Source organism: Ascochyta rabiei, chromosome 8 (assembly GCF_004011695.2).
Source record: "Ascochyta rabiei chromosome 8, complete sequence".
In the NCBI taxonomy this organism is placed as follows: Eukaryota; Fungi; Ascomycota; class Dothideomycetes; order Pleosporales; family Didymellaceae; genus Ascochyta; species Ascochyta rabiei.
In genome coordinates this window covers 670766-735969 of record NC_082412.1, presented here as the reverse complement: position 1 = coordinate 735969, position 65204 = coordinate 670766, and the positions used below count along the sequence as shown (strand labels likewise).

Below are 65204 nucleotides of genomic sequence, written 5' to 3'. Positions count from 1 at the left end.
CCTCTATATTCTCTACTAACTCTGCTATTCTCCTTCTCTCTAACACCTCTTTCTTAGTTAGGCTAATATAGTACTAGCGTAGCATTATATTAGTAGTAGAGACTTCTTTAAGCTAGGTAGTTACTACCTATACTATACTTACTAGATACTTTACTAACTCTATAATAACATGCTAGGTATTCTACCTTAACTCTACTACCTCTACTACTAAGTTTATATTCTCCTCTTCTTCTCTTACCTTCTACCTCTATATAGTAAGGTTACCTAAAAAAGTTACGTATTTTAGACTAGCGTAAACTAGAACCTAGAAACTTTAGTATTAGGTAAGAACTAAAAAAGATTATACTTACTAGGTAATACTTCTTATTTTTAAGTGTGTATTAAGCACACTTAGATAACAACACCTTAAGAAAGCTGTAATTAACCTCTCTTTCTCTTATAAAGGCGTAAACTAAATAAATATAGATAACCCTATAGGCCTCTAAAAGATCCTCTAGTAGGACTAGTATTAGTATTATAACTAAGTAATAAAGCTATAATTATTAGTAAGAATATAAGGTAGTATAGTAGGTATGCTTATAGTAAGAAATAGTGTATATTAGAGTAAGAAAAGGTATATAAATTATCTGTTTATATACACACATAACGCATCTAGATAATAATAATAATAATAAACAGATAGCGTACTAAATAATAAAGGATTTAGCTTATTTTTACCTTACAAATAGGTAATAATTCTATAGGCAAGAAAGAGTAATCTTTACCTTGGATAAAATAATAATATAAAATTAAAATAACATAATAGTAAGTTACTAATACCTAGAAATAACACTAAATAGGTATAATTCTACTAGAGGATAATTATATAGATTTTTATACGTATTAGAATAATCTACCTATATAAGAAGAGAGGTAGTATACTATACTAGTTACCTATAGCCTTATCTAATTCCTCTCTAACTTATTACTAACTTAGTACTGTTATATCTATGTCTACCCTATACCTTAGGCTAGCACTCTAATTCTTTCTAACTCATATAAGGTATAAAAGGTATAAGGTTAATAGGTATAGAGAGCTAGTTTTTAAGTATTCCTTTATATAAGACCTATAGGAATAGAATAATTCTCTATATAAACTATTCTAGTGTTTCTATACACCTTATAGTAGATACTTACCCCTTTTAGAGACTTCTATTATTCTATATTATTACACTATTATTAAGTAAAGAACGTAGGCTAAAGCGTGTAGCCTTATACTATAGTTCTATAGTAGAGGTAGAATTTATATAAAGAAAGAGTAGTTTATAAAGTGTGTGTCTAAGTAGTCTAAAAGTAGTTATTAAGTAGGGGTAAGCTATAGTTCTTATACTAAGATAAGGTCTATAGCTAGTTCTACTATAAGTTATAAGGTATAGTCTATAGCTTATTAGGTCTTATTTAGATTTACTTATAGAATTCTTAGGTTATCTATTATTCGAGATGTGTTTATATATTTATTATAGCCTTATAGGCTATATATTAAATACTATTAACTATATATACTTCTTTATAGTTTATACACTTAGGTATAGTATATATATAGGCTTTACCTATATTACTATATATATTATACTTATATAGTATTATAGAGTGTTTATCTACGTATATTTTATATATAGTACTATTAAGGCACCTGTTCTCTATATATCTAAATTACTAATATTTTTAGTATTATATAGTAGAAGGTATAGTAATAAACTTCTCTACTCTTATACTAGCTTCTAGTAGGTATAGTCTATTATATATAGCTTATTATACTTCTTTCTCTATTATAAATACTATATAGATAGATTCCAGTTATAATATTTATCTTCTTTTATAGCTTATTAGCTAGTATAGGTTTTCTACTATTATTAGGCCTTTATTAAAGGTAGTTATTTATAACTTAAGCACCTCTAGGTTCTAATTTATTTCTAAAGATGTAGAGATGTTGTATAGAATTACATTATACTATAGTTCTATTAGAAGGGCTTCCTTATAGGTATTAACTAATTACTAGATTACTTAGTTTTTAAGTAGGTATTTTACTATAAAGGGGGGTGTTATAGTAAGAATAATATTATTTCTTCTACTTAGGCTAGTAGAAGTAATTATAGAGAGGCTTACTCCTTTATCTAAAAAAGGCCTTATTAAAAGTATTATATATTTTATAGAGAGTAAAAGAGGATAGTTCTTACTCTAGTATAAGAACTAGTTAGTGTATACTTAGAGAGTTCTTTATAATAGTAGGTTACTTTTTCTTTATAACTATTTACTATTCTATATTCTTAGAGTAATTAGCTAAAGCTGTAGATGCGTATAAAGGAGGCTTGGTAGAAGGTTAAATAGTAGAAGTCTTAGTAGCTAGAGTTAGTTTTTAAAGAAGTTTAGCTCTTTTTTTTTAATTTAGACAATGTTTTAAGGTTTAATACTTAGAACGCTAGAATAGAGAGGCCTTATTTATTTATCCTATTGTTTTCTATATAGTCTTAGAAGATTTATAGAAGGTTTAGAAGGTTTAATTATTCCTTATTTAAGGTAGCTAGGGAAGAAGCCTAAATAACTATTATCCTAGTAATAGATAGAGCTTCTTTTACTATCTTAGTAATAGAAGCTTAGGTTATAGGCCTAGTAGCTATGTTAAATTAGAAAGAGAAGAGCCTAGGTGCTGTTAGACTAGTAGGTCTGCTAGCTAGTTATTTAGAAAGAGCAGAGAGTAGAGGTATAGTTATAGTTTTATTAAATATACTAGGTTAGTATATTTCTAAAGTAGATTACTAATATAGAGTTAATAATAAGAGTATAGATAGAGGTCTAGAGGTAGGTATAGTCTAGTATATCTCTTTTAGAGAGGTTAGAGAGCTTAGGGGGCTTATTTCTATTATCTCTGTGTTTAGAGAGTACTCTCTATTAGGTAGTAGTTCTAGTTCTATAGTTCTAGGTCCTAGTTCTAGGTAGGGGTTTCCTTCTCTTTTAAAAATAAAATAACTAAGAAGTAACTAGAAGAAAGCTTGTTTTTGCACAGATAGAGGTACCTAGTCTCTATTTACTTTTTAGAGCTAAAAAACAAAGAAAAGGCAGTCTTAGCTTTACTAATCTTACCTTTATTCTATTCTTACTAGCCTAACTAGTAGACCTCTTAAAGTAGAAAGAAGAGGTTAAAAGCAGAAAGCTAAGGAAAGGCCTGTTGCTATCTAGTAGAGATAGAATATTTTATTAGTTTTTGTGTTCTTTTAGATAAGATCTAAGAAGATAAGATAAGATAATATTATTATTATAGAAGTAGTCTATACTCTGCAAATCCGAATTTTTTTATAATAGAATAGGTTAGATAACTAGGTAGTATGCAGTAACTAGACGCCTAAAGGCTCTAGAAAGCTTAGAATAATATATCCTTACTAGGTTAAGATAGATTCTAATGTTCTTTTAGTATATAGAGCTTTATATTAAAATTTTACTTTATTATATAGAAAGAATAGTAATATATAGAATACTAAGTAGATCTCTTTTATTTCTAGTAGGTCTACTCTATATATACTAGAGCTAATCTAGGCTATAATAGTTCTAGGTTCTAGGTATTTCTAGTCTAGCTTCTTTCTTAGGCGTACTATCCTAATGTTTTTACTAGAGACTAGTACTTTATTACCTACTTTAAAGAGTGCTAGTAGTTATTTCTTATCTAAGTGTTTCTTTTAATACTTACTTAACTTTTCTATATTTACTTTATAGGTAGCCTATAAGAAAAAAACTCTAGCACCTAATTTCTTTATAAGAGAAGATTCTCTACCTTTTAATACTAAACTAGGCTAATCTATATCTCTTATATCTATACTATAATAGGCTTAAAAGAGTATTATATTTATAGATATATAAATACTACTATTATACGTAAATTCTATTATTAAAATCTATAGGGCCTAATTATCTTATTCTAGAGTATAGTAGTAACGTAAGTGTTATTTAAGAGTCTAATTTTACCTTTCTATTTAACTATCTGTCTAAGAATAACAGGCTAACGTTAAGACTCTTCTTAAATTTAAATAGTAGTTCAAGGTTTTCTACGTCTTTAAATCTATTAATAGCCTCTAATCTAAGATAATATATACTAGAGTACTATATAGTTATATAATCTTTCTAATCTAGGTATATACTAGATCATTTCTATTCTAATTAGCTCTAGCTAGTATATAGTATAATATTTTTATTAATCTATATACTACTACTAGTATAGATTTATATACTAACCTAGCTACCTTACTAGAAGGTAATTCTATAATATAATCTATTATTTTATTCTCTTATAGTTAGCTTAGTACTTATAAGGGTTATTATAACCTATATAGTTTATATTAGGTAGAATTTAATCTTCTATATACTAAGTAGTTATAGTAGTAGTTAGTTAGATTCTTAGTAATGCTCTTCTAGGTATATCTGCACTAAATCTTCTCTAAGTTCCTTTATACTCTAAAGTGTTCTAATATTAGGTTATTATAATATTCTTTAATTACTTATACCTTATCTTCTAATCTTATAAGTAAGATACGCTTCTCCTTAGCTATATTATCTTTTTTTAGGTTATTGTATTCTATTTTAATATTACTTAACTCTTTTTTAGTACTAGAGAGTATGTCTGTATTATCTAAGTCTATTATTAGCTCTATATAACTATTCTCTTTTAATTCTTCTCTACTAAGATCTCTTATATTCTTTCTTTCTTTTATAGACAAACAGAGGGTTATAGCTACTACTAGAGGAGTATTAGAGTTTCTTCTAATTAGGATCTTCTAAAGTAGTTATATTAAAGCCTTATTATACTTTTATAAGAGGTCTTATACTACTCTTAAATTATTAGAATACTATAAGAGTCTATCTATAGGGTTTATAGACCTTATATAGTAAGTAAATATAAACTTAAACTTAGATAGCACTAAGTATACCCTTACTTACTAATAGCTAAGAACCTTTATCTCTATAAACTATTTTAGGTTTTAGTAATTAGTTAAGATCTTAAAGAAGGTACTATATAAGTATCTTTGTTAATATTATAAGCTTTAGATAATTATAATAAGTTTCTAGTTATAAGTATTATAGTTATACTTAGCTTAGATTAACTTCTTTAAATAGAAGTCTATAGGCCTCTATAAGGCTAGCTTCTCTTCCCTAAGAACTAGTTAACTAAGACCTCCTAAGATAGCGCCTCTAGAGGTATCTACTTCTATTCTAGTCTGTCTCTTAGGTATAAATTAAACTAATATTAGTACGTTTATAAATAAATCCTTTATATTCTACAAAGCTTATAGATATTCTTTGCTTAGCTTAAAAGGCTAACTCTCTTTCTTTTTTATTGCTTAATAGGATTTAGCTACATTTAGCCTATTCTAGGTAAATTAGGTTAATAGTAAAGCTAATTTAGAAAACTCTATAATAAACCTCTAATAGTAGTTTATAAAGCCTATAAATACTTAGATATTATAAACTATACGCAGAATTAGCTATTCTTAGATTGTTTTTACCCTATCTAGGTTAATACTTACCTCTTTAGGTAAGACTATATACCTAAGGTACTCTATATATTAGTAGTACCTTTAAAACTTATCTAAGTATATATAGAGGTTTACTTTATAAAGCCTCTCTAAAACCTTCTTAACGTGTCTAATATAGTCTTCCTCTATCTTAGAGTATACTAATATATTATCTAGATATATAATATAAGTTATATTAACTAATCCTATTAGTGCCTTATTTTTATAGGCCTAATATTAGGTAGAAGTATTTATAAGTCTAAATAATATTAATATATACTTAAAATATCTATACCTAGTTTAAAAAGTAGTCTTCTACTTATCTATTTCTTAATTTAGATATAGTAATATGCCTTAGATATATTACTAGTTTAGTATAGAGCTTAGCTTATGCTAGTTATTCTAGTTACTCTATAATTAGTAGTAATAGATAGTAATTTTTAATTATAATTTTAGTTTAGACCTCTATAGTCTATACACAGTCTTAGGTTACTATCTTTGTCTTTAAAAACAGAATAGGTACCTCTACTAGAAACCTTAAGTGTTATATCTAGCTAACTTGTAAATATTCTACTAGATACTTTCTAAGTATCTCTAATTCTATTGTAGATAGTCTGTATAATAGTTAGTAGAGAGAAGTTACTTCTTCTATAATATTAATTACTAGGTTATACTCTCTATACTCTAGTAAGACCTAAATATTATCTTCTAATTCCTTAGTACGCATAATTGTAATACACTTATAAAATTAGACCTCTTTTAGTAGATATTAGGTTATATATATCTACTAAGTTTACTATATATATATAAATATTAACTAAGAGACTTCTTATAGTGCGTTTAAACTCTTTAGTATCTTCTAACGCTATTTTCTCTAGTTTAGAAAAGTCTCTATAATTCTTTCCTAGAAGAGTATACACTAGCTTAAATAGCTTAGCTTAGGGTTTATCTAGTTAATCTAGAGTAATCTAAGGTATATCTTATACCTTTAAAGGTTTATAAATATAAAAGGTATCTATTAGACCTCCTATCTTCTATAGAAGTTAATAATAGATACTTCTACTCTAGTTACTCTATAGATAGGTAATTCTACTCTGCCTACACCTTAAGCTACTATTTTATTTAATAGTGTAACCTCTAGATCCTACTCCTTTACTAGAAGAACTAAAACTAAGTTTAGTTATAACCCTCTATCTATTAAGGCTTTTATATTCTCTATATTACCTATAGATACTTTAACTATAACTAGGTATATATATTTTAGGTATACTACCTTATAAAAAGAGATATTTTTCTTCTTCTTCTTAGAAAATTTAATATAGGCTATAAGAAAGGAGATTAGGTCTTAGGCCTCTTGTCTTTTCCTAACTTATCTAGAGTAGGGTCTTTTAAATTTAACTTTAGCTTTAGGTAGTTAAGGTAGTAGTAACTAGTTTTCCTATACTTAAGGCACGTATTTTAGCCCTTATATAGCCTATCTTGGCTCTTTTTACCCTTTACTAGCTTCTTATAGAACTTCTTAGACTTAAATAACTTTTTTAGTATTTTAATATTCCTCTCTAACCTAAAGTTACTAAATTAGTGCTTCTGTAGTCCTTTATTAGTTGTCTAGCCTTTAGCTAGAGTCTTTTTAGGTAGCTATTAGCTATAATAACCTAGTCTCTAGTTAATAATATTAGCTTATTCCTCTACTCTTAGGATTGTATTCCTTTATTTATAAAAGATTAGAAATAAGTTTTTTAATATGCTAGAAAGCAGTATAGTAGTGTATTCTAGAACTTAGAGCTTTAGTATATATAAGTTACTTAGTTCTTTCTATAGTAGATGTATAAAGTCTACTAGATCTATAAGAGACTAAGATTTCTACTACTTATATTACTTTAAGGATTTATATACTACTTACTTATATTTAGCTAGTATTCTTAAAGTATCTAGTATAATTTTTTTTAGCTCTTACTATATTAGTTTCTAGGTTAGCTAATTGTAGTAGTTAGTTGTGCAGTAAGCCTACTATAACATCTTTAGGTTCTCTAAGAGGTACCTTATACTAAAGTTAATCTTTTATTCCTCCATAAGGAAATTAACTAGAGATTAGAGGAAGTATCTCTTATAATCTCTCTTCTAATAGTTATATTTAGCGTAGTTATGCTTTATATACTTCTATAGGAGTTTAGGTTATAAAAGATTTATATATATAAAAGATTTTAGTTTCTCTACCTCTTCTAGTAATTTTTAGAAGGATAGGATTGTTACTAGATCTTCTTTATTATATTTACGTCTAATTTTATAAAGAAAGAAAAGTTTCTCTTAGTCTTTTATCTCTTATAACTATTTATATAAGTTTTCTAACTCCTATTATTAATTACCTACTTCTAGGCTATTCTTACTCTTTATAGCTAAAGCTACCCTATAGATATAAATTCTAGAATAAAGTATACTACCTAGAGAACCTATAGATCCTCTTAAGGTACTATAGATACTTAGTGTCTATTAAGGTATCTTCTTATCTATAGAGGAAGGTGTTACCTTACACTCTACTAGCTTTCCTATAGGTAGGTTGTCTTAGTTCCTTTCTAAGAACAGTAAGCCTAGATATTTTAGTTTAAGAGTTATAGTAGCTTAGGTCTATCTTTAATTAAAATATAGGATTTATTAGAATATAAAGAGTATATAAGGTAATTATAAGAGAGAATAGAGTTAAAGAGAATAGTAGGTGTATTAAGGTACGTAGTATCTAGTAATAAGACTAATTACTAGAGTATTAGTAATAGCCTCTAACAACTTTATATAGTCTAGGCTAACTAGCTATATAGTAGCTTACTAAGACTAGCAGAGGTACCTCTAGGCCTAGCACCTAATAGGTGTTAGAGGTTATTATACTAGTATACAGAGTAACTACCTTAGTAATACTAGTAAATACAGGGAATAACCTTAGTAATCTCTTAAATGCTAGGTATAAGAGGGGTATCTATCTATCTAATAGACAGACACCTTACTACCTACCTTACTATTAATCTATCTCTATTTACTCTTCTTCTCTTTTATCTCTCTCTCTCTGCCTACTAACAGGTGCTTCCTACTCCTGTTTATTATTACTAATACTTTAGTAATTAGTCTTATTACTATATACTACCTACCTTAATACACCTACTATTCTCTTTAACTCTATTCTTTCTTATAATTATCTTATACACTCTTTATACTAGGCTTAGCCTAGAGCCTAGCTAAGGTATCTTCTAGTATAGGGAGAATACTTATAACAATAGATAGACTCTAAAATACTATTAAAAAGTAGAAGAAGTATAAAAACATATATAAAGCCTTTGACTTACAATAATAAAAGAAGCACTATAGTAGTGCAACGTATTAGTCTCTTTTAGAGACTAGAAAAGCATACTTCTATAAAAGTATTAGAAAACAAGTTTAGAAGGAGATAAATAAGTTACTTAGAAAAGTAACTAATAAGAAGGTTGTAGCTGCTAAGAAGTATATTAGGAAGAAGAAGAAGAAGAAGAGGTGTATAGTAAGAGAGGTAGCTAAGAAGGTATATAGGAAGAAGAAGGCTAATATAGTAATTAAGAAGGCTAAAAAGTAGGCTAAGAAGTAATACTAAAAAGAGGAGTGTAAAGCTGTAAAAGCTATATAATAACCCTAATTAGGTAAAAGAAAAGCTTTAGAAGTAGGGCCTCTTAAAAAGCGTTAAAAAGGCAGAAAAAATAGAAAGGTTATTAGTAGTTATCCTCTTCTACTATAGCTAGCTACTCTAGCTATAATTACTTATTAAGGCTGTAACGTAAAGTTACTAGTAAAATATAGATAGTATATCTTTTTTATAAGTAATTAATTACTACTACACTATAAGAGCTTATAATAATAGCTATTATAGGTAGTTATAACGTACCCTATAAGTAAGTTAGATAATAGGTAAGTTAGACACTTTTACTAAGCCTCTACTAAACACCTCCTTCGACACTAATATCTTCTTAACAACACTATTTAAATGTGTTAAAGGAAGTATAGATATAGCCTATGCTCTAGGCTCTTAAAGAAGATATAAATTTATCTTAGTAACGCACAGCTACTATCTATAAGGTCCCTTAAAGCACACTAAGTAACTAGCGTAATAGATAACTTTTATACGCTAATTCTATAGCTAACTTATAGAAGCTAGATAATAATAAAAAGAAGGTAATTATTAAATATGTTTTTAAGCTAGATACGTAAGGTTTTTTCTTTTTACTCTAAGATATAGCTACTATAGCTATATTTTTACACACTAAGTATAATCTAGGCCCTATTAGCGTAAACTAGCCTGGTACATTTATTAAGTAATACCTAGAATTTAAAATTAAGTTTAATTATAAGTATAACTATAAAGGATCTATTTATAAGAATTCTAAGGTTCTATAGAGCTATTTTAGCCTAGTAGCTAACACTAAAGCTTAGTATAGTATCTAGAATAAGATTATATATAACTTTAATAAGACATGATTTATAATAGGCTAGATCTCTCTAGAGGTAGTTATTATAGCTTTAGAATAATAAGTTTAGCTAAAAGCTATCTAGTTTAGTTACTAGAAGTAGGCTATAGCTATAGTAAGCATTAATACTAAAAGATAGGCTATTCTAGCCTTCCTTTTCTTTAAATTCTATTACTACCTCTCTACCTAGTAGAAGGAGGAAGAACTGCCTTAAGACTAGGTTATTAGAGTCTCTAATAATAGCTAGACTACTAGTAAGCTTTATATAGACTAGATAAACTATTTTAATAGGTATATAAAGAAACCTACTATTACTACCTACTATTTACTTATTATTAATAGTTATAAGAGCTATATATCTCTTATACTCTAGTAATACTATAAGAATAATAAAATTATTACTCTCTATTTTCCTCTTTACTTATTATACCTTATACAGCCCCTTAATATATATTATTTTACTACTTTAAAGAAGGTATCTAGGCACTAAGCTAAGCTACTTATATAGAACTAGATTAACTATATTATAAAGATAGAGTTTCTACTATACTTTATACACGCCTATAATACTATTTTCTAAGAATATCTAAAGAGGGTTCTTAGGTGCTAGATTAGTCTTATTTAACCTAGACTAGGTTATAATAGCCCTTAATATAAGATTATATACTCTATTACTACTACTACCTATTAATAGTAAGCTTTAGCAGTTGCAACCTCTAAGCTATACCCTTAAAATTAGGCTATAATTAATACTTATAAAGATAAGAATTTAGAGGTATATAGATAGTTTGCCTACCTCTATAATTAAGGCGTTTAAGAAGGTAATAAAGAAGGTAGTAATAATTATATATAGGCTAGTATTAGTATAACAGAAAATTATATAGCTTTAAGCTACCAATAAGGTAGCTATATAATAAAGATTATATAAAAGAAAGTAGGTTTCGGTATAAGAGACTCTAATAGTTATAGAGAGCTAGTAAGTAACAGATCTTAAGGAGGTTAGAGTGTGTGGTAATAGGAAAAAGGTAAAGAAGTAGGTATATATTAAAGTTGTACTTTAGTTAAAGACTATAAGTTCTAGTTCTATTAGTTCTTAGAGATAAGTACTAGTAGATTAGTTAGGTTTATTTAATAAGTAAAGCTTATAAAGATAGAGTACACTTAATAGTATAGAGTAGACTATCTAGTTTAAATATAGGTTAAGATTCTAAAGACAAACTTAATTAATAAGGTTAAACACAAACTATAAGGGTTATATTCCTAATAACTATATACTTAAGGTATTCTATAGTCTTATAGAATAAAGTTCTATAGTCTTATAAGTCTTATAGAATTCTATAGAATCTCTATAGAATACTAGTTATTTATCCTATAAATCCTATAGCTTACTTAGCCTTTATTTTATAGAGAGCTTTACTTATTATACCTCTAGCAGCTTATATATAAGTTATCTTATTATTACCTATAGGGTAATAGCCTTCTTACTAGCTATTATACTACCTTATAATATCTATTAATAAAACCTGGTAATTTCTTTCTCAGGATTTATGTTTATAACACTATTATCCTCCTCTCTAGCTTATATTCTTATAAGCTAACTAAATAATATCTTATAGTACTGTCTATTATTATAAGTATAGTATTTACCTATATAATAAAGGTTAGATTATTATAGTTACCTATAAACGCTATACTAAAGAAAAGTTACCTTATTAGCTATTATTATTAAGTAAGTACTATAGATACTATATCTATATAGAGTCTACGCTATATATACTAGTAGATATTCTAGCTCTAAACTTCTCTTATATTAACGTAGAGATAGAAAAACTAAAGAGATAAGAGAAAGAAGCTAATTTAGTGCTAGAAGTGTAAGAAGCTATTATAGAGGCTATACTAGTAGAGATATAAGTATTACGTATAAAGGGTTACTATCTATATAAGTAGAAGGTTTTATTAAAATAAAAGAACTAATAGATTTTTAATATAGGTACAGCAGATACTAAAGACTTAGAGTAGTTAAATTAGTAGAAAGTGCTAAACCTAGTAATTGCGTCTGTTAACCTAGAGGCGCCTATTTAGGCTAAAATAATTAATTAGTCTATTATCTAGGGTTTTAACAATCCTAAAACTTCTTTAGTAGCTACTAGTAATTTACAAGATTTATAGGTAGCTCCTATATATTTTTTAATTTAGAGTATTCTAACTATTTAACTAGGTAATAAATACCCTATACAGTACGTTTTTCTATAACTATTTTTTTTAACTTTCTATTTATCTTTACTATTAGCTTAATAATAGAAGTCCTCTTAGATAGGCGTTTTAGAGTTAGCTAGTTCTAATAGTAATATGTAGAACACTAGATAGATCTTTATATTCTTTAGCAGATTAAGTCTATAGTATACTAGGCTTATCTACTTAGAAATAAAAAAGTATCCTTCTTTAATATAGTCTAGTTTTTTTATTAGTCTTTATATATAAAGGTTATTTATAAGAAGATAGATTTTATTACCCTTTTTTAGCTAAGGTGCTGTTTTTCCTTTCTAGTTAACATATAAAATTGCTTATTTTTAAGGCTTACTAATGTTTTTTAGTGCTTTTTTATATACTTCCTTTAGTTTTACTACTAAGAGTATTGCTAATTTAGTTGAAATTAACGTGTCTAGACTTCTATTAAAGGGATTTAGGTCTATCCTATAATTTAAGAAGAATAATAATTTTCCTATTACTTCTAATAATTTATTATTATATGTAATTTATACTATATATAATAGTAAACCTAGTTATCTTACTACTAGTTACTATATATCTATAGGTATGTTTCTATAGTCTAATTTATTCTTTTAGTCTATCTATCTATCTATAGATAATAGGCTTTTAAAAGCTTCTTCTTAGTACTATTAGCTGCTAAGAGCGTAGTTTAATAGTGTAACGTAAAGAGCTTATTTTAATTACTAATAATTAATTCTAGTATACTAAATTACCTTATATAATAATCTAGAAACACTTATATAAGCTACTCTATAGTATAGCTATATAAATAAGGTATTATCTTAGTATATTTAGTAAATCTTTTTAACTATAATAAAGATTAAGTTATAGTTATTTCTAGTTACTAGGTCTCTTAAGATAGGTAGCTATGTAATTAAGTCTATTGTAATATTTATCTATAGTGCTATTAGTAGCTCTATTACCTATATTTCTCTATATTTTGTATATATACTATATTTATATTACTAATAGTTAATATAGGTCTTAATATATTTAGTAACCTTATTCTTTATATTACTAATCTTATAGTATTACTTTATAAGTTCTATTATATATATAAGTCTAGAGTATCTATATAGTAGGTTATTATAGTAATTAGCTATAATATTATTCTAAAGTTCCTATAGTACGTCTAATAAAATACACTGTTTATTTTTAATTTATATTATATTGTTTAGTTACTATAATAGTCTAAGTAACCTATTATTATTAATTTCTTATATTATAGACTAGTTTATTTTTTTTCTCTAGTAAGGTTATGTTGTCTACTAAGTACGTTAGCTCTACTATAGTCTTTGCCTAGTGTATATAATATCTTAAATTTATATTACCTAAGTATCTTAGACTAACGTACTTATTATTAATTAAAAACCTTAGTAGTAGTAAAGTATACTAGGTGCTTATAGTTAGTATAGATAGTAAGTTCTAAGTAGCTTTCTATATATAGTTACCAATGTTCTAAAGCTAATATAATTATAAGTAATTCTTTATTATTTATATTATAGCGTTCTTCTAGTCCTAAGAACTTACGTAAGTAGTAAGGAATAGAGTACTATAGTCTATTCTTTTCTTTTATAATATATACGCCTAATATAAGATCTAAAGTATTAGTCTCTATATATATTAGTTTACTACTATAAAATATAATTAACATAGAAGGTATAATATAAGCTTACTCAAGTGCCTTAAATATATTATTCTATTCTTATCTCTACTTAAATAGTGTATCCTTCTACGTAAGCTTTGTTAGTAGGACTGTAATCTTAGAGTAGTCCTTAATAAAGCGTTAGTTAAAGTTAATAAATCCTAAGAATTCTTAGATCTGTTTAACTATTTTTAGCGTCTGCTAAGCTTAAAATACTTCTACCTTTATTAGACTAATTTTAACTCTATATTGTCCTATAATATACTCTAGGAATTTAACTTCCTTCTTATACTATTTATACTTATTAGGTTTAAGTTATAGGTCTACCTACCTTAGGCACTCTAGTACTTCTATAATATATTATTTATACTCTTTTAGTAATTTTAAGTATACTAGGATATTATATAGGTACACTACAATAGTTCTATTAAGGTATACTCTTAGAATATTATTAATTAACTTTTAGTATATTACTAGTACGTTTTTTACACTAAATAGTATAACTAGGTACTTATAGAGTCTATATTACGTTCTAAATACTCTATTCTATTCTTCTTTCTTCTTTATATATATAATGTTATACACACCTTATAGGTCTAATACTATAAAGTACTAAGCTTCTACTAGCTAGTCCTGTAACTCTGTAATATTTAGAAGTAGGTAGTAGTTTTTAATAGTAATTTTATTAAGCTTTCTAAAGTTAATATAAGGTTATAGCTTGCTATTCTTCTTAGAACTAACTATAATTAAGTACTCTTTAGGTTAATTCTAATCTTCTTATAAATCTCTTCTTAAGGTTCTCCTTTACATACTTATAAAGTACTTTAAGTTCTTTTTCTAACAACTAATATAATAGCCTAAAAGTTAATATTTTTCCTTTCTAGAGCTTAATCTTATAATCCTAGGGTTTATACTTAGGTAGGGCTTTTACTATAAGCTTTTCTCTAAATATTTCTATATACTATCTATATATATTAGAGATAGTAGAAGGTATACCTCTCTTCTTCTTAACTCTTACTTTATAATCTATAGGTTGTTTAGCATCTATAGAGTTAACTACTCTATCTTAGCATATCTTATATATTAAAGAGATATTATTAATCTTCTTCTTATCTACTAGCTGCTGTGTATGCTGCGTAGCTATAGATATATTAGTACTATATTTATATTCCTCTAATAAAAGTATTTCTTATACCTAGTCTATCTTTAAGTTATACTTTTATAACTAAAGAAGTTCTAATATAATATTATATATAGTCTTTATAAAGATATCTAGGTTTATCTTCTTAAAGTACCTCTATATCTATAGAGGTGCTGCTATTACTTTAAATATAATTAGTATTTTATCTAGTATAAATTCTATATTAGCTACTTAGAGTAGGTAAGAGTTCTTCTTATAATATAATCTAAGTCTAGCTTACTATATTACTATTCTAGATATATAACTTACATATACTTCTAAGTCTAAGACTACTATTAAGGCTATTCTATTTAGTTTAATAGGTTGCGCAATAAGGTAATTATTCCTAATACTATTAATAGATTATTTACTAGAGCTTATAGGCGCTAGCCTAAAAAGGTCCCCTCTTTACTAAACCTCTTTAACTTCTTAGTACTATAATACTTCTTATAATCTATATTAAGGTAGTTCTACTAGTATATATTATAGTAACTTCTATTAACTACTAGCTATATTTATATTATAGCCTATAGGTTATCTATTCTAGAAAAGTATACTTTCTAGTGTTTATTAATAAAATATAGGTTTATATAGGTTATTATAAGACTAGAACTATTACCTATAATAGATTCTTTATTATACTAGAAACTATCCTATACTAAGCTTCTTATTATAGTAGATTATATATTTATTCTTAGTATATACTATCTATATAAGGTTTCTATATTTTAGGTACCAGTAGTCTAGAATATACTATAGTTATAGGCTAATTATTAGTAGTACTTCTTTCTACTTTTATATACTTTCTAGGCTAAGCTATATTTCTTACTTATACTAAAGCTAATCTTTAGCTTCTTCTAGGTTATTAGTAAACAAGCTATTAGAGTTCTAGTATTATTTCTATAATTTTAGGTACTTCTATAGGGCTAATAAGTTCTTAATATATCTAGTAATAGGGTTCTTTATTATTATACTTCTAGCGCTATTAAGCTATACGTTCTTATTTATATATTAGTAAGGTACTAATTTAGTTAAACTCTTATTCTAAGGTGTCTAGCAGGTTATCTTTCTTTTACTAGTTGTTATTAGAGTAGTACTCTATTTCTTTACCTGTCTAGGTGTCTAAGTAGAGTGTTACTATATAAATTAAAGGTATAATATAGTTATTATTATCTACTAGAGTAGACTCTAGGTCTTCTAGTAGTTATCCTATATTATTAGTAAGAAATTCCTATTTAATAGTATCTATATTTTTATAATTAAATATAAGTATATTTAACTAGTAGTAAACCTTATTTACCTAGTAGTCTCTAGTAAAGTAGCCTAGCTTACTATAGTTATAGCAGTCCTTACTACCTCTATATTAGTTACCCCCCTTAGGCTTTTTATTCTATTACTTTAGTAGTTCTTTATTAAGGTTTAAGAGGTCTATTACTTTAAGTCTGTAGTATCTACTCTAAGTGTTACTATAGATGCAACAACTAGTATTTAGCTAATTAAAGCCTTCTTACTATCCTTAGTTTACGTAGTTACGCTACTAGTTCCTTAGTAGTAGCCTATTAGTAGCAATAAAAGTAGTATATACTCTAGAATTATCTTAAAATTTCTACTAAAGTTTATAGAGTTATATATTAATGTTAATAGTAGTATTAATAAGCTTATTAAGAGTTTCTGGTCTTATACTAGTACGTATAAGTTCTTCCTTAACCTTAGGCTTTAATCCTAATTAAAATATAGTAATTAGGATAGTATTATCCTAGGTAGTGTTAGTAGTAAGCTGCTTAAACTCTGCAGCGTAGTTAGCAGCTAACTTATTCTATTTAATCTTTTAAATATTATATTGTTTAATATATAGTTTATTAAAGACTCTAAAGATTAGCTTAATCTTTTCTTTAAATTGGTTAAAGTCTTATATCTATTTATCTACGTTATTTAAAGCCTTACTAGCTTAGTACTGCTATATAAAGAGCTTAATTTAGATAAACACTTTACTACGCTTATAGCTAGCTGTAAGGACTACTTATTTAGCCTTAGGTACCTTCTTACCTTAGAAGGTAAAGAAGAGGTCCTACTGTATAAGCTAGTTATTAAGCTTACTATAATCTCTATAGTAAATATTAGGCTTATTAATATTTATAGTACTAGTAGTAATATATATATCTATAATAATGTTACTAAACGTAGAGTTACTAGAGGTAATATAGAATCTAATAGTACGTATCTTAGGGGTGTTTAAAATATATAGGTTATACTTTAGTTAAAGACTATAAGCACTAATTCTCTTAGTTCTTAGGGATAAGTACTAGTAGATTAGTTAGGGTTATTAACTAAGTAAAGCTTATAAAGATAGGGTGCACTAAATAGTACAGAGTAGACTATCTAGTTTAAGTACAGGTTAAGATTCTAAAGATAAACTTAATTAATAAGGTTAAACATAAACTATAAGAGTTATGTTCCTACTAACTATATACTTAAGGTATTCTCTTATCTTATAGAATAAAGTTCTATAGTCTTATAAGTCTTATAAAATTCCGTAGAATCTCTATAGAATACTAGTTATTTATCCTATAAATTCTATTACTTACTTAGCCTTTATCTTATAGGACGCTTTACCTATTATAGCTCTAGCAGCTTATATATAAGTTATCTTATTATTACCTATAGAGTAATAGCCTTCTTACTAGCTATTATACTACCTTATAATATCTATTAATAAAACCTAGTAATTCCTTTCTTAGGATTTATATTTGTAATAGTATATACTAAAGGAGGTAAGCCCTCCTAAAGGTGCTATAGATAGTAATTAAATAATTTATTAATTAATTAAATAATAGGTTTAACGTTCTATATAAGTCTAAGACTATATAAGACAAGAGAATCAAGCTACTCTAGTAATATAAGAAGTATGTTTATTTAAAGGGATAGTAAATATATACTTATAGTCTAATAGTAAGGGCCTATACCCTAGGTTGTTAAGAAGAGCTATTACTCTATTAAATAAGAGTTGTGTAGAACTATTCTATAAGTAGGTAGTTTTAGCATTTATTATTTATTATCTATTACTAGCTATTACTATTGCAGTAGATAGTCTTTATATTATTATTATTATTCTTATTATAAAGAGTTTGTTTATCTATTACTATTACTAGTAATAGACTACTAGGGTGTTTAAGCTATTACTTAGTTAATTTTGTCTAGGTATAGGAGGTTAGTATAGCTAGTTATAATAGAGGTATTTATATAGGTAGTAGCTAAATATATAGACCTACTACTTTACTAAGGTAGTAGGTATCTATAGGCCTAAGAAGAGAGCTGTTACTTTATTAATATAGTGTTTATATTAGAGGTAGATTTAAGCTATTACTTAGTTAATTTTATCTAGGTATATAGGGTTAGTATAGCTAGTTATAATAGAGGGTATTTATAATAAAGTAATAGCTATATAGCAATTACTAGGTAGGTAATAGCTATAGCTAGAAGTTCTCTATTACCTTTAACTAGTCTATATCTTTAGACACACAGGCTATTATAGAGATTTTATCTTAACTAAGACTAGATAACTACTCTATTTAGCTTATAATAGCTAGTATGCCTATTCTAACGCCTATACTATAAAATAGACGCTAGAACAGATATTAGAAAGGTATATTTATAATATTAGGATGAAAATTTAATAAAAATTAACCTTTCTCTAACCATAAAAAGTTAGTGTTTAGTGTGCTATAGATAGTGTAATTAGATAGAATATAATATATAAATATATAAGAAAGAGGTAGAAGTAGTTTCTTAATAGTATTATAGACTATACTATATCTTAGAGCACTAAACTAGGTTATTTAAGGCTATAATAGAGTAGTGTTTAGTAGAGGCTTAGTAAAAGTATCTAACTTACCTATTATCTAACTTACCTATAGAAAACTGTGTCTGTATATACAACACCTAGATTTATATAATATCTACTTTCTACTAGTAAAAATACTAAAATCTCTTATTTTAAAAGCTAATTAAATCTACTAACGTACTCTATAGGTAAGCAGATTAAACAGGTAAGTAGATTACTCTACTAAGACTACACTAAACCTCTACCTTACTACGTAATACCTTAATAACAACATTAATCTAGGCTCTTAAGAGAAGCTGTAATACAGCTTACACTCTAGATAATTAAATAAGATATATTACTTACTTTATAATATCCTATAGCTATATATAATATATCTTATAGCACACTATATACTTAATATATAGAACAACCTATATAAGCTAATTATACGCTAGTTTTACAGATTATAGACTAGACTAAGAAGAACGTAACTACTAAGTATATTCTTAAGCTAGATATATAAGGATTTACCTTCTAGCTAGCTACTATAGCTAATATAGCTAATTATTTACATACTAAGTATAATATAGGCTATATTAGCATAAACTAGCCTAATACATTTATTAAGCGCTGCCTTAACCTTAAAGTAAGGTTGAATTATAAGTACGACTATAAGAAAGCCTTCTATAAGAATCTAGAGATTATTAGAGGCTAGTTTAGGCTTATAGTAAATGTTAAAGCTAAGTATAGTATCTAGAATAATAATATATATAACTTTAATAAGATAGGCTTTATAATAGGCTAGATATTAATAGAAGTAATTATTATAGGCTTAGAGTGTTAAGAATAGCTAAAGGTAGTATAGTAGGGTAACTATAGGTAGATAATAGTTATATAGGGTATTAATAGTATAGAGTAGGCTATTCTACCCTTTATAATCTTTAAAGGCTGTAACTACCTCTCTACCTAGTATAAAGAGGACAATCTGCCCTATAATTAGGTTATTAGAGTCTCTAAGAACAGATAGACTACTAATAAGCTTAGTCTAGACCAGTTAAAGCACTTTAATACCTATATAAAGACGCGCACCTAAGAAGTATACTAGCTACTTCTTATTAATAGCTATAAGAGCTATAACTTCCTTAACTTCTAATAATACTATAAGGAAGTAAAGATTATTACACTATGTATACCTCTATACTTATTACACCTCTTATAGCTACTAGATATAGGCTGTTTTACCTCTTTAAAGAAGGCGTATAGGCACTAAGCTAAGAATCTTATACGTAACTATATTACTTATATTACTACAACTAAGTTTCTACTATACTTTATAGGCGCCTATAAGGAGATATTTACTTCTAGTAATATCTAAGAAGGCTTTTAAGGCGCTAGAATAGTCCCCTTTAACCTAGAATAGGTTATAATAGGTCTTAATATCTACCTATATACTCTACTACTACCTTCTATAAAAGATACTCTCTAGTAGTCCTAAACCCTAAGTAATACCCTATAATTAGAATTTTAATTAACGCTAGTTTAAGAGAGGATTTAAAGGTATACAAGCAGCTTACTAAATTTAATAGTTAAGGCCTTTAAAAAGCTTACTAAAGGCGTAGCTATTATTGCGTATAAGCTAGTGTTAGCTATAAAGAAGATTACTAGGCTTTAAATAGTAAATAAGGCTGCTATACAATGTAAATTAAATAAAAGAAAGCAGTTATAGGAGAAGGGGGTCCTAATAGCTAAGGAAGGCCTTTAATTAACTACTCTAACTAAGTTTAGAGTGTGTAGTAATAGTAAGAAGGTAAAGAAGTAAGTGCGTGCTAAAGGAGAGGAAGTAACCTAAAGACGCTGTATAAAGTGCTATAATGTTAGATATAACTTATATACATATAAGAAGGCTATAGAAGATATTTCTAAATAATATTATATTCTACACTACTGTATATAAGGCTAAAGTAGGCTAATATAAGCTATAATAGAGTAGAGGTTTAGTATAGTCTTAGCAGAGTAATCTACTTACCTATTTAATCTACTTACCTATAGAGTACGTTATTAGTAGAGTTAAAGACTAATATTATATTAGGAAAATACTCTATTTATGTAGCTCTATAAGCTAGTAGTAACTTTATTCTATAATATATAGTATTAGCTATAATAATACTTTTTACTAGTAGAGTAAAATTTTAAGAACTTTAATAAAACTCTTAGTTATTAGAATTTAGAGTATAAACTCTAGTTTGTAAAATATCTTTAGTATAACACGTTTTTTAGTATCTAGTATAGTTCCTTATATATACTACTTTTTCTAAAAATATAAAGTAAAAAGTAGCTAAAAGTAGTATATATATATAACTATATAAGAGCTTAGCTTAAACCTACCTAAGCTATACAGACTAAAAGGTATAGTAATCTATTAGATAGATTAACTAGGGTTTAAATAGTATAAATACCTGTAACAGTATACCTCTCTCTCTTAAGGCTTAACCTAAGACTCCTTAGACAAGCCTATTACCTCTAGGTACTACTCTTAACGTGTAGTACTAAAGCCTATAACGCCCCTAGGCACTCCCCTTAACGCCTTAGCGCCTCTAGGGCTCCCCCTTAATAAGCTAGCTAACTAGTTAGGGTAGGTACTCTAGCCTAGTTTGCTGTAAACGCTGCCTAGGACTAGGCTAGGCCTAATCTAGGACTGCTACGTAGCTATATACTAGACCTTCTAGTAGTAATAGTATAGTAGCTAAAGGGCCCTACCTTATACTTTAGCTAAATTAGCTAGCCTAGCTACGTAGGAGTAGTAGTAGGTAAGGATTAAACCTGTAACCTATATATACTTCTAGAATCTAATAGAATACTCTATAAGAGCTTAGCTTAAACCTACCTAAGCTATATAGACTAAAAAGGTACAGTAATCTATTAGATAGATTAACTAGGGTTTAAATAGTATAAATACCCGTAACAGACTAGGCTAGATGCTAAAAAAAATCCTATACTAATAATACTCTACAGACTAGAGTTTATAATCTAAATTTTAATAGCTAAGAGTTTTATTAAAGTTTTAAAATTTTTACTCTACTAGTAAAAAGTATTATTATAGCTAATACTATATATTATAGAATAAAAATACTACTAGCTTATAGAGCTATATAGATAGAGTCATTTTCTAATAGAAAGTTAGTCTTTATCTCTACTAATAGTAGACTTAATTAGCTTTTAAAATAAGAGATTTTGGTGTTTTTACTAGTAAAAAGCGGGCGTTGCGCGAATCTGGGCGTTGCGCGCACAGACACGGTACGTTACAACCTTATCTATTTTAGAGCGTTGAGGTGGTTTTCGGTCGTTGCGCGACTCCGGTCGTTGCGCGCACGGACATGGTACGGCAGTGCGAGCATACCGGCTGATCACATTGGCATGACAAAGTTTGAAGCGGCGAACGACCCGGGCTACGTAATAGTACGCGGTTGCCTCAGAAGTTGGGTGAAAGAACTTACCGCCGCATTAATGCAGACCGGAACACAAGCCTGTTCAGTTGGGCAGGAAGGTACGACAAGCACCGACGAAGCAGTATCGCTACCTTCGGGACTCATCGACTTCCATGGCGGTGCGACTGCATATGGTGGCTCAGTCTACCAGGGTTCCTACACTGCTGCCAATGACATGTATTTCAGTCACGGGGGGCTGTAGACTGTAGTAAGATATGTATCCTAATAGACTTCATTTGATAAAGTTCATTCAAGTGGGCGAGAGAAATCAGCCATCCAAGTCTTCAAACGAAGTGAAAGGTCTTTGGAACTCATCAGTATAAGCAGAAGCGAGGATGCACCAAACCAGACCTCCCCTACATTCTGCTCCTGGGCATAAGCAAAGTCATTAAGAGAAGCAAAAGCATCCCTCCCTCATAATGCTTGCTGAGAGCTAGCTTTCACTGTATACACGTTGTCGGACTCAACAATAGGTCGCTAACACTGGCACGACTACAAAGAAATCTGAGTCGCCTGTTCAGACAGCTGCATGACTGGCACCCTCGTCCAAAAAACTGGGCGTGGACGGCGTGTGGAAGGCAAGCCTTGACTTCGCTCAGCATAGGAGATGGAACCTTGCTTCATTACAGTAAGGTAGTGTGAGGCCATTTGAATTCTTGTGTGCGATTTTGTACATGGAAAGGACAAAGTAGAGTCGTCCCAACCGAACAACGTCGTGGTATCTTAACGCCCAAGCACCATGCAATCTATGCCAAACAGTAAAATGTACAGAAACAGCCCAACCAAGTCCTTCTCACAACGATGCGTCGGATAACTTCAGAACAGACTCCACCCGCCGCCTTGTTTCCTCCTCTCTCTGTTCTCGTCTCTCCTCGACATCAGTCTCTTCTCCCTCGCCTCCAGCTGCCGCAGCCCCTCCATCTCCTTGAGCACGTGCTCGAGCAGGTCCTTCCTCCTCACGACATCGAGGTGACGTTTGATCTTGGGGTCCTCGCGTGCAAAGCGGTCGATTTCGTCCTGTGACAAGCCACGCCCCAGACGAGCGTCGAGTTCACGGGGAAGCTGGTAGTAAAACTTGGAGAGCAGCTCGGCGTCAAGAAAAAGATCAGCGGTGGTGGTAAGTTTATCGGCGACGGCGTCGAGGAAGACCTCAGGGCAGTGGTACTTATTTTTCTTGGTTGCGCATTGCTTTGACTTGACGGCGAGGATGCGCAGCTTGAGGACGTCAACGCGGTCGCGCAGGAAGACTGCTTCACGGCCTGGAAACAATTAGCGCCGAATCCACCCAACATCAAATACCAAACGCAGGGAATCGTGGAACAAGGAGACAAGGAGGAACATACCCCTCGACAACAACGCCTGGCTAAACCCACCGGCGCCGCCAACGCCGTCACCTTCGAGGACGACTTGGCCGCTGCGCACACGGTCGATGAAAGACATTACGTCCTTGACTTTCTTACGGCCGCCCACCATCTCTTCAAGTCGCTTGCTTGCAGCCTCAGCAACCTTGAGCTCCTCTTTCAAGACAGCGGTGACATTCTCGCGACCCTTGGCCCATTCGCTATCTTCGAGGTCGATGCGGTACTTGTACGGCTTGATGCAGATCTCCAACTCATCCGAGATGTCGTAGGACAGGTCCTTGAGAATGGACGTCGATGCCTCGGTGATGGCTTGTCGTGCAAAGGGATGCCCGGCGAAGCGGGAGTTGACAATTAGGTGCTCGACGTGTGCTTGGAGTGCGTTTGCGATAACACTGGTTGCGAGACGTCCGACACCGAGTTTGGTCAACGCGGCGCTGGAGCTGTCTAGCTTGATCTTCCAGATTGAATCTTCCCCTTCGGGATCGGCCGTTGCAAGACTGCTGAGGGGGTCAGTTTCGGGGAAGGGTGGGCTGAGGTCGTCAAATGGGCGGTTCCAATAGCGTTGAGCCAGCAGGTTGAGGACTTGCTGGTCTAGCTCGTGCTTGAGAAGTTCGCGGACCTCGCGTCGCCCGAACGACTCGGTGAAGCCGCGGAAAGAGTGTTTGAATCCGTCTAGCGACTCGGCGAGGTATGATTCGGCACTCAAGGGGCGCTCGTTGTATTGAACCTTGAATTCGTATGTAGCTTCAGCCAGCTCTCGCTGAATGGCTTCACTCGTTGTTTTCAGACTGGCTGCCATTGTCTGCTCGAGCACGTGCATGAGCTTCTTCTTGAGGCTTCTAGTGCCGACATCTAGCTGTGACTCGGGCGCAAACTCGGCGTGTGCATTGAAGTAAGCGTTCTCGTTCTTTGCAATCGCGTTTTGGATGTTGCCATTGCCGCGGTGGAACAGCTTACCACCGCCTGCGCCAGCTGGCACGCGGCATACCACGCCGACATAGCCGAGTCGTAGCGCGTACTTCTTGTCACTGAGCAAGCTGACAGCGCGTTGGGGGTCGACAAGGTCCATCTTTGTAATGACACCAATGGTCCTCTCGCCGCGCGGATCGACCTTTCTGGAGGCTCGCAACGCTGTGCTGTTTGCCAAGTCTACATCGGCTGCCGAAATGGCAAGGATGACGTTGGGCGACCTGATGTACTTTTCACACAGCTGCGAAATGCGCTCCTTGAGCTGTGGAGGCTGGTCTCGGCCTACGACCTGAATGTATCCCGGCAGATCGATCAACGAGAGGTCTGGCACGTTGGGCGAGTAGATGCGCAGCTGGATAGGGTCGTCTGACACGCAGTCAGACGCAGGCACAGCTAAGTTGAGATCGGTGAGTGTTCTCTGGATCTGGTTGAAGTCTGTGACCTTCCCCAGCCCAAGCGCAGGGAACTCTCCGTACTCGGCTTGCGCATCGGGGGTGTTGACGAGCGTGAGCTCAATGGGGCGTCGGGTGACCATGTTGTGTCCCTTGGGTAGAAACTCGTGTCCGACAATGGCCTCGAGGACAGAGCTCTTGCCCGAAGACTGCGACCCAATGACGACAATGGACGGCAGTGTTAGCGATTCCGACTGGCCCACGGTCTGCAGCAGGCCTCGGATCTCAATCATCTTTTTGGTGAGCATCATCATCTGCTCGTCGCGTGCAATCTTCTCGGCCTCGTGCTTGTCGGCCTGGTCGTCGTCGTCCTGGGCGTAGCCGAAAGCTGCTGCGGTCGAAGCGCCTGCCGCTGCAGTGCCAGCGCCACTCTTCTTTGGGCCCTCGGGCCCTTGTCCACCGACATGGCTGCCTCCAGCTCCGGCCGAATCGCCGTTGGCCAGGAGGCTCTGCAGCCATTCGGGGTATTCTGCCTTTTCCAGGTCATCCTTGGTCTTGCGCCAGCCCTGGTCGATCTGGTCGAAGAAGCCGTTGACGGATCCAAGCGCGCCGCCTGCGACGTAGCTTACGCCTTCCTTGGCGCGGCCAAAGAGGTCGATGGCAAAGCTGCCTGCCTCTGCGGGGTGTTAGCTTGGTGTTCTCTCCAGCATCCAGCGGGGAAGGGGACTGGGTTGTGCGTACGGCCTGCCTGGTATTGGATGTACGAGACCCCGGCAATGACGGCGCCGCCCGCAGCTGCACCAGCGGTCGCGAGCTTGGTGACGAGCTTAGGCACGACGCGTGCAAAGGAGATGGAGCGCGTGGCCGGCAGATTGTGCAGCGCATAGCTTCCAAGGGGCCATGGGCGGCGTTTTATGAGGCGGAGGCCCGCTTCGGTGCGTAGCAGGCCGCCGGCGGGCAGCGAGTGGGTGGTGTAGCGGCGTGGTGCGTGCAGTGCTGTCCGGCGCGCAAGCGTGGCGAGACGTGCAGTGGCGAGCCTGCCGCTCATGTTGACGAAGCGTGTGATGCGTGGGGATGCGTGAAGGTCATAGGATTCACGGCGGGCTGGTCGTGCAATGCTGGTGCTGGTGCTGGTGCTGGTGCTGGTGCCGCCGACGTCTTTGCCCGTGATCCAACGCTCGTCACTCCCGCTCGGGCCAGGCCGTCTCCACGTGGGATGCACAGGGCTGACTGACATCACAGCCATGCATCATGCATTCATGCTCGCGAGTGGTGAGTGCTAAGCCTTGCCGTTCATTGTGCAACACCAGAACAATATCGAGCCAGACAATGACCATGCGCGCATCTCTCATCAATCACCTCAGACACAGCAGCGCTCGCTCTCCAAATGCACCCAACACCGACCCCTCTTCCTTGATTATGTCTCGCAGCCAATTCCGTGAGCCCTCCACCTCTGTACTCGCAAACTTGACCAGCACAAAGTCGCGCACATTCGCAGCGCTCCAAACAACGCCATCGTTGGTCTCTCTCCCCTGTCTGTCCGCACGCCGCTGCTCCTTGCCAGACAGCTCATGTGGCGCTACGTCTCCCCAGTTCCTGCCGCCAATCCTCGGCAGTGCCTCGAACTCATCCAGGCAGTATTTCGCCAGAGAAGCAAAGACCGGTCCTCTCACGATGAGCGTGCCAAAGACCGAGTACCCGTCCATTCGAGACGAGAGGCGCATGTCCGTTCGTCCGTTCTTGTCCAAGATGAGGTTATCTCTGAGTAACAACCTCGTCTTGCACGAACCCTCGTGCGTCCACACTTCGTTCCGGCTCTTGTACTCGTAAACGTCCCAGTTCTCGCCTCTGGCAGAGCGTCCGCTCGTCACCCAGTCGCAAACACACAAGCTTCCTTGTCCCTGGTCTAGATGATAGATTTGCGACTGCGAGAATGCTGTATGGGCAAAGGGCTGAACAGGATCGGGAAGGTACAGCAAGGCGGCGCCGGATTTGATATAAACATTCATATGCTGGTGAGAGACCGTGTGGGGGTGGATCGTCTTGAAGATCTTGGTTGACCCTTGGGTCAGAAGGAGCAGCCGAGTTCTATGGTCCAGGCGTACATCCAAGTGTATGCTGTCTCCAGCAACAATGCCGCCTCCGTAGGTTAACAGGAAGACAGTGTGCACAAGGCGGGCCGCATCTGGTGTCGAAGAGTGATTCGGTGGTGGTAGAGGATCCGGGGCGATCAACTTCAATGGGTATTGATAGGACACCGTTCTCAACACTGGCGTTTCGGGCGGGAGAATGTCAACAACAATGGAACCATGGCCAGGCTTCGACTTGGATTTGGCGAAAGGTGAGGTGAAGAACATGGCGGAGTTTTATCTTTGCTTGTAGCGGAACATATTTGGACTACAACTAGAGCAGGCCTGCGATCAACGAGTGAGATTTGCCAGCGCGTCTTGTGCGAAATGGCGTACTATCAATTGCGTGAATGCGGAAGAATGTACAAGAGGTGCAAGCGAAGGAAAGACACAGGGGAGAGGCGTCGCGCTTGCCTTATCGATGGGGGGTGGTTGCGATACGCGGTCTGCCAACTGCCAAGCCCGCCGTTTGTCTTTCGCTTCCCTATCCACAGTTGCGCATGCAGCGCGCGTCAAAATCCTCGTGCTTTGCCTCCCGGACTTTCCGGACTTTCCAGAGAGACGCGCCCCGGATTCGAACTCACGACCTGACTCCATGTCTCTCCAACTGCGATAACGCCAACAGCCTACACACCATGACGAGAGGTGTTGATGAGCTCGTCGAGTTTCTGCTGTCTGAGGTTGCCCTGACGGGCGTACAAGGTAAACCTGACTCGCGCATCCATCCGCTATTGCCCCTTTGACTTTCTCCATCTACCTCGTGTTTCCTATTCCCTTTTCCGGACGCGCAACGGTTCTCTACGTCCCTCAAGCCATAAGTTGCATGCAATCGACGCTCGCTCACTTGTCCATGCTGCTAAACAAATTGGCGTGTTCGCGCCCTTTTTCAGTGCACTTCTTTTCAAGATTAGTCCAGCACTAACACATTGAACCCGCAGGAGCTGGCAGTGCCGACTTCAAACGTTCTGTGCAGGTCTTCTACGAACAGTCGCAGGATGAAGATGCGTCTAGGCCAAATCCTCGACCCCACCAGCTGGGCCGTACGTTCTACGAGCGAATCTGGCATTGGGTGAGCAGCCATGCAGATATCCGTATCACGCACAACGGTGTCCTCCAGCATTACAGTCTTGCCGAGTTTGAAGCTGCGGAAAACATTGGATCGGTTGTTGCCGGCGGTGCATCTTTATCCCAGTCTGTCGAATCTCTGCAATGGACGACGCAGAAGCCAGGCCCTGCGAAATTCGTCTCAGCTTTGCGCGAGTCCATGCGACAGCGTCTGACCAAAGAAGGTCTTATTCCGCAGTCACTTACAGCACCTGCAATCTCGACCATTCAACAATTTGCATCAGCACAAAATGCGGACTCTGACAGACCGCCACCCCATGCCAATCGTAGGCCTCGTGCCCTTCCCATCAAAGCGAACGATGTAGAAACAATCTTCGATGACCCTCCGACAAACACCACCGCTCCACGGCTGTACGCAAGTCAAAGCCGCATCTGGCAAGCATTGACCGGACATGGCATTGACCTAAAGAAGGTGCCGACAATGGAATTCATCTTGTTATCTCTGATTGCCTCACATGGAGTGGCCGGAATCACACAGCCAGACCTGACCGTAATGAGTGGACAGGACAAACGTTCCGTGCCGCACAGAACCGATGAGCTCTGCCGTAAGGGCTATATCGAGAAAAGGCCCGTGCAGGCTGGCAAGCTGCGAACGAGTCTCTGCGTCCACAAGAAGTTTGTCTCAGACGACCATTTCTTGACTTCGGGAAAAGTCGAGGATGTGTTCCAATATAAGAAATTCGTGTTGTCAGGATTCGTGCACTTACTTTACAACACATTGAAGGACGCTGGCGTTGTTCCCACCAGAGATATCCGAAAAAGACTTGTAAGAATACCTGATGGAAAGGTCACAGACCGTATACTTACAACGCATAGAACGTGCCCATGTCGACATGGAACAAGCGGGCAGTTCAGGGTGCTCTCATTCGCCTTGATCAAACTGGTATGGTCAAGCGTTTCAGAGCTCGTAGGAAGGACGCTGAGGATAATTGGCTCACTTGTATCGAGGTGCTACGGGAGCCCCGACCTGAAGATCATGACAATCTGAAATTCCGACGCCAGGCGACCATGGAAGAAGCCGCGGATGAGCAGTCAGATGAAGACGTTGACGGAGATACACTTATGAGGGATCTCGAGGTCGACATGCTCAACGGTGACCCACAGAGAGCTGACGGTGACAAGGAAGACGTTGGTCGCATCCCGCCACAATGGGTACCTGAACGCCTCCTTTCCAATACTCTCTACGACGCCATCGCAATGGGTGGATCCCAAGGTTGTGACTCCGGGATCTTGCGTGATCGGATTGTGGGCAAATTCTGGCGACGTCCCATGGAGTCATACCTCACACGCCTGACGGACGACTGGGAAAAGACGCAACCTGCTCACCTTCGACACCTTGCGCTCATCAGAGACACGCGCAATACACAGGAGAAGAAGTTTGTGCACTATGTCTACCGCACATACAAGAACTTTCAGAAGGCTGTAGATGCAGGCGAAGTCATTTGGGCGGGTGTCAGCAAGCTCCCGCAAAGGCAGCCTTCCGTGGCCAAGGGAGGCCGACCCAAGAAGGACGTGTCGAGAGAACAGTCCGTTGATCCTTGGGGTTTCCGCACACTCAACTCAAACGATTTTCTCGGCAAGGACAGTTCAGGAACACTTTCTGAATGTCGAGAGGCCATCGTTCATGGCCGAAGATATGGGCCACGCTGGGACAACCTTCTCACGGACGGCATTGGATACCAGAAGATCGAGGCGCCTAGGTTGGACAAACCAAAATGGACGAATGACATGTCCCGATCAAGAGCGAGAGCAAAGCTGAACCTCGCAGCACTAGCGACACCGAGGTCTGAGAGACGTTCGCCAACCCCCACTGAAGAGGCGTTGGAAGCTGGCGCGGTTACCGAGAGCGAGCACGGAACACCTGTGGCTGCGACAAAGGTCATGGGTCTGCCCAAGCGGAAACATGAGTCAGGGCTGCTCACGATAGAGCAGAGGATAGCCTTGGGATTGAAACCAAAGGGTCGTCTCAGCAAATTTGTTGAGGATCAGATCCGAGAACATCGAAAGCGAACAGGAGATCCATCATCATTCCCAGACTCCGTCGTGCACGAAGTACCCTCAGGAAAACCAAATAACACTAAGCGCGGCCCTCTCATGACAAAAGAAGAACGTATTGCTGCCGGCTTGCCTGCGCGAGGTCGCTTGGGTCAGAAGATCGAGGATCAGATTCGAGAACAGCGTGGGCTACCAAAGAATGTAGCGAAGGCCAAGAAGCCACGGAACAAGTCATCTAACGGGCCAGCACTGTTAAGCAAACAGCAGAGGATTCAGTTTGGCATCATACCTCACGGTCGTTTACCACAGTCACTAATGGAAGGATTGCGCGAGGAGCGAGAATTTGACATTGCTTTAGAACGGTCCAAGGTTATCCCAGCTTATTTGGGTGCTGTCGAGGAGAAAAGGTCCAAGGCAGAGATGACAAGGGTAATTGACAAGATCAGAGCACAGACTTTGCAGCAGTACGATCCATCCCGAGAGTTGATTCAGGATGACACTGGCACATCGAATCTGAACGGCGACAATGAGCTCCTCAGGGCCATCTCGAGGGCAAGCACGCCCAGACTCGAGAAGCGGAAAGCTGACGACGATGCAACAACACTGCGGCCTGCTAAGAGAATGCGCGTTGAGCGAGATGCAACCCCAGAAGAGCGCAGCACGGTCACCTCAACGCCACCATCAGCATTGTCGGCTGGGCGTGGCAATGTGGTCCAAGAACAGACAGAGCAAGATGGAACGGTGGTGACCAGTGCTGAGGATGAAGATGTGCCAGCCGTGGCGGGCGCTTCACAGCAGTCAAGTCCCAAGGCGACCACACCGCCCCAACAAGTCCCTCTTCTCATTGACTTGGCTGAAGTGAACGCAAAGGTCCGGTTGATCAATGAAGCTTATAACAATCGCTCAGGTCCCGGCATTTACACGAATCCGTTCGCGAAACGAAAAATCACTAAAGGTCGACCGCGCAACGCCTTCATTGCGACTTTCCGACTGGAAAGACTTTCTACTCTCGATTGGTTCATCGATGATGTGATCGGAGCTACCGAGAAGCCTGCAGCAAACGACGTCTTTCAATCCTCGAAGAGTGTTACTGTTGCGTCTCCAGTTGCGGAACAGAAAGTAGACATAGAAGATCAAACCGCGGCCCCTAACACGGAAAGCGAGCGCAGGGACAGCCGTCCGAAGCTTGCTGTTGATATTGGAGCGGCAGTGGATGTAAATCTGTGCTCTTCTAGAAGAGACGGTAGTCCACCAGTAAAACCATCCTCAGTACAGGAGCATGACATCGCCATGGGTGAGCATTCTGACGAACAGATAGCGCCTGACCAAGCTTGCACTCCCCAGGATACAGTAAACGAAGTTGAACGCAGCGAGATCGATTGCACGTCAGAGCAAGGTCTGAACAGGGTACAAACCGTACAGCATCATACTCGCCCGGTAGCCGGTTGGAATGCGATCAACATGCCCCCACCGCCACTTGCGACGTATCAAAGCCCCTACGCGGCATCAGACCAGCCAGAACCAACAATTCTAGGCAGGGCATCGCCAGCAAGCGAAGTGACTGAGCAAGCTGCGCAAGATAGCATAGGCGACAATCAGATCCAGGGCGTCTGTGGCCCAATCACCGAAGCGGATACATTGAGTCGAAGCGCAAGGAAGCTCGCGGCATATATGGGCACTAAAACTGGCGGAGGGAGTCAGAAAATCTTCCGTCACAAGATCATTCTGCAAATTATTGATATTTGCAACGGCGTCTATCCCATGCATGGAGAGATTGGACGGCCTTTTGTCACGCTCTGGAAGCAACAGCATCCTGACACTCCACCGCCAAATTCGAGTACTGTGCTGTCCAATTTGAGAGATATGATCGCAGATCCTCACAGCGGGCTTAAGAAATTCAGCTTCCTTATAAGACTTCGACAGAGTGCAGGCTTGAAGAAGAAGGACATGGTCGTGTACCAACATCTAACCCCTACGAGCCCACAAGTCACAAAGTTGGCGTACAACATGGCCAACTACTCAAACACAAAAGCACATCAATACTATCCGGATGAGATCCGCCACTTGGTTTCTGACGAGTCTTTCTATGTGCCAATGCCAGTGGCGCCGAAGGACGAGACCGTGAGCCTGGAGCGACTCAACCCTAGCCTCCAGAACAAGATAAAAGAAGCTAATCTTGAGCGTCGGAGGCGATATTATCACAAGCAGAAGAATGAAGACTTGGCTCGTGACGCACAAAACGCGGGAGTTGAGGTTCCGCTCAGGCAGGCCACTAAGATCGATGGCCAACCACGCACGAAGCGAACACGTCTTGCAAGTTTGAACGACAAGAACAAGCGATACCGACGTGCCCCGCTTTCAAGAATGCCTCCCGATCCTATGGAGGAAGAGCTTGAAGAGAGCATGGCTGAGGAACACTCGCTGCCAGACAGCCTTCCCGAACACATTCAAACACTAACGTGGAAAGAGCCTTGGGTGGCTTCCGTTGTGCGTTCCAATGTCTCATTGCCGTTGTCAAAAGAGACGACTGCCAATGCAGTCCAAAAGGACACACTGGTCGAGTATTACGCCTGTTCGATGACTTCCCCAATCGTCCGCTTCTATGCTACGAACGGTACATTCTCCACTGAATTTGGCCTTGTCGGACAGAGCGACTTAGTCGATATGGCAACGCTCTTGAAGCCAGTCGTGGAGACGGTTACCACGCTGAAGAGCAAGAAGCGAGTCAGAATTGTCGAGCCAGTGTCCCAGCGTTCCAACAAAAAAGCGCGTCTCAGCACCGTCGGTCCCACTCAGATCGCCGGTACGAAGTATGTCAGCGTGTCAGATGAAGAGACCGGTCACTCCCAATCGTCTTCCACATCTCCATCCTCTTCAGACGACGATAATGTCCCACTGCTTCAATCAAATCATGCCAAGGCCAAAGCAAAAGCGAAGGCAAAGACAAAGACAAAGGCAAACCAGCGCCGCAGTAAGAAGGAGCTGCCTCCTACACTGCTTGAACGTCTTACTGGTCTTACGGGAGATCCGAATGACCATCTCTATCTTCTTCCCAAACCAAAGGCGCATTCACGGAAATCCTACAAACGCTGGATTGAGAGAAAAAGAGCTCGCTTCAATAAGCAGCAACGGGACCTCAAGTACGCCGAGAGTCATGATCCTGTCGACGGTTTCAAAAGACTCTGCTGCGCTTTGGTCATTGCTTCTTCCATGACGGGCAAAGATGGATGCGTCGAATGGAACATCGTCGAGAGGGTGCACGATACCAAAGGCCTGGATCTCACAAAGACAAAAGCCCTCTGGACCTGGATGCAGACGAATATGGCTCCTCAACTCGCTAATCTGACTGCTGATTTCCAGACTCGCTTCCTAGAAGCATACGAGAACAACAGAATAGCAGCGATCGAAGATCCAGAATCCTATGATTGGGCAAATCTTGTTAAATGGGCTATGCACACTTGCGTCTTCTCTGACCTATCTCTTCCTGTATATCAGGAAGCGCTGCAAAAGTTCACTGTCGACCTGTCAAGCTTCGAAGTTATGGACCGTCCTAAGTGGCACAGGGAAAAGATTGCGGACAGAGTGCGCACGCAGCTGCAGTTACAGTTTCCATTCACTGCACCTTTGCCTCAGCCTAACACCCCACAATCGTCAATCGGAAAGGAGGAGCTGAAGGCTCGATCATGGATTCGCGCAAACACAGCAACACCACAAGCGTTCTACGACAGCAAAACAGCGCATGAAAAACTAAAAACGCTCGGCGATCCTGTTCTTGCCAAGGTTGTGGCTGAGTACGTGGACCGACAGATGCTGCGGATGCGCAAACTCAAGCGTCTGCTACCTGGCAGAAACTACACTTTCACGGCAAGACTTGCAAATAAATATGGACGTACATTTGAACTCGGTGATTTTATGGCCGCTGTCAAGATCAAGAAAGAGATGGACACTGCTTTTGCACGTGACAATCCGGAGCAACGCGTCTATTCCATATCCCGTGCCGAGTCTGATGGAGCCACAATGGTGATCATGTCGTTACTTAGTGAGGGTAAAGTAAAGTTTGTCCCCAAACTCCCACCAGTCAACAACGAGTTTGGTGCTCCGCTACCCCGGTTATCCGTGTGGGGATTTATGGAGGGTGATTATGTCCACCGAGGAATTGACAGGCAGCGTTTGTTCTGGGACATCCACGTTGTGCCTACGGCAACATACGATTACGGCAGCCCGCTGCAGCCATCACCTACAGGCCAAGCAGACAGCTTCGCGGCCTGGTCGCCGCTTACAAAACCACCACTCCCCGGTAAACAAGATTCAGATGCTTTACTTCCAATCTGGAGTAGTATGGATGGGCAAAATGTTACTTGGCCTTGGTGGTACCGTATTCTAAACCTCGTATTGCAGCCTCTCATCTTCCAACCAGGCGCGACAGTCGAAGACATTCACGCCAATTGCGACGAATACACAACCGAAATTTTCGAAATCGAGCTTGTGCTGCAGTGGCTTGTGTCGGTAAATGCAGTCAAGACCATTGGTCGTGGCTATGTTACTTTGCCAGGTGTGTGGGCAGCGTTTGGAGACGTTTTGTACGACATGAAAAACGACTGGCTGAACTCCCACGTCAAGCGCAAGCATAGAAAGCACGCCCAACAACAGTTGCATGGAGACTATGATCTGAGGTACTCCACTTTGCAAGGGCGCAGCGCTTTACGGAATCAAAACCCGAGCGACGAATCGGACGAGTCTGACACGCAAACAGACGATGATCGCGGAAACGATGCTCGTCCAGACGAACGGTACGCAGTTTTGCGACCGCAGAATGCCACTGCAGCGCCCAAGGCTTTCGCCGTCGACAGGCTTGTCGATGATACAGAGCAAAGAGTGCGCTCCTCCGTCGCCTCTGATTCTGACGCAGACAAAGCACACAATTCGAAGGGCGTTGCCACTAAAAGACAGGGCGATGAGATGGAAGACGCAAGCATAGGTCCTGAGACGCATCCAGAAGGTGAAAAGTTTTTGTGACCTAGTGGAGGATCCCAAGAGCGATATAGCCGTGTCATAGAAGGTCGCCAACAATTGCGTCGAGACATCTTCACTCTTATGCTGCAAAATTATATCAATCGAACAGCGTAGGCTAGGAAACAGCAATCATTAACTAAGCTTATATACAAGTCTAAATGAGAGCCAGAAAGAGGATGCGAACTTTCGTTGACAATGTCAATTAGGGTCTTTGTCTATTCTGGTGGTTATCTTACTCTGAAAAATCTGCAACATCTTGTCATCTACATACATTCTACTGAGCAGTACACCTGAATGCAAGGCAACTAAAACATTGTAGAAGAACTCATACCACGAATTAGTATTTCACTAGCTGCGGCACAATACTTTGAGCTCGAAAAGAAGGAACTACAAGCTCTTAGCAGTACAAGGCACAATTTTGATATCGAATGGAACCTGCAGGACGCTCGTTGCGCAAACGTACAACGTAGTCATGGTGTAGAGCGCCAGCTAGAGAGCAGTGAGTGAGACTCGGTCATGATTCGACCACTGTAGGGTATCCTCAGCTATCTGTACTCTTTCAAACCACACTCGATGACATGCAAGCAACTGAGCTTGCTGTACAGTGTCTGCCGCATCGAGGGCTATCTTCTGCATGTGCTTGACCTCAACCTGGCGAAAAAAACAGGACAGATGCATTTCGCAGCTCCCGAGATGAGCGTTCAGCTTCTTCTAGAGAGAAAAGAAAGCAGCACCAACTAGCAGAGGCCTCATTGCGCTCGCAGAGCAGCAGCAGTTGTTGTTGTTGTTGTTGTTGTTGTTGTTTGACAGAAGGCGTGCAGGGGCAGATGGACTATGGCAATGTGTTGAGGCGCAACGCCCTCCGGAATGCGGTTGCGGCAGGGGCAAAAAGAAAAGGGCTCGTTCGGTTCGGCTGGCGCGTGCTTGGCCCTGCTCGCTCTGGCGCGCGCTGTCGCTCGTTGCTCCTTAGACTCCCTGACAACCTGACCACCTGACTACCTGACCCAGCCCCCAGCACCAGCGACTCTCCACAGGGACATGGATTGAAGGATTGACAGCTGAGACCCACGGTCCCCACCGCACCTGCCCTCGCTGCTGATTGTTTTTTGCCTGCTTCACCGGCCACGCTCGCTCCTGCCTGTCCCAGACACATCGCGACGCAGCGCCCCTAAGTCATCGCCCTCGTTCGGCTGTCGCTGTTCCGCGCCGCTTTTCACCGCGCACACCGCCCATACAGCCTCGCCGCGCCCAAGAAGATTGCACCGAGCGCAAGCGGCGACACCACGCTCCCTGTCCACGCTCCACCATGGGTTTTGGCGACTTCTCCACGCTATGCGACAAGGCGTCGATACCGCTGTGCGCCCTCGTGGGCCACCAGGAAATCAACGGTGGCGCCGGCATACAGACAAAGTGCTATGCGCGCACGATCGAGATTGCAAACACGCTCATCTTCCAAGCCGCCAACGACTTCATGCACATCCTCGCCCTGATCATGACGGTCATCATGATCATACACGTCCGCTCCAAGTTTACGGCGGTTGGTACGTTGCGCCCCTGCACCCATGCCCATCATGCAAGCTGGTGCCGTGTGCGACCATGCTGACACGCCTGCACAGGTCGAAAGGAAATCACCTCCTTCTTCTACATCTACTTCCTCCTGACTATTGTCTCGCTCATCCTCGACGCCGGCGTTGCCGCCCCTGGCTCGGCCGCCTACCCTTACTTCGCCGCGGCTCAAAACGGCCTTGTTTCTGCCCTTTGCACCAGCCTACTGATCAACGGCTTCGTGGGCTTTCAGCTGTACGAGGACGGCACCACACTCTCCGTCTGGCTGCTGCGATTGACCTCCCTCGCCATGTTCATCATTGGTGGCGCCATCTCCCTCCTTACCTTCAAGAACTGGGCCGGCCTGGACGCTAAGAACCCCATTGGCATCTTCGTCGTCACATACATTGTCAACGCCATCTTCCTTTTCGTCTATCTTGTCAGTCAGATTATCCTCGTGCTAGGCACGCTCGAGGACCGCTGGCCCATGGGCGACATTGTGTTTGGCGTCTTCTTCTTCATCATCGGACAAGTCATCTTGTACGTCTTCGGCGACACCATATGTGACGGTGTGCAGCACTATCTTGACGGCTTGTTCTTTGCTACCATCTGCAATCTGCTCGCAGTCATGATGGTCTACAAGGTTTGTAGTCTCCACTCTACCCCAAGCGTTGGGTCCTCGCTAACCAATCTAAAAATAGTACTGGGACTCGATCACTCGCGAAGACCTCGAGTTCTCCGTTGGTGTCAAGCAACACAACTGGGAAGTCAAGGAACTTCTGCAAGACGAGGACAAACGCGGAACCGTCTATCAAGAGTCTGAATACGCGTCGTCCATGTACCAGCAACCGTACCCTCGACACTCGCAGTACTCCAACCTGGGTCATTGAACCGAGCATTTCATCTATTCTTCCCGTCTCTTTATCAAGCCTTCTTTGTGTAAATGAACCATCTGCATCATGTGGAGTTGTTGGCGCGTTTGGGCCATGGTAGGCCAGAGTAACAAGACTCGTAATTAGTAGTAAGAGGAGGAGGAAGAGGTGGCGTTGTTGTTTTGAATAGCAGCTATCGATACACGGAGGTCTTGAAGCATACGGCACTTGTTTACGTGCTTTCTACTTTGCTGCGACCGGGCTCTAACGACTACCATAGCGTACATAGTGTAAAATCCATCAGCCTACTGCGACGATGCAGTACTTTCAGCACGTCTTACCTGGTTACTTGATGCACATTAGGTGCGCGTAGATTGCAACAACGAGCAGAGGAAGTGATTTGGCAGACTACTCGACGACCAACATCCAGAATTATTTCATTTTTGAGGATGTTGACTTAGGGCATGTACACATACCCACGCGGCTCGAGACGACGTCACACTTTCCTAAAGCACCGAGTATATGCACCCAGAATGGCTAGACCGCGTCGCTCCCACCACAACCAAATTCTCGATGGTGTATCCCAAAGCTAAAGCTGACACCACTGGTACATGTTGGTATGGGTGTGTGTGGGTGTGGGTGTCTCGTGCCGAGCCTCGTGCCGAGCAACTCTCCATCAGACCCGGCGCCGGAGCGAGTCCTGAGCTCTAAGCTAGAGCTATGAGAAAGCACCGTCATCAGCCACCCGGATTACCGCATCGGGTGATGCCGGTCGCAAATACACAAACACGCGCTCACCACCTGACCTTGACTTGCCTTCATACAGTAAATCTACGGATCTGATTTCGCTTCCAGGCTACAATGTTGGCATTTGCATCGTGTCCGGCCAAACAATGCGACTTATCAAGGTCTGAAAAGCGGTACGGCATGTGGCTGATGGCGCACCGAAGCTCGAAGAGGGGTGACAAGCGGGGTCCGCGATCAGGGTACATCATGCGGGGGGAGCATATATAGGCACGGCTATTCGGCCAGGATTTCGAGGTCTGAAATCCAGAGTTTGATTCATTTGGCCATCTGCTGTCGCGTAGGATACCTGCTGCTCACATCGTCATCGAGCAAGTGGGTCTTGGTGTGTATGTACAGCCCTTTGTCTCTTGTCATGCGTCCTGCAAATGAGCACTTTTTCATAGTTACTGTCGCTGCAGGGGCTATACTGACCTGTGCTAGATACTTAATACCAAAGCTCTACGGATACAACTGCAAAGCTATAGAGTAGCCGTGAGACCAGACGACTCAATCCTACGACTTCTCCGTGAACCGCAAGCATGTCCAGAAAACACTTCTTCCCCAATCCTGAAGGCGTGGTGGTCCACATGCTCAACTCGCTTGTCAAGCGCAACTCCTTCATGGGTCTTGACGTAGCAAACCGCGTCGTCTACAATACCTCACACCCACCGGACCAAGTGACCATCATCTCCGGCGGTGGTTCGGGCCACGAGCCCGCATGGTCTGGTTTCGTGGGCGACGGCATGCTTTCAGCGGCTGTTTGTGGTGATATCTTTGCATCACCAAGCACAAAGCAGATCATGGCAGGAATCAGGAACGTGCCTTCAAAGGAGGGTGTCATTCTATGTATCACGAACTACACAGGTGATATGCTGCACTTTGGTCTTGCAAGGGAAAAGGGGAAAGCTCTAGGGTATGAAGTCGATGTTATTTGCATGGCTGAAGACGCAGCCCTAGGTCGAGAAAAAAGTGAAACGGTTGGGAGAAGAGGATTGGCAGGCAATTTGCTCGGTAAGCACCCAGGCCACACCGCGACTACTTCATCGCTGACTGGATTTTAGTTATCAAGTTGTCCGGAGCAGCCAGCCAGAAAGGGTGGGCTTTCGAGCGAGTGCGCAGAATTGGTGAGTTGGGTAACTCGCAACTGGTGACTATTGGTACCAGTTTAGATCACTGTCATGTACCTGGCCGAGAAGCGTTCGAGTCAGTGCCAGATGATGCCTGTGTAGTCGGTATGGGAATTCATAACGAGCCAGTAAGAAGACTATCTGTAAGACATTCCATGTTCCCCTGTCTGAGTAACGCAGGGCCTCCGAACGATTTCCCCCATGCCAGCGCCGGAAGATATTGTCAAAGAAATGCTGAAGTATCTTCTCGATCCCAAAGACAGCGACCGCGCCTTTGTACCCTTCTCACCGTCCGACTCTATTGTCATGCTTGTCAACAACTTTGGTGGGCTTTCAAACCTGGAGTTTGACGCCATGGTTAACATCGCTCTACAAGTCCTCGAATCAGACTATAACCTCAAGCCCGTGCGCATTTACGCAGGCGTCCTCGAAACGTCTCTCAACGGGCAAGGTTTCTCCATCACCCTAGGAAATATGTCCGGAATGGCAAAAGGCATGGAATTAACAGATGGGGAAGTCATCGAACTCCTCGATGCACCCACAAATGCCCCTGCATGGCCAAAGAATGGCTACCGTCCCACAAACTTCAGCAGAGAAACAGAAGAGTTGCGGAACAAGGCCAATGCTGCATACAAAGATCAATCTGGCCGCGCAAAGGGACCCGCTACACCATCCTCTCTGATTCCAGCACTCAGGAAAGCATGCAATGACGCCCTTGCCGCTGAGCCTCAGATCACACGATACGATCTACAAATGGGCGACGGAGACTGTGGTGAGGCCGTAGCCGGTGCTTGCAAGAACATCCTCACCAATCTTGATTCAGTCGAAAAGGATCCACCAGGCGTCCTCGCACTTCTTGAGAGTGTAGGAGACAATGTCGAAGATGTTGGCGGATCCCTCGGCGCTATCTTGTCCATTCTCGTCACAGCCTTCACCAATGCGCTCTCTGCCGCAATACTCAATTCGAATGTCCCACTCTCCATCGACACAGTCTCTGAAGCGGCGGCGCTAGCACTCAAGAATCTCAAAAACTACACTTCTGCCCGGGAAGGAGATAGAACAGTCATGGACGTCCTCATTCCTTTTATCAACACACTGGTCCAGACGAAAGATCTGAATAGGAGCGTACAGGTGGCCCAGCAAAAGGCCCAGGATACCGCGGAGATGAAAGCAAAATTTGGACGCGCGACGTACGTAGGTGATGGCATGGGTGAAGATAGAAGTAAGATCCCAGACCCAGGAGCGTACGCGGCCGGTATCTGGTTGAATGGTCTGGAGGAAGGGTTCAAAGCACAGTACGGCCTGTCGTAGTATTTACACAACGCTTCGCCTCTTCAAGCTTTTCAGATTACTGACTATTTTTGCTACAGAGACTGATCAAAGGCTAAATAGATGTGCAGTTGCTGTAGGCAGGTAATCGAGCAGAATAGAACAACACAGAAAACAGGACTCTCTAATAGATAGATCGTTATTAGTGTGTGCTCGAGACCTAAGGGTTGCCCTACACAGGCTAAATGCGTATGCATGCATATACTTTTTAGTTTTAGCTATTAAGTTGTAACATATGTAGCAAAGAGTCTTGAGGTTTATGTAATCCACAGTTCTACACACTCTCATCTCTATTAAGATGCAGGAAATAAGAGGTTTGATGATGTTAAGTTTATACACCGTCTGTAACGCAGTGAAAGTAAAAATCAGGCAAGCTATGTTCCACTTTAGGTATTGGCCACAATTCTGCTGTCTTACTTGTGTTATGCACGAGGTTCTAGTATAAGGCATACCGTTTATAGTACCTAAATACTTGCTTCTTGCGTAGCGTTACCACCGCTACTAATCGTAGGATTTTAGCACCGAGCAAGGACCAATCAATAGGTTCTTTGTGATCAATTCACTTTCGCTTACACAAACAGTGAAACACTGCGCCGTTACTGGTCTACTGCTTACTACTCCGTCTGTAGCACAGCCAAATCGCAAGGTTTACATAATTGATGCAGCCTTGAATTCATCAGATACAAGAACATCCGTCTTTCTTCTGACGATACAATGACTAACTTAAACAAGCCCAGCCTACCTAATAAGTTTCTGTCATTCACAATAGTTGTTCAATCCCCCTCAGAACATACACACTCACAGCGGAAGACGTCGTGCTACAATCTGTGCTTCAGCAGGCACAAGATGTCGCTGCCGCTCAGACCGACTTTACAAGTCCCACGAGACGGGAGACCCTTCTGCAAGAGAGTGATCTCATCACGCTCGATGCGACAGAAGGAAGCTTGCCCCCTCCTTCTTACGGCCGCATCTATGGCGATATCCGCGACGAGAAAGACGGTCAGGGTCAGGTAGTAATTTTAACCCGACCCTACCCCTACCCACACTAGCTGTGACCTAACCTAACCCCTACCCACGCCAGCTATAACCCAGCCTAACCCCGACCCAATGGTCAGTGCGACCCCAACCCAACCCCAACCCAGAGTGTGGTACCCCAACACTTTTCGCCAGCCTACATAAGCAGGTGGTTAAGGCCCTGTTTACTTTCGCCGATTTGATTTGATTTTGATTTGATTGATTTGATTTGTAAGTTTAACGTCCTGTGTGAGTCTAAGACTATATAAGACGAGAGCAGTTAAGCTACTCTAGTAATTTAAGGAGCGTAGTTGTAAAAGGTAGTAAATATAGGTTTAGAGTCCTGTAGTAAGAGCCTATGCTCTAGGGGGTTAACAGCATTTTTTAGGTGTCTGTTGTTTATTGTAGGTACTACTTACAGGTGCCTATTCTAGTGTCTAAAATAAAAGCTAGAGTAGCTAGAATTCCCTAGGTTATGTGTAGTAGTAGTTGCATTAAGAGTTATTATCCTTATAGGTTGTCCTGCATTATTTTTCTTACTTATTTATATTCTTTATAGCTAAGTAGGAGGTGTTAAGTTGTTTGTGTGTAGCTGTAGATATATCTATTACTATCTATCTTCTATAGGTTATAGAGGTATGCTTTATTATATCTATATTCTAATTTTAGTTAGTAGTAGGCACTTTCTATCTCTTATTTGGTATTTTTAGGTAGTTTTATCCTATTTATTAGTCCTAGCTAGTATTTTGCTGCGTAGGTGTCTATTTTCCTTAGGATTACTTTAGCTTTATAGGTAACTAGTTTGTAAACCTATTTGTCTGTTATAATAGCTTTTACTTAGATTCTAGTTATAGCAATACTTATAGCGTTAGAGGTAGGCCTCTTTTTTGTTACTTCTTTTACTAGAAGGTCTGCTTTCTTGTTTCCTGTAATGTCTTAGTAGCTAGGGGCCTATTTAAGGCTTATTGTGGCTCCTTTATCTTTAATAGTTTTAGCTGCCTTTATGCAGCGTATTTGCTAAGCCTATCTAGGCTTATTTAAGGGAGTTTTAAGTCTTAGGATAGCTGCCTAGTTGTCTGTAAAGACTTAGATGTCCTGTCCTATAGTAGCTATAGTAGCTACAATTTTAAAGCCTCTTATTATTTCTTCTAATTCTCTATTGTATATAATTTAGCCTTTACTAATGTTATAGTTTATAGTGTATATTTCCTTAGGCTCTTAGTTGTAGTCTAGGACTATAATTCCTACTCTTATCTCTAGGCCTCCCTCTACAGAGGAAGCGTCTATGTAGATAGCTAGTAAATTACTTCCTACTTTCTATAGCATCTGTGTTTTATGTGCTTTTACTTCTTCTTCTTTTAGTAGTTTTAAGATTTCTGTTTAGTATGCAGTAGCCTTATTCTAGAGGCAGAAGTAGAAGTCTTTTAGTTTCTCTTCTCTTATACTAGGTATAGCTTTTTCTATAGACTATGTAATTTACATAAGCTATGTAGGAGGTTCTATTCTTAGCCTAGTATAGTTAACCTCTCTTTACTCTGTACTAGAGTCTAGGTCTGTGTTTTGTAGGGTGGATTTTAGCTGTGTTATAGCAGTGTAGATAGGGTAGTTCTTTAGGAGCTTTCTAGCTCTAAAGGCGTATTTTCTTATTACAGTGTTTAGCCTTATTATAGGAGGGGCTAGTGCTACCTCTACCTCTTAGGGAATTATAGGTAAGGTTTAGAAGGTGCCTAAGATTTTCCTAAGTACTAGGTTCTGTAGTCCTTATAGTTGTTTTGCTATCCTAGCTTATTACTTCTAGAAGACCTAGCATCTATAGTCTGCTATACTAGTAACACAGGCTAGGTATATTTATTAGAGAGTAGTAGGTATAAGGCCTTTACTGCTGTTTGCTAGTTTGCACATTCTATAGAAGGTATTTCTTGCTTAGCTAATCCTTATAGCAGCATGCTCCTTAAAGGAGAGCCTGTTGTTAAAGTACATTCCTAGCCATTTAACAGTCTTTTTTAGTGTTATAGTAGACCTGTCTAGTAGGGTAAAAGTGTAGTTTTCTGCCTTTTAGCTTAAAGTAAAGTAGATAAGTCTAGTTTTTAGCGCATTAAACTGTATTACACAGCTAGATCCTTTTGCAAATAGGCTAGCTATATCTCTTTCTAGTAGGTAGATGTTTTTCTTTAGGCTAGTAGATAATACTTTAATAGCTAGGTTGTCTAGGTAGGACAGCAAGTAGTTTATAATTAACTAGAATAGAGGTCTAATATATATTAGAAACAGGATAGGTAAGATAGGGCTTCCTTATAGGATTCTAGCGTTTATATTACTAAATTCTTCTATTTTACTATTAAAGGACAGTTATAGTTAGCGTCTAGAGAGGAAGGATTAGATCTAGGCTATTAGGCTGTAGGGTAGCTTTAGTTGTTGTAGGATAGTAAGTAGTTAGCCTAGTAAGACGTAGTTAAAGGCTCCTTTAATGTCTAGGAATACTGTAGTTATTATACGCTTTAGTTTCCTTTATTCTTACACTTAGTTTAGTAGCAGTATAGAGGCATCTATAGCTGATTTTTATACTCTTCTACCTAGTTATAAAGGGTGTAGTAGAGTAGTTGTTTTAGCTAGTATGCTAAGCTGTTTAGTAACTAGTCTTTCTACAACTTTACCTAGGCAGCTAAGGAGGGCAATTACCCTGTAGGCTTTAGGGGCTACATAGTCTAGTTTGTTTAGCTTTTTTAGGATAACTCCTGTTACTCTTTTCTAGATTTAAGGGTAGTATCTATAGTTAAATAGTGTAGAGAACATATAGAAGAATATATCTGTTTCTACTTTATATACTGTAGTAATAATCTCCTAGTTTATTATATCTAGTTCTAGGGAGCTACTTTAGATTTGTAAGGAGCAGGCGTGTTCTAGCTCTTCTTTAGTAAGGGGTGGCTATTCCTAGCTACCTTCTTAGTAGGTCCTCCACTCTATAGGCTAAGAGGAAGGTGGTCTAGAGAAGAGAGTGTCTCTTAGTGCTAAGCACTTGCCCTAAAAGGAGTTCTCTATTCCCCTAGGGCCTTGTATAGCAGGTATACTTTAGTTACCTATAGTCCTAGTATAGGACAATACCTTAAAGATTAATTTTATATCCTCTTTTTCTAGGAATTAATTCTAGTAGTTGTGTTTTACTGCTTTTACTGTTTATAGGTAGTTATTTCTAGTAATTAGGTAGTCCTTTTTCTAAATGTATGTAGTTGTAGGGCTAGTAGCTAGTTCTCTCTATAGGAGGCGTTGTTTGTTAAGCATGTTTGTCCTTAGTAGTTTTAGGTCTAGGTTCTACTAAGGCTTACTTCTTACACTAGTAGAGCTTTGTAGGATTACAGTCTTAGCTGCGTTTATTATTGCTGTAGTAAGCTCCTTTCCTATTACTTTAAGTTGCTTTTCTAGCTCTCTGTTCTCTCCTTAGATAAGGAGTAGAGAGGTGCTAGTAGAGTGTCTAGGGCTTGTAGTATTTAGGGCAGGGCTTTTTCCTAATTCCTTTGCTAGCTCCTTCTAGAATAGGTCCTAGTCTGCCTTCTTAGTGTTGAACTAGGGAGTAGGGTTGTTTAGGAGCTGTGTTCTAGGCATAGTAATTGTGAACAGAATGCCTAGGTAGTCTAAGCCTATGCCTACTAGGGTTTGCTAGTCTTCTATCTAGTTTATAAGCCTGTACGTAGCAAAGGTAAGGTCTAGAACACTTTCTCTGCTCATGTTTAGCCTATAGAAGGTGCCTGTACTAGGGTTATTTAGTAGCTCTAGGTTTTACTCTTCTATCTAGGTAATAAAGCTACTAGCTTTTAGTGTTATAGTAGTTATATTAGGGTCCTACTAAGGGTAGTAGGTGTTAAAGTCCCCTAGTAGGATTAAGTTAGGCAGAGTTTAGCTATTTAGAGGCTTTCTTTCTACTATTATTATTCCTTATATGTTTGTTTAGTTATATATATTATAGATTATAAAGTTTAACCTAGACTACTAGACTGTAATAGCTAGAAAGTCTAGGTTAGGGTTTAAGTCTGCTGTTAGGGTAATTTGTACTAGTGTTAAATGTAGAACGTAGGCTAGAACGCGTAACCTTATGCTATAGTCCTATAGTATAGGTAGGATTTGTGTAAAGAAGAGGTAGTTTACAGAGCGTGTGTCTAAGTAGTCTAAAGGTTGTTATTAAGTAGGGGTAAGCTATAGTTCTTATACTAAGATAAGGTCTATAGTAAGTTCTACTATAAGTTATAAGGCGCTCTCTGTAGCTTATACACTGTTTTTTAGATTTACTTATAGAATTCTTAGGCTGTCTAGTATTCTAGATATGTTTATACATTTATTATAGCCTTATAGGCTGTATATTAAATGCTATCTACTATATATACTTCTATATAGTTTATATACTTAGGTATAGTATATATATAGGCTTTACTAGTAGTGCTACATATGTTACACTTATATAGTATTATAGAGTGTTTATCTACGCATATCTTATATATAGTGCTATTAAGGCACCTATTCTCTATATGTCTAAATTGCTAACATTTTTAGTATTATGTAGTAGGAGGTGTAGAAACAAACTTCTCTACTCTTATACTAGCTTCTAGTAGGTATAGTCTATTGCGTATAGCTTATTGTACTTCTTTTTCTATTGTAAACGCTATACAGACAGATCCTAGTTGTTACTTCTATCTCCTTTTATAGCTTGTTAGCTAGTCTAGGTTTCCTACTATTATTAGGCCTTTATTAAAGGTAGTTATCTCTAACTTAAGCACCTCTAGGTCCTAGTTTGTGTCTAGAGACGTAGGGATGTTGTGTAGGATTACTTTGTGCTATAGTTCTATTAGAAGGGCTTCCTTATAGGTAGTAACTAATTACTAGATTACTTAGTTTTTAAGCAGGTATTTTGTAGTAAAGGAAGGCGTTATAGTAAAAATAATGTTATTCCTTCTACTTAGGCTAGTAGAAGTAATTATAGGGAGGCTTACTCCTTTATCTATAAAGGCCTTGTTAAAAGCATTACACATCTCTAGGGGGGCAAAAGAGGGTAGTTCTTGCTCTAGTGTAAGAACTAGTTAGCGTGTACTTAGAGAGTTCTTTATAATAGTAGGTTGCTTCTTCTTTATAACTGTTTACTAGTCTATATTCTTAGGAAGGTTAGCTAAAGCTGTAGATGCGTATAAAGTAGGCTAAGTAGAAGGTTAAATAGTAAGAGTCTTAGTAGCTAAGGTAGGTTTCTAAAGGAGTTTTGCTCTTATTTTAATTAATTTAGACACTGTTTTAAGGTTAGATACTTAGAAGGCTAGAATAGAGAGGCCTTGTTTATTTATTATGTTGTTTTCTGTATAGTCTTAAAAGATTTCTAGAAGGTCTAGGAGGTTTAATTGTTCCTTATTTAAGGTAGCTAGGGAAGAAGCCTAGATAACTATTGTCCTAGCAATAGATAGAGCTTCTTTTACTATTTTAGCAATAGAAGCTTAGTTTATAGGTCTAGTAGCTATATTAAATTAGAAAGGGGAAGTCTAGGTACTGTTAGAGTAGTAGGTCTACTAGCTAGTTATTTAGAGGGGGCAGAGAGTAGAGGTAACGTTGTAGTCCTGTTAAATATACTAGGTTAGTGTATTCCTAGAGTAGATTATAGGTGTAGTGTAGATAATAAGGGTATAGATAGAGGTCTTAGGATTAGTATAGGCTAGTACATCTCTCCTAGAGGGGTTAGAGAGCTAGGGGGGCTTATTTCTATTGTCCCTGTGTTTAGAGATTAGTCTCTATTAGGTAGTGGTTCTAGTTCTATAGTCCTAGGTCCTAGGTCCTAGTCCTAGGTAGGGTTTTCCTTCTTTTTTTTTAAGACAAAATAACTAAGAAATAACTAGAAGAAAGCTTATTTTTGTACAGAAAAAGGTACCTAGTCTCTATCTGCTTTTTAGAGCTAAAAAACAAGGAAAAGGCAGTCTTAGCTTTACTATTCTTGCCTTTGTTCTATTCTTACTAGCCTAACTAGTAGACCTCTAGGAGTAGAAAGAAAGGGTTAAAAGCAGAAAGCTAAGGAAAGGCTTGTTGCTATCTAGTAGGGATAGGATGTTTTGTTAGTTGTTGTGTTTGTTAAGGTAAGATCTTAGAAGATAAGATAAGATAAGATTATTGTTTTTTAGGGGAGGTCTGTGCTCTGCAAATCTAAAAATTTTTACAATAGATTAGGTTAGATAACTAGGCAGCGTGTAGCAACTAGACGCCTAGAGGCTTTAGGAAGCTTAGGATAGTATATCCTTGCTAGGTTAAGATAGATTCTAATGTTTTTTTAGTGTGCAGGGCCCTATGTTGAAATTTTGCTTTGTTGTGTGTGATGTACTTTCGCTAATTTGTGCGCTAATTTTGCCTAGATGTGTTGAAAATCGGCAGATTTCCTTGTTAGAAATCAGCCAACCTAGCACTGTTTACTTTTAAACTCTAATTTTTAATAACTAAGGCGTTTTACTAGTAAATAAGGCTTAGAGCTCCTGTAAGTCTTAAAGAAGGGGATAGCACACTAAATTGCTAATTTCTCTTCTATAAAAAAGCCTGCAACGTACTCTACAGGTAAGTAGATTAATTAATTAATTAATTAAATAATAAGTTTAACGTCCTGTGTAAGTCCAAGACTATATATGTTATAGACTAGCCTTAGAGTAGGATTTAATAAGGGTTAATATAGTATTATGTCGCGCAGACAAGCAGGTAGATACCTAGCAAGTTACTCTCTTCTTAGGCCGAGCATGTGGATCACTACTGAGCTGCTCTTCCACTCCGAAATTAGCCACCGAGCTTCTAAGATGAGCCTACACCGCTCCTTTACGCAAGATCATGTAATCTCTAATATTCCCTTTGTAATTAAGCAATGTACCACACACAGAATAAATAGGCACTAATTAAATTAATTAATTACCTAAGTATAGTCCTCTAAGCTCTGTTATAGTTATAAGCCTAGCTTCCTAAGCACAGTAGATCTCCCTACGCACTCAGCAACGAGCTTGTTAGACATTGCTTAACCGCTCCAATTTTGCCTAATTATCTTTTCTTTTATCCTAACTCCACAACCGCCACTATAGGCGAGCTAGTTAACTACAATGCTTAAGCTCTCTTAGGTATCCTAACAGGACCCTATCAACTTAAATTAAGGTCTAATTAGCCTAATTAGTTTATTTAACTTATGTGGCACGCTAAGCTTTATAACATATAGGATTTAGTAGATCTAGACACTAAAGACGCCCTAGGGATGTACAATAGAGCCCCTAGGCTACCTGTTATAGGCTCCGCCCCTACCTAACCACCAGCTTAATTAACCTAATCCTAGAGTGTCTAACCTAACAAGCCTCCTGTAGGCCTAACAATCCTTAAGACCTACAACTAAGAGCTCCTTGGGTACAAAATAAGAGTAAGTAAGTAGGCAGCTAAGGCTAAGCGCCTTTAGAAGCTCTAGAACTAGGTTAATACTACAGTAAGCCTAGCAATCCTGTTACTAGTAATAGTAAAGCTTATTACCTAAAACACTATAACGCTACAATTGCTTATATAAGCCCTAAAGGAGAAGCTTACTCTAATAGATATAAGCACTAAAAACTAGGTTAGAGTAGAGTACAGGCAGTACCTAGGAGCTGCTAGGTAAGGCTAAGCCGCTCTATAGGATTAGTATTAGAAATAGTTATACCTATATATGCGAGCTAAGTTATATAAGCTCTCTAAGGTTACTAGGGAGCTTGCTGTATAAGATTTCTTAGATGCCTTAAGCTACTAGATTGCCCTAGAGTAGGCCCGCACAATAAGCTAAAGGATTATCTAGGACAGTATCCTAGGGCTTAAAACGCTTAATCTAGACTAGTCTTCAAGGGTCTTTAGTAGGTTAATGCATAAGCATACTATAAGATTAGGTAAAGATAACCTAGGTGTTTTTATAACCTTTAGTACCTGCTTAGACGCTCTATCTAGCTAAAATAACGCAGGCAGGAGCTCTAGGAACAACGCTAGCAGCTTCTTAGGATACGTCTGCCCTTGTAAACAAAAAGGTAAGACCTACAAATAGAAGCCTACTAATTGCTGTTTCCTTAAAACTACTGTTAGAGGGAGCTCCTTACTACCTGTTTAGATAAGCAAAAAGAACAAGTAAGAGACTTGCTAGAGGCTTAGATACTAAGAGCACAAGGAAACCTAAAAGGCAATAGAGCGGCTTAGATAGACTGCAAACGCTCTATTAGCTATTACTTTAGCCGCTACTAGCCAAACTAAGAAAGTGGAGTTTTCTAGCAACATCTAAGCAGCTCTAATTAATCTAAAATTAATAACAAATCTAGTAGAGAACGTGGGATCTAGGGTATACAACCTTATGGATTTCAACACTTATCTATTAATAGATAGTACTATTTTAGATAATAGAGCTGCTACGCACCTAGTTAACAGCGCTAATTAGCTGGTACCTAGATCTTTTTGCCCTGCTAGGCCTACTAACACAGTAGAAGTAGGTACCTAGGCGCTCTCTATCTCTAGATAAGAAGCTTACTTGTTTAAGAACGCTCTACACAGAAAGCGCAGCCTAAATACTAAGGACCTGCTCCTTTAAGACATTGTAGTAGTAGAGGGTTTCTATATTAACATAATCTTAGAAGCTTACCTCTAGGAGAAAGGAGTTTAGTACTTAGGACTAGACAGCTCCCTTTAGGTGGGATATATTAAAGATCTTAATAGAAGCGTTGTATGTGCTACTCTCTAGCGCGCCTACAACCTTACTTTCTTTAAATATAAGCTACTTTCTCTCTATCCTCTAATCCTTAACGCAGTAACAACAAAACGCTCTTATAAATCCTATCTACGTAGCTTGCCTAAGTAGCTATAGCACGCCTAAGCTAGTTATCTAGGCCTAGAGGCTCTCTAAGCACTAGTAAAAAGAGCGCGCAGTGTGCGTATTAACAGGACGCTCTAAAAAGATTATAAGATTTGCTTAATAACCTACGCTAAGTAAGTAATCTTACAGAGAAAGAGAGAGAGACCAGCACAACTGTTTTAGAGAGTTAGCTAGAACCTGTTTAATATGCTGTTAGGCAGAGAAGGCAAATTATAGACGCTTGTAATTAAGGAGTACTATAGTAGGAAGCTCTTTATGTTTACTTTATAAGGTAAAACGCAACTAGAGATCTTATAGGTTCTTACAAACTTTACAAGCTAGGTATATACCTAGTACAAGCTCTAAATCTACAAAATTAGCTAAGATAATAATACAGTAACACTTCTATAGAAAGGGAGCTTAGCATATAAGCGCTAGGCGCTTAATTAGAGAATAGATATAGATCCCTCTCCTCTATACACACATAAGCCGAATAGAGGAGCAGAAAGAGCTAGTTAAGAGATAATTACAAAATCTATTAAGATAAGGAGCAGAGCAAACCTACTCTAGAAGCTCTAGCTAGAGATTATTATAGCAGCAGCATAGCTCTATAACATAAGCCTATTACACACATATAAGCTACAGAGCCTAAATAAGAAGCTTAATCTCTAGTTTACTTAGTATTTCTAATAGTATAAGCTAGAGCAGGTAAGGGTAGCAACAGCAGATCTAAGACCTAATTAGAGCGGGATTTACGCCTATAGCTGCTAAGCCTACCCCTTAAATAAGGAATAAGCAGCTAGGCGTAATTAGAGGGGCTTTAAAGTTACTCTAAGGGGGCATATTAGCTACCTTATAGGGTACTAAGTATCTAACATCTATTAGATATAGGTCCCTATAATTAACTAGGTTATAACAACGCGTAATATAACCTTTAATAATGAGCTCTTTTATAATAGAGTAGATAAATCTACAACTATAAGCGCTAAAGAAGCAGAGGTAGTAGTAGAAATCCTCTATAAACCTAGCGAGATTACAAACGCAGGAGAAGTAATTAAGCTCCCTAACAGAGACCTAACGCTTAGTAAGTGCTCTAAGCATTAGCTTAGGGGTGACACTTAGGAGCAATCTTAATTGCTAGATAGCTAGTCTAGTAATAAAGGAGCTTTTAAGACAGAGACTATATATGCAGTAAGCTTAGCTAGTAAGCTGCTAAAAATCTATGCAGAACAACACTAAGAAACAGGCCTCCTATCCCCTAACCTAACGCCTAAGCCAGAGCTACTAGCCTTAGGCAGGAAAGCTCCTAAAGAGGAGAATCTAACTAACGGCTTATAGGAAGTGCACTTACCTAATTAGGAAGGGAGCACGCTAGTAGATAACAAGGATCTTAAGGAAGAAGATCTACTAAGACCTGCATTACTAATTGTTCTAATACCTTCTTAAAGGACAATAGGAGTAGATAAGGCAGTAATAAGACGCTTATATTAACAGAGAGTCTAGAGTCTAGCTACAAGGCAGAGCTGCTAGATAGATAACTGTAAGCGTAATAAACCTGCTAATAATTATAAGGATAGAGTAGGATAGTACTTAGTAATAAGCTCTATAAGAAAGCACAGGTACTTCTAGCTTATCTACCTACTATTTAAATATGCGAACAAATATAGCATAAGTAGAAGAGAGCTTATTACTATCTACGCAGTGCTCGCAGCGTCTGTCTTAAAGAAGGAAAAAATCCCTTTAGAGCAGCGCACGCACTGTAACAAGCTCCTACCTTTGCTAAAGAAATAGAAGGATCTCGCCTACTACCTACTAGGAGCTCTATTTCGCTAGGCTTGTAAGAAAGAGATAGCCACACTTATAGAAAAGAGAACCTAGAAAGAAATAGACTAAGCAAGCGCCTTAGCTAGGCCTCTGCTGCTTAAATAGGTCTTTACATATAAGCTAGATTAAGATAGTTACTTTCTTAAATATAAGGTAAGGATCTGTATACGCAGAGATCTACAGGCTAAGGATTTAATTGTCTTAACCTACGCTACAACGCTCGCCTCTAGGTCTTTTTACACTATAGTGGCAATAGCTGCCTAATTTAACCTAGAGCTCTACTAGTATAACGTTGCAGGCGCCTTTCTTAACGCAAGCTGTAAGCATTAACCCTAGGTGCTCTGCAAGCTGCTAGATAGCTTTACAAAACTAGAGAAAGTAGTTCTACTTCTATAGGCTCTATATAGATTACGTAATTTACCTGTTCTATAGTATAAGGAGCTCTTAGCCACCCTCTAACAGCTTAGCCTTATTATTTTAAAAGAAGAAGCTTACCTGTTTTATAACGCTAAACGCTAGATAGTGCTACTGTTCTATGTAGATAATATTCTACTAGCCTTCTATAGGGATAATTAAGTAGCTGCAGAGAAACTTATAAGCTCTTTAATGGCTAAGTATAAGATAGAAGACTATAGAGCTGCTAAGTAGTTCCTAGAAGTACGTATTATCTACAACTAAGCTGTAAAAACTATTACACTTGCACACAACGCCTATATTAACAAGCTTGCTACTAAATTTAGAGTAGTAGAGAAGGGGTCCTTCCCTACAATCCTATTCCTAACAGAAGAGCTACTTAAGCATAACAGGTAAGCTTTAAAACAAGAGGTTAAAGCTTTTTAAGAGCGTGTGGGTTCTATACTCTACATAGTAATTATAATTTAGCTAGATGTAGCGTATACTACCTTCTAGCTATCCTATTATCTAACTAACCTAGAAGCTACTTACTTTAAGTTAGCAGCTTAGGTTATAGCTTACCTCTACTAAACTAAGCATCTAGGGATACACTACAGTGCTTACTAAGGTAGCTAGTTGCTTATCTATAGGGACGCGTTATTTACTAACAATTAGGAGACTAGACGCTCCTTCTAGGGGTATATGGTGCAGCTCTTTAGTAGTCTAATTATCTAGAAAGTAGCACGATCTTAATTACTTATAGAAGTTGTTACTCCACCTAAGTAAACAAGCTCCTCTACTAGCTTAATCCTAAACAGCTTAAGCTAAATGTTGCTAAACAAGCTATTAGTCTAATATTTATAAGCTCTATAAAGATAAAGACCTACAGGGGGTAGCATAAGTGCCCCTTAGCACAGCGCCAGCAGCACCTACCCTAGCTACTAACCTTGTTAATATATACTAGCACTAAACTGCTTACTATAAGCGCGTTAACGCAGGCCTTATAGGGAATAATCCTACAAGCACCCTACGTTAGGTTGTAAGCTTGTAGGGGGGGCAGCAGGGGCGCAGCGGTGGCAGCAGGAGCAGCTAGGATAGGGGTAGGGAGCGCGGCAGCGTAGGCAAGAGCAGCAGCGGCAACAGCAGAGGCAGCTGCAGCAGTAACAGCAGAGGGGGCAGGGGCAGGGGTAGGGGTAGGGGCAAGGGCGAGAGCGTAGGCGGCAAGAGTGGCTAGGAGGGGGCTAAGGGGCGTGTGTGGGGCGGCGATGTCTATAGAGCCTAAGGGCCTAGCAGAAGAAGCTTAGTTAGCTAAAGCTAAACTAGGGGCAGGGGCAAGTGCGCAGGGGGCAGCAGCAAGCTTATAGGGGAGTAAGCTAGAGCGTAAGAGCCTAGAAGCGTAGAGGTGTAGTATAGCAGTTATAGTTATAGGCATAGGCTTAGGTAAGCCTATAGTAGTAGTAGCAGCAGCTTAGTAGTAGGTAAGAGTAGTAGAGGTAGGGGCAGTGCGCTGCTTATGCTTAGCTTTAGATTCTTTCTATATAAAAAGTAAGTAAAAGGCTAAAAAGAGTAGGTAAATAGGTCTAGGAAGCTTAACAACAAGCACACAAAGCCTATTAAAACAATACTAGAAGCTTAAATAGACGCCGCCTGTAGCTAGCAGACTATAAGAAAAGTATAAAACCTAATAAAACACTAAGGAAAGTAACTAGGATAGGTCTAGAAAGCGCGTAAATAGAAAACGGTATACTTACAGCTATATTGTTAGAGATAGTTAAAGAAACAGAGGAAATTAAGTGGGTAAGCAGCTTATATAGATAGCTAAACGCCTAGTAAAAGTAAGGATAAAAGTAACTTTCCCTAGGCAGCACAATGTTATTGGCTCTAAAGCAAACAGACGTTTTTTTAGACCTTACTATCACCCTTATCTAGTAAGAATCTCCAAACAAGTAGATAGGGAATAATCTAAGAGCTTGTTGTTAGAAAACACAGGGTTAAACAAGCGCCTAGAAAACAGTTTAGCTGCTCTAGAAAACAGAAAACCATAAAGAATTAGCTCTAAGCTAGAAAAAGAAGGTATTTGCTAAGCCTCTAACCTACTAATTAAAGGCTTAAAAGATGTACTAAGACTTAAGTTTCTAGATAGCCACGCAGCAGCTCTAACAACAGGCAATCTAGGGTTAGATTGCCTAGGGGGTGTGTTGCGCAGACAAGTAGGTAGATACCTAGTAAGTTACTCTCTTCTTAGGCCAAGCATGTAGATCACTACTAAGCTGCTCTTCCACTCTAAAATTAGCCACTAAGCTTCTGAGATGAGCCCACACCGCTCCTTTACGCGAGATTATGTAATCTCTAATATTCCCTTTGTATTTAAGCAATGTACCGCACACAGAATAATTAGGCACTAATTAAATTAATTAATCACCTAAGTATAGTCCTCTAAGCTCTGTTACATATTATATCTCTCAAGGAGGTAACATGTTACGTGTCCTTCTAATATGTCTATAGGGCACGTAACTACCCTATCTTACTTAAGGCTTAGATAAGGTCTAAGCCTATAACATACCTCCTTTCCCTATCTTTCCCCTACTAAGTGTATTTTGCTAGGTCCTTTCTGCGTTTTGCGTGGACTAGAGGGACGCTAGTAGTAGGTAAACCTTAGAGCTAGTTGTGGTTACGTAAGGGTCCGCCTCTTAGTAGGTTAGCTACTAGTCTAGTCTATAGTTTACCTAGGGTAGTCCCTACGCGTACCTAGGTTGTTTTTGTTTTACCTAGCGCACCTACCTAAGTTAGCTACTGTACTACTCTACGCTCCTACCTAACCTGTCTGTTTTACACCTACTCTATTTTTGTATTACACCTACACCCTACCTGCTACATTTACTATTACCTCTAGTTATAGCTACTAGGCCACTAGCTAAGGAGCTAGTAGTCCCTCTAGAGGGGGTAGTTATTGTAAAGAGTGTACAAAGCGATTACAAGGGAGGATAGAGTTAAAGAGGATAGCAGGTGTATTAAGGTACGTAGTGTGTAGTAACAAGACTAATTGCTAGAGTATTAGTAACAACCTCTAATACCTTTATATAGTCTAGGCTAACTAGCCCTATAGTAGCTTGCTAAGACAGGCAGAGGTACCTCTAGGCCTAGCGCCTAATAATGCCTCCCTTCTCTAGATTGTTTAGCTTAAATAATGGTATAATTAGTAATACTGTATTATTTTAGCCTAGCTTTAGACGTGTTTACTTTGTCTGTCCTGTTATAGCTAATTCTAACTAGGTTTAGGCATTTTAGACGCCTTATAAGGCTAGATAGGGCTTAATACTAATTCTGCCTTTACCTAGTAAAAGTTAAACAGAAATCCTCTCTTACCTCTTACTTTACCTCTAGGGTCTAGGCAGCCGTCTGCGCAGGCTAAAGCTCTAACTAGGTAGCTAGCAGCATATAAGCTATCTATACCCCTAGTTTTATTAGTTACTACTATATCCTACTTAATTTTAGTAAGTACTAACCTATTCTGTCTAGCACTTTTATAAAGATAGCTAAGGGATTTTTTAGGTCTTTCTAGCACGGTCTAATATGTTTTAGCAGATAGCACCGCATAACACGCCCTAGTAACCTTTTTAGACTGTTCCTAACTGCTACTGCCTACTACTAACTGTTACTAACTATTACTAACTACTATTTGCTATAGCTGTTATGTCTATACCTACTTACTGCAAGATTAATATTACTAAGAATAGTAGGACTGCTAAGTAGTGTTGTATGCTTTATTTCTACTCTATTACTAATATTAATATCTATAGGAACTGTTGTTTCTCTACTAACCTAGCTTTATAGGGTAGCCTACGTTATAGGGACACCTAGGCCTACTACTACAGATAATATTATAATAGTAACAAGAATTGCTAATTAGTACGTGTTTTGTCTCCTTTTAGCTTATTTTAGCATCTTTTAACACGTTTAGGCCCCTAATAAGTACACTAACAGCTATTTAAGGCTTTCTAGCAATGTAGCGCGCCTTTACTCTAGTTGCGACCTAGTTACTACTGCTTATGCTGCAATTATTAATGTATCTAGCGTTAAGACTACCCCTGTAACACCTGCTACTACAGCGTCTATATCTATTAACAAGAAGACTATAATAGGCAAGTCTATTGTTAACTAGGCTAGCTTGTTGCTAGGTATAATTTAAGAGTACGTTCTATCTCTTTTAGGCTTATTATAGCATAATCTAACCTTTATAGAAACTATTTACTGTAGAAAGACCTGCTTACACTCTATAATAGTAACACTTACGCATGTAAGTTAACCTTATCTAGCATCTACATTAAGAAGTAAGATTAATCTAAGGCTAGCGCTATTAAGGCTAAGATAAAGCAGAAGAAGATGTTAGAGGAGAGTAGTAGCAAGTCTAATCTATATGCGCCTATTACCCCCTACAAGAAGGTATTATAGCATATTTTAACCTATTTTAATACTATCTAACATCTTTTATAGTTAAAGTACTAGATTAAAGGTATAGGTAAGACCCTTAGTTAGCTTAAGGAGGAGCAGGAGGAGCAGGAGGCTGCTAAGCAGGCCGCTGCCAACGCTGCTGCTGCTACTACTACTGCTAAGAAGCCTTATAGTAGTTGTAAGGCTACTACTTATGCCTATAGTAGTAGTTATAGTTAGTAGATATTCCCTATAATAGAAGGTTAAAAAGTTTAATAATATCTAAGTTTGTAGTTAGTAGATAGTTTTAGGCTAATATAGTAATTAGGTGTATTACACTCTTAGATAGTCTAAATAATACTAGGAAGGTGTTCTTCTATGCTAATTCTCCTATATTTGTTTATAATTATAACTGTATAATTGTTAGATAATATGCTTAATATGTAAAGATGATAATAAAGGTGATTAATTAATGATTATCTGTCTTAATGGCTCATTTTATGTGTGTGTGCCGCTAGCCCCTAAGTTAACTAAGGTTAACCCTAAAACCCCAACTTGGCTTAGTAAGGTTAGTTATCTAACACACCCCCTTAGCTTTAAGGCCTTATTAAAGCTAGACATAATTAGCTCTTATTATACCTCTAGGTTAGTAAGCTTTTAGTTAAGTAATTCTATCTAGGTGTTAGCTAGCTTTCTTTGTTTAGTATGTTTCTTTAGTCCTAGCTGCCTTAGAAAGGTTAACTACTTGCTTACAGGCAGAGCCTTTATAAGTCTGTTAGCTAATATCTTAGTAGATAGGATATAGGTTACTGTCATAGTGCCTTTATTTACCTCTTATTACAGCTAGTAGTTATAAATGTCTACATATTGTAGTTTAGTTTAGAGTTTTAAGACTTCCTTATTAATTAATTAGATAGTCTAGGTATTGTTATATTAAATAGTAATTGTTAATTGTAAGAGGTGTATGCTAAGTTCTAATAATAGTTATAGGATAAAGATAGCTTCCTTAGCTACCTATACTAGGGCAAGTAGCTCTACTTTAGTTATTAATGTAGTAACTGTGTCTTGTTTATTAGCCCTCTAGGTAATAAGTCCTCTATATAGTTTAATAGTATATCCTTAGAAGCTCTTCCTATTAAGAGTATTATTAGCAAATAATGTATTACTAGTAACTACTAGGTGCTTATTGCCTCTAGAGGTAAGGGATAGGTCTTGTGTCCCTTATAGGTATAATAGTACTTAATCTGCTACGTTATAGTGCTGCTATCTAGGGTTAGTAGGAAATTATGCTAGCCTAGATGTGGCAAAGGCAATGTTAGGCCTAGTAGTAACTGCAGTAAAGAGGAGATATCTAATCTTTCTCTAGTATTTGTTAATTTCTAATGCTACAGCTTCCTCTTTATTTAGTAGAAGCTTAATACTTAATATTAGTGTGTTATATTGTATGTCTGTCTTATCTGCTAAGGAGACAATTTTATTAATATATAACGCCTATAAGAGAAGGATCCTTAGGTTGTCTTAATCTTAGGTTATCTCTACTTCTAGGAACTATTGTAGATTATTTCTTCCTGTAACAGAGTATTTGTTAGTAATATAGCTAAAGGCCTTATCTGCCTTATATCTTCTAGTTAGGTAATAAGCTATAATAATAATGTCTATATAGAAGAAGATAGTAACTCTATTCTTAAGTAAGCAGTAGGGTTTATAGGGAACAACTACAAATCTATAGCTTATTAGAGTAGATGTAAATTTCTTCTGCTAGAGGAGTAGAGAGATCTTTAGACTATATAGTGCCTTATATAGCTATAGGACTATACCTAGTCTCTAATACCTATATAGCATCCTTATATAGACCTCTCTATTAATTAATATATAAATAAAGGCGTTTACAACATTAAACTACTTAGGTTCTAGGTTATGTGCTGCTAAAATTGCTATAAGCATTCTAAAGGACCTACTAGCTAGTGTTGCTGCGTAGGTATCTACAGAAGTAATACTTTATTACTAGTTACATTAGACAACAGGTTGCGCCTTATATTTAAGTAGGAAGTAGTTCTTATTAAGCTTATACGTGTATACCTACATACAGTTAAGTACCTAGTATCCTACTACCTTAGTCTTTATTAGGGGTACTTTAGACTATAACTTTATAGTCTAATAGCTGCTAAGGTGTTCTTACTTAGCTTCTTTAAACTATTAATAAAGCAGGTGGTCCTCTAGGTTTAATTGTGCCGTTAGCTCTAGTAGGAGTTAGCTTTAATAAGGCTTAAGCCCTTTTATTAGTATTTATTTTAACCAAGCCTTATTAATATTGTTACTCTAGTATGTGCCTATGCATCTGCCTTATATACTAGCTATAAATACAGCTTTCTATAGGATAGTTTATAAAGTTCCTTAAGATTACACTAGCGTTAATTCTAACTAATTAGTAGTTAACTAGTGCTACCTGCTAACTTCTAATTAGCTGTTACCTCTTACTAACTAGAATAACAACAACGTGTTTATTAACAACGTAACTAGTAGTAGAGTTAGAGGAGGGGTTAGATATATATGTCTAGCTTTCTGTCTATTATTATAACCTAGTTAATCTTCTATAGTATTTAAGTATGTAATAGTGTTATTCTTATAGAATAACTAGATTTTAGCCTTATTTTAGGGTAGAGGTAGAAGCTCTACGCTTCTTGTCTATATTGCTATCTCTTTAAGAGTGCTGTGCATAAGATTGTCTATTAGGTTCTAAGTCTAGCTACTAAATACAGTATCCTTATTAAAGATTACATCTCTTATACTAATAACTTTTATTAAGGTCAGAATCTATATCTAATATATATTTAAGGATTAGTATCTAACTAGGTATCCTACCTATGCTCTTAGGTCTAGTTACTAGAGTTATAACTTTCCTTAAAGGGTGTTACTTATAAAAGCAAAGGCTTTATATCTATATACCTTTAGATATACCTAGTTTAGTTTCCTACTTTATATATTCAGGCTAGCTAGTTAAGCTGTATAGGTTAAGAACACATTATAGGGTGTTTTCTAGTTATTTAATAACCTTAGTGTTTAGTTATGTAGGTACACTGCTGCTCTTATAATCTCTAGCTATATTTTCTATAGTAGGTTTACGTCTAATCTTATAGTGTGTGCCTTATCTTTTATTACACCCCCTAAGCGTTTAGCACCTCTGTTCTGTGCTTAGGTGTCTAGTACAGAAGGCTTAAGGCTAATTAATTATACAGCACACTATCTTAATACTTCTAGTTTTATTATAGTAATTTTACTATTATACTTAATTACCTTAACCTAGATCTTATATTATTTTAACAGGAATTGTGTAAGAGTGTCTAGAAAGTAGATAATTATCTTTCTTAGTTAATTATCTTTAAAATAGAAGTCCTAGAGGAAGCTAGATTGCCTGTTAATAGCAAGTAATTAGCTCTTTTCTTTAGTAAAGCTTCCTTCTTTATATAAGCAGAAGTTAATTACTATACATTCTCTTAGTCCTTTATTACTTATTTGTAGTATTTAACTAATTTGCCGTTTAGTCTTAGCTTGTCTGTAAGTATTACATTAGACTGTAGTAATACCCCTAACTCTTACCCCCTAAAACTGTTAGATAAGGTGTTTAATCGTAGTAGCTCTAGGGTGCCCTATTCGCTTGTGCTATAGCAGAGCAGTAGTAGTCTTAAGTATTTAGCTTTATGTTAATTGTATTATAAATACAGTCTATAGCTGTTTCCTAAGTACCTATTATCTATATTATTTATCTAAGGATGTAATAGCTGTGTTGTCTACTCGCCTAAGCTAAGTTAGATCTCTTTTTGTGTCCTACTAGATGCCCTGTTAACATAGTTATTAGAAAGAGACAAGGTTACACAGTATGTCTAGGCACTATGCTACATTATGTAGTTTAAGAGTAGTTAGTTAGCTTGTGTTTAATAGATAGAGAAAGACAGTGCTATATCCCTATATCTATACCTAGGAGTTTCCTGCCCATAGGTAGTTATTTAATGCAGGTAGAGTAAGGTCTTATATTTAGTCCTTGTTGTTTATAATATAGATTATTAATCCTAAGTTAAGGATAATGGAGTTCCTAAGAGGGTAGCTTAGTAGCTCTATATTGTATAATTCTTTAACTAGAATTATATTAATTATTAATATCTTCTGTCCCTATAGTTATCCTAGAGGTACCTCTAGTGTTTAGGATGTCTTAATAGCTAGTGTCTTAGTGCAAGCTTGTTTTGCAGATCTAACCTTATCTTAAAGGTTAGCATTTTGTTCTATCCTAAATTGTACTATCTTAGTAATTCTATTACGTAGGGTAAACTATTCTAGTACTTTATCTTTATAGATGTAGTAGCAATCTTCTAGTCTATAGTGCTGTCTACAAGCAGGACATTTTATTTCTTTAGCTGCTGCTGTATCCCCTCTTAGAGACTGCTTAGATGTAGTTATTTAACTAAACTTCTGTTTTTAACAAGGTCTTCCCTAACTCCCCTTTGTAGTAGAAGTAGATAATACGTCTTTAACAACATAAAGGGCGTCTCTGTCAGTGTCTAGGGTAGATTTACTACTAGCAGTAAGAGTTAAGTTGTTCTCTATAGCAAAGGCGCCCCTTTACTATCTCCCCTTAGGGTAGTACTTGCTTATATACTCTTAGAAGCGTTTTATTATTTCTTTATAAGTTATGTTTTGTTCTTATCTACTATAGTCCTAGAATCTTGTTACCTAGGTTAGCGCTATCTTTATTACTAAATCTAAGAAGTCTTAGATAGTGTCTTGTATATTGTATATTTTAGTAACTCCCTCTATTTTAGTGTTAGTTGCAGTATAATTATACTTAAGGAGCTAGGTATCCTAGCTTCTAGGTTGTCTTATTAGTTTAAGGGCTACTAGGTATTAGTAGCGTGCGCGTAATTGTTCTTCTTTAGCATTAATACTAACTATATATTTAAGGCTAATAAGCTATATTTAAATTAATTTACCTAGTTAGTAGCAGTTCCTTATAAGGTAAGGTGATACTAAGCTTTAGATAAACATTACTACCTTGTCTGGGTTAGCTTGTTCCTTGCGGTAGTCTCTATCTTCTATCTTGTAGGATTTAAGGCAGCTCTTCTAATAGTTATTATCTTCCTTCTATGCCTTTAGGCTATTAGCTAATACTTTAGATAGGATTTTAGGAAGCTAAGGGTTTCCTTGTTTATTATTGCTAAGGGCTAGCCTCTTCTTATAGTTAGTAATGTCTAGGGCGTTAGGCACTTGTAGCTTAGTCCTTAGAGGGATAGTCTAATTTAGGTCTATCTTCTCCTATACGTCTAGAGAGGCGCAGTAGGTCTGTAGTTAATACAACCAAGGTATGTAGGTTATGTAATCTATAAGAATTATTATTAAATTACCTATAGTTAATAGCGACATATTAAAAGGGTATTTTAGTAGTGTTAGTAAGACTCTTAATTATTAGATAATATGCTTAATGTGCAAAGATAATAATAAAGATAATTAATTAATGATTATCTGTTTTAATGGCTCATTTTATGTGTGTGTGCCGCTAGCCCCTAAGTTAACCGAGGTTAACCCTAAAATCCCAACTTGGCTCGGTAAGATCGGTTATCTAACAGGGTTATAGCTGCTACTAGGGGAGTATTAGGGTTCCTCTTAGTTAGGATCTCATAAAGTAGTTGTATAAAAGCCTTATTATACTTTTATAAGAGGTCTTACGCCTCTCTTATATAATTAGGACGCTATAAGGGTCTATCTACAGGGTCTGTAGACCCTAGGTAATAAGTTATTATAATTAAATTTAGATTACACTAAGTATGCCCTTACTTACTAATAGCTAGGAACCTTTGTCTCTATAAACTATTATAGGTTTTAGTAATCTGTTAAGATCTTAAAGAAGGTACTATCTAAGTATATTTGCTAATGCTGTAGGCTCTAAACAATTATAAGAAGTTCCTAGTTATAAGTATTATAGTTATACTCTGCTTAGATTAACTTCTTTAAATAGAAGTCTACAGGCCTCTATTAGGCTACCTTCCCCTCTCTAGGGACTAGTTAACTAAGGATTCCTAAGATAGCGCCTCTAAAGGTATCTACTTCTATCCTAGTCTGTCTCCTAGGTATAAAGTAAACTAAGATAGGTACGTTAATAAATAAATCCTTTATATTCTAGAAAGCTTATAGGGATTCTTTGCTTAGCTTAAGAGGCTAACTCTCCTCCTTCCTTATTGCTTAACCAGATTTAGCCAAATTTAGCCCTTTCTAGGTTAATTAGGTTAATAGCAAGGCTAATTTACAAAACCCTATAATAAACCTCTAATAGTAGTTTATAAAGCCTATAAATACTTAGATATTATAAACTATGCGTAGGATTAGCTATTCTTAGATTGTTTTAACCCTGTCTAGGTTAATACTTACCCCTTTAGGTAAGACTATATACCTAAGGTACTCTATATATTAACAGTGCTATTTACACTTATCTAGGCGTATATAGAGGTTTACTTTATAAAGCCTCTCGAAGACCTTCTTTACGTGTCTAATGTAGTCTTTCTCTGTCTTAGAGTATACTAATATGTTGTCTAGATATATAATATAAGTTACATTAACTAATCCTATTAGTGCCTTGTTTATATAGGCCTAGAATTAGGCAGAAGCATTTATAAGTCTAAATAACATTACTGTGTACTTAAAATGTCTATACCTAGTTTAAAAAGTAGTCTTCTACTTATTCCCTTTCTTAATTTAGATATAGTAATATACCTTACGTATATCTATTTTAGTATAGAACTTAGCTTACGCTAGTTATTCTAGTAACTCTGTAATTAGTAGTAATAGATAGTAGTTTTTAACTATGATCTTGTTTAGACCCTTATAGTCTACACACAGTTATAGGTTACTATCTTTCTTCTTTAAAAAGAGAATAGGCGCCCCTGCTAGTAACCTTAAGTGTTATATCTAGCCACGTTGTAGATATTCCGCTAGATACTTCCTAAGTATCTCTAATTCTGTTATAGATAGCCCGTATAATATTTAGTAGGGGAAAGTAGCTCCTTCTGCAATATTAATTGCTAGGTTATGCTCTCTATGCTCTAGTAGGACCTAAGCATTATCCTCTAATTCTAAGTGTATATATTCGCAATACACTTCTAGAATTAGGCCTTTTTTAGCAGATATTAGGTTATATATACCTACTAAGTTTACTATATATATATAAATGTCTGCTAAGAGACTTCTTATAGTGCGTTTAAACTCTTTAGCATCTTCTAACACTATTTTCTCTAGTTTAGGAGAGTCCCTATACTTCTTCCCTTAGAAGAGCATACGCCAGCTTAAATAGCTTAGCTTAGGGTTTATCTAGTTAATCTAGGGTAATCTAAGGTATATCTTATACCTTTGTAGGTCTGTAACTACAAAAGGTATCTGTTAGACCTCCTGTCTTCTACAGGAGTTAATAATAGATACTTTAGCTGTAGTTACTCTATGGATAGGCAATTTTGCTCTGCCTACACCTTTAGCCACACTTTTATTTCATAGTATAACTTCTAGATTCTACTCCTTTACTAGGAGAACTAAATTTAAGTTTAGTTTTAACCCTCTATCTATTAAGGCTTCTACGTTCTCTGTGTTGCCTATAGA

At 37.8% G+C, this 65204-nt stretch overlaps 5 protein-coding genes across 5 annotated transcripts, besides 134 other annotated features; 3 read left to right on the top strand and 2 right to left on the bottom strand.

Moving 5' to 3' along the window:
• Positions 1-165: part of a mobile genetic element that runs on past the window's edge.
• A 15-nt stretch (positions 166-180) lies between these two features.
• Positions 181-250: a tandem repeat.
• A 405-nt stretch (positions 251-655) lies between these two features.
• Positions 656-674: a tandem repeat.
• Positions 675-1153: 479 nt separating this feature from the next.
• Positions 1154-1222: a dispersed repeat.
• Positions 1208-3486: a mobile genetic element.
• Positions 1288-1297: an inverted repeat.
• Positions 1288-1809: a mobile genetic element.
• Positions 1589-1597: an inverted repeat.
• Positions 1589-1880: a mobile genetic element.
• Positions 1800-1809: an inverted repeat.
• Positions 1872-1880: an inverted repeat.
• Positions 2270-2305: a tandem repeat.
• Positions 2937-2972: a tandem repeat.
• Positions 3254-3287: a tandem repeat.
• A 6-nt stretch (positions 3487-3492) lies between the features above and the next one.
• Positions 3493-8400: a mobile genetic element.
• Positions 3578-3613: a tandem repeat.
• Positions 3713-3721: an inverted repeat.
• Positions 3713-3977: a mobile genetic element.
• Positions 3866-3874: an inverted repeat.
• Positions 3866-4047: a mobile genetic element.
• Positions 3969-3977: an inverted repeat.
• Positions 4039-4047: an inverted repeat.
• Positions 4129-4139: an inverted repeat.
• Positions 4129-4239: a mobile genetic element.
• Positions 4229-4239: an inverted repeat.
• Positions 5054-5118: a tandem repeat.
• Positions 5565-5574: an inverted repeat.
• Positions 5565-6156: a mobile genetic element.
• Positions 5698-5737: a tandem repeat.
• Positions 5953-5998: a tandem repeat.
• Positions 6147-6156: an inverted repeat.
• Positions 6316-6354: a tandem repeat.
• Positions 7180-7188: an inverted repeat.
• Positions 7180-7524: a mobile genetic element.
• Positions 7516-7524: an inverted repeat.
• Positions 8401-8626: 226 nt separating the features above from the next.
• Positions 8627-8666: a tandem repeat.
• Positions 8631-8744: a mobile genetic element.
• Positions 8743-8817: a mobile genetic element.
• Positions 8796-9435: a mobile genetic element.
• Positions 9022-9102: a tandem repeat.
• Positions 9434-11060: a mobile genetic element.
• Positions 9795-9806: an inverted repeat.
• Positions 9795-10139: a mobile genetic element.
• Positions 9866-9916: a tandem repeat.
• Positions 10067-10137: a tandem repeat.
• Positions 10128-10139: an inverted repeat.
• Positions 10328-10367: a tandem repeat.
• Positions 10972-10980: an inverted repeat.
• Positions 10972-11369: a mobile genetic element.
• Positions 11057-11060: a direct repeat.
• Positions 11061-11590: a long terminal repeat.
• Positions 11061-17886: a mobile genetic element.
• Positions 11063-11298: a mobile genetic element.
• Positions 11150-11345: a mobile genetic element.
• Positions 11361-11369: an inverted repeat.
• Positions 12152-16257: a mobile genetic element.
• Positions 12426-12434: an inverted repeat.
• Positions 12426-12805: a mobile genetic element.
• Positions 12797-12805: an inverted repeat.
• Positions 12806-12885: a tandem repeat.
• Positions 12875-12883: an inverted repeat.
• Positions 12875-13158: a mobile genetic element.
• Positions 13034-13042: an inverted repeat.
• Positions 13034-13379: a mobile genetic element.
• Positions 13037-13045: an inverted repeat.
• Positions 13037-13365: a mobile genetic element.
• Positions 13150-13158: an inverted repeat.
• Positions 13357-13365: an inverted repeat.
• Positions 13371-13379: an inverted repeat.
• Positions 13902-13911: an inverted repeat.
• Positions 13902-14460: a mobile genetic element.
• Positions 14451-14460: an inverted repeat.
• Positions 14883-14920: a tandem repeat.
• Positions 15353-15362: an inverted repeat.
• Positions 15353-15782: a mobile genetic element.
• Positions 15773-15782: an inverted repeat.
• Positions 16258-17590: a mobile genetic element.
• Positions 17355-17886: a long terminal repeat.
• Positions 17440-17637: a mobile genetic element.
• Positions 17880-17918: a mobile genetic element.
• Positions 17887-17890: a direct repeat.
• Positions 17918-17949: a tandem repeat.
• Positions 17929-18093: a mobile genetic element.
• Positions 18094-18121: 28 nt separating this feature from the next.
• Positions 18122-18830: a dispersed repeat.
• Positions 18160-18271: a tandem repeat.
• A 6-nt stretch (positions 18831-18836) lies between the features above and the next one.
• Positions 18837-19054: a mobile genetic element.
• Positions 18839-18881: a tandem repeat.
• Positions 19055-19131: 77 nt separating the features above from the next.
• Positions 19132-21011: a mobile genetic element.
• Positions 19492-19501: an inverted repeat.
• Positions 19492-19541: a mobile genetic element.
• Positions 19532-19541: an inverted repeat.
• Positions 20997-21122: a dispersed repeat.
• Positions 21123-21804: 682 nt separating this feature from the next.
• Positions 21805-21900: a dispersed repeat.
• A 113-nt stretch (positions 21901-22013) lies between these two features.
• Positions 22014-22144: a dispersed repeat.
• Positions 22145-22195: 51 nt separating this feature from the next.
• Positions 22196-22237: a mobile genetic element.
• A 3-nt stretch (positions 22238-22240) lies between these two features.
• Positions 22241-22320: a mobile genetic element.
• A 921-nt stretch (positions 22321-23241) lies between these two features.
• On the bottom strand, positions 23242-26195 carry EKO05_0005286 (mitochondrial dynamin GTPase Msp1; the record flags this gene model as incomplete). Its single annotated transcript, XM_038940238.2, has 3 exons — positions 23242-23684; positions 23769-25823; positions 25889-26195. 3 exons carry the CDS (start codon positions 26193-26195, stop codon positions 23242-23244), a joined length of 2805 nt encoding a protein of 934 aa, XP_038798303.2.
• Positions 23265-23325: a tandem repeat.
• Positions 26196-26263: 68 nt separating the features above from the next.
• Positions 26264-26296: a tandem repeat.
• A 206-nt stretch (positions 26297-26502) lies between these two features.
• Positions 26503-27504, bottom strand: EKO05_0005285 (uncharacterized protein; the record flags this gene model as incomplete). Its single annotated transcript, XM_059636569.1, has 1 exon — positions 26503-27504. One exon carries the CDS (start codon positions 27502-27504, stop codon positions 26503-26505), a length of 1002 nt encoding a protein of 333 aa, XP_059492552.1.
• Positions 27505-27626: 122 nt separating this feature from the next.
• Positions 27627-35412, top strand: EKO05_0005284 (uncharacterized protein; the record flags this gene model as incomplete). The annotated part of the gene is made up of 3 exons (XM_038940191.2): positions 27627-27978; positions 28215-29167; positions 29218-35412. The coding sequence occupies 3 exons, from the start codon at positions 27627-27629 to the stop codon at positions 35410-35412; spliced, it is 7500 nt and encodes a 2499-aa protein (XP_038798302.2).
• Positions 33310-33356: a tandem repeat.
• Positions 35413-36183: 771 nt separating the features above from the next.
• Positions 36184-36213: a tandem repeat.
• Positions 36214-36715: 502 nt separating this feature from the next.
• On the top strand, positions 36716-37844 carry EKO05_0005283 (Chitin synthase, class 7; the record flags this gene model as incomplete). Its single annotated transcript, XM_038940186.1, has 3 exons — positions 36716-36950; positions 37026-37597; positions 37656-37844. 3 exons carry the CDS (start codon positions 36716-36718, stop codon positions 37842-37844), a joined length of 996 nt encoding a protein of 331 aa, XP_038798301.1.
• A 594-nt stretch (positions 37845-38438) lies between these two features.
• Positions 38439-38469: a tandem repeat.
• A 682-nt stretch (positions 38470-39151) lies between these two features.
• Positions 39152-41050, top strand: EKO05_0005282 (uncharacterized protein; the record flags this gene model as incomplete). The annotated part of the gene is made up of 3 exons (XM_038940195.1): positions 39152-39623; positions 39674-39867; positions 39920-41050. 3 exons carry the CDS (start codon positions 39152-39154, stop codon positions 41048-41050), a joined length of 1797 nt encoding a protein of 598 aa, XP_038798300.1.
• A 1228-nt stretch (positions 41051-42278) lies between these two features.
• Positions 42279-42314: a tandem repeat.
• Positions 42315-47868: a mobile genetic element.
• Positions 42681-42707: a tandem repeat.
• Positions 43240-43290: a tandem repeat.
• Positions 44672-44814: a mobile genetic element.
• Positions 45998-46049: a tandem repeat.
• Positions 47869-47897: a tandem repeat.
• Positions 47898-48414: a mobile genetic element.
• Positions 48177-48212: a tandem repeat.
• A 236-nt stretch (positions 48415-48650) lies between the features above and the next one.
• Positions 48651-48683: a tandem repeat.
• Positions 48663-48718: a mobile genetic element.
• Positions 48713-48771: a mobile genetic element.
• Positions 48766-48769: a direct repeat.
• Positions 48770-49030: a long terminal repeat.
• Positions 48770-55593: a mobile genetic element.
• Positions 48772-53897: a mobile genetic element.
• Positions 53892-54489: a mobile genetic element.
• Positions 54200-54361: a tandem repeat.
• Positions 54556-54600: a tandem repeat.
• Positions 54591-54638: a tandem repeat.
• Positions 54758-55592: a mobile genetic element.
• Positions 55338-55593: a long terminal repeat.
• Positions 55594-55597: a direct repeat.
• Positions 55598-56095: a mobile genetic element.
• Positions 56092-57992: a mobile genetic element.
• Positions 57682-57705: a tandem repeat.
• Positions 57729-57752: a tandem repeat.
• Positions 57988-57991: a direct repeat.
• Positions 57992-61223: a long terminal repeat.
• Positions 57992-65204: part of a mobile genetic element that runs on past the window's edge.
• Positions 57994-63120: a mobile genetic element.
• Positions 63121-63177: a dispersed repeat.
• Positions 63186-65204: part of a mobile genetic element that runs on past the window's edge.